The 72,089-nt window shown below is 37.0% G+C and overlaps 2 protein-coding genes and 16 non-coding genes across 18 annotated transcripts; 1 reads left to right on the top strand and 17 right to left on the bottom strand.

Moving 5' to 3' along the window:
- Positions 1–21,444: 21,444 nt before the first annotated feature.
- On the bottom strand, positions 21,445–22,263 carry LOC109185247 (uncharacterized mitochondrial protein AtMg00810-like). Its single transcript, XM_019335229.1, has one exon. It carries the CDS (start codon positions 22,261–22,263, stop codon positions 21,445–21,447), a length of 819 nt encoding a protein of 272 aa, XP_019190774.1.
- A 5,456-nt stretch (positions 22,264–27,719) lies between these two features.
- LOC109185246 lies at positions 27,720–31,748 on the top strand. Its single transcript, XM_019335228.1, has one exon. The coding sequence runs from the start codon at positions 27,720–27,722 to the stop codon at positions 31,746–31,748; it is 4,029 nt and encodes a 1,342-aa protein (XP_019190773.1).
- A 2,031-nt stretch (positions 31,749–33,779) lies between these two features.
- TRNAT-AGU lies at positions 33,780–33,852 on the bottom strand. The gene has a single exon. It is a non-coding gene; the product is annotated as a tRNA-Thr (tRNA).
- A 1,929-nt stretch (positions 33,853–35,781) lies between these two features.
- TRNAA-AGC lies at positions 35,782–35,854 on the bottom strand. The gene has a single exon. It is a non-coding gene; the product is annotated as a tRNA-Ala (tRNA).
- Positions 35,855–36,163: 309 nt separating this feature from the next.
- Positions 36,164–36,236, bottom strand: TRNAA-CGC. The gene has a single exon. It is a non-coding gene; the product is annotated as a tRNA-Ala (tRNA).
- Positions 36,237–37,924: 1,688 nt separating this feature from the next.
- On the bottom strand, positions 37,925–37,997 carry TRNAA-AGC. Its single transcript has one exon. It is a non-coding gene; the product is annotated as a tRNA-Ala (tRNA).
- A 309-nt stretch (positions 37,998–38,306) lies between these two features.
- TRNAA-CGC lies at positions 38,307–38,379 on the bottom strand. The gene has a single exon. It is a non-coding gene; the product is annotated as a tRNA-Ala (tRNA).
- A 1,688-nt stretch (positions 38,380–40,067) lies between these two features.
- On the bottom strand, positions 40,068–40,140 carry TRNAA-AGC. Its single transcript has one exon. It is a non-coding gene; the product is annotated as a tRNA-Ala (tRNA).
- A 2,439-nt stretch (positions 40,141–42,579) lies between these two features.
- TRNAA-CGC lies at positions 42,580–42,652 on the bottom strand. The gene has a single exon. It is a non-coding gene; the product is annotated as a tRNA-Ala (tRNA).
- A 6,342-nt stretch (positions 42,653–48,994) lies between these two features.
- Positions 48,995–49,067, bottom strand: TRNAA-AGC. The gene has a single exon. It is a non-coding gene; the product is annotated as a tRNA-Ala (tRNA).
- A 2,125-nt stretch (positions 49,068–51,192) lies between these two features.
- On the bottom strand, positions 51,193–51,265 carry TRNAA-UGC. The gene has a single exon. It is a non-coding gene; the product is annotated as a tRNA-Ala (tRNA).
- A 7,967-nt stretch (positions 51,266–59,232) lies between these two features.
- On the bottom strand, positions 59,233–59,305 carry TRNAA-UGC. Its single transcript has one exon. It is a non-coding gene; the product is annotated as a tRNA-Ala (tRNA).
- A 1,152-nt stretch (positions 59,306–60,457) lies between these two features.
- TRNAA-UGC lies at positions 60,458–60,530 on the bottom strand. The gene has a single exon. It is a non-coding gene; the product is annotated as a tRNA-Ala (tRNA).
- A 1,075-nt stretch (positions 60,531–61,605) lies between these two features.
- Positions 61,606–61,678, bottom strand: TRNAA-UGC. Its single transcript has one exon. It is a non-coding gene; the product is annotated as a tRNA-Ala (tRNA).
- A 1,151-nt stretch (positions 61,679–62,829) lies between these two features.
- TRNAA-UGC lies at positions 62,830–62,902 on the bottom strand. Its single transcript has one exon. It is a non-coding gene; the product is annotated as a tRNA-Ala (tRNA).
- Positions 62,903–63,998: 1,096 nt separating this feature from the next.
- On the bottom strand, positions 63,999–64,071 carry TRNAA-UGC. Its single transcript has one exon. It is a non-coding gene; the product is annotated as a tRNA-Ala (tRNA).
- A 1,151-nt stretch (positions 64,072–65,222) lies between these two features.
- On the bottom strand, positions 65,223–65,295 carry TRNAA-UGC. The gene has a single exon. It is a non-coding gene; the product is annotated as a tRNA-Ala (tRNA).
- Positions 65,296–67,787: 2,492 nt separating this feature from the next.
- Positions 67,788–67,860, bottom strand: TRNAA-UGC. Its single transcript has one exon. It is a non-coding gene; the product is annotated as a tRNA-Ala (tRNA).
- Between the last annotated feature and the right edge of the window lie 4,229 nt (positions 67,861–72,089).

Below are 72,089 nucleotides of genomic sequence, written 5' to 3'. Positions count from 1 at the left end.
GGGCTGTTTAGATTAGATGGCAAAGCTTGTTGTTAATCTTGGGTTTGGCTAGAGTTCAAATCCCCCTTATAAGTCTAATTTGTTTTAATTAGTACTTGTGTTAATAGTTGAGATCCGGTTTAATTCTCAGGTTCCCGTCTGGCTTATGAGTTGAGCCTAGCCTATGATGGCGTTGTGTTTGGTTGGATAAGCGATTGACGTAACCCATGCTCTACAAAACCTATTTTGCTTACCTATATGTGATTTCTTGGATTCTACTTGTGTTTTGCTATGAAATGTGAGGGTTTATGCATTTGTCTTGTGATATTGCATATCTAGAGCTTGTGTTTAGGGTTCCTTTGTGCCATTGCTTGGCATTTTCCATGGTTCAAGTCATTTTGTTGTATTGGGTGAGATTTGGCATGTTTTGGACTTGAATTTGTGTTTGGAGAAGAAAATCCCCGAAAGGATTTGTTGTGGAACAGGAATGTTCTCGCCGGCGGAACGGCGGGCGGGGCACCACCCGCCGGCCTACCCGCGGGTAGAACGCCCTGTGGGAATGTGTTCTCGCGGGCGGAACCACAGGTGGGGCACTACCTGTGGGTCCACCCGCGGGTACATGGTGGAGTTTGTTCGGGATTTGTTCCCCGTGATCCGTTTGACTCGGTATTTGATCTTTTGACTTCCCGTTGTTCTTTTGTGGAACTATTTGAGTGTCTTCTTGATGTTTCGTATGTCTAGAACTATATGGTAGGTATCCATGTAGGACTTTGGTGTCTTGAATCGTGCTAAGTGTTCAACATTGTGTTTCGTTGGACCAAGAGGTATCTTGAAGGGGCTGTCTAGCTTAGATGGCAAACCTTGTTGTTAATCTTGGGTTAGGCTAGAGTTCAAATCCCCCTTATAAGTCTAATTTGTTTTAACTAGTACTTGTGTTAATAGTTGAGATCCGATTTAATTCTCAGGTTCCCGTTTGGCTTATGAGTTGAGCCTAGCCTATGATGGCATTGTTTTTGGTTGGATAAGCGATTGACGTAACCCATGCTCTACAAAACCTATTTTGCTTACCTATATGTGATTTCTTGGATTCTACTTGTGTTTTGCTATGAAATGTGAGGGTTTATGCACTTGTCTTGTGATATTGCATATCTAGAGCTTGTGTTTAGGGTTCCTTTGTGCCATTGCTTGGCATTTTCCATGGTTCAAGTCATTTTGTTGTATTGGGTGAGATTTGGCATGTTTTGGACTTTAATTTGTGTTTGGAGAAGAAAATCCCCGAAAGGATTTGTTGTGGAACAGGAATGTTCTCGCCGGCGGAACGGCGGGCGGGGCACCACCCGCCGGCCTACCCGCCGGTACAACGCCCTGTGGGAATGTGTTCCCATTGGCGGAACCACAGGTGGGGCACTACCCGTGGGTCCACCCGCGGGTACATGGTGGAGTTTGTTCGGGATTTGTTCCCCGTGTTCCGTTTGACTCGGTATTTGATCTTTTGACTTCCCGTTGTTCTTTTGTGGAACTATTTGAGTGTCTTCTTGATGTTTCGTATGTCTAGAACTATATGGTAGGTATCCATGTAGGACTTTGTTGTCTTGAATCGTGCTAAGTGTTCAACATTGTGTTTCGTTGGACCAAGAGGTGTTTTGAAGGGGCTGTTTAGCTTAGATGGCAAAGCTTGTTGTTAATCTTGGGTTAGGCTAGAGTTCAAATCCCCAGACTTATAAGTCTAATTTGTTTTAATTAGTACTTGTGTTAATAGTTGAGATCCGATTTAATTCTCAGGTTCCCGTCTGGCTTATGAGTTGAGCCTAGCCTATGATGGCGTTGTTTTTGGTTGGATAAGAGATTGACGTAACCCATGCTCTACAAAACCTATTTTGCTTACCTATATGTGATTTCTTGGATTCTACTTGTGTTTTGCTATGAAATGTGAGGGTTTATGCATTTGTCTTTTGATATTGCATATCTAGAGCTTGTGTTTAGGGTTCCTTTGTGCCATTGCTTGGCATTTTCCATGGTTCAAGTCATTTTGTTGTATTGGGTTAGATTTGGCATGTTTTGGACTTGAATTTGTGTTTGGAGAAGAAAATCCCCGAAAGGATTTGTTGTGGAACTGGAATGTTCTCGCCCCGCCCGCCGGCCTACCCGCGGGTACAACGCCCTGTGGGAATGTGTTCCCGCGGGCGGAACCACAGGTGGGGCACTACCCGTGGGTCCACCCGCGGGTACATGGTGGAGTTTGTTCGGGATTTGTTCCCCGTGATCCGTTTGACTCGGTTTTTGATCTTTTGACTTCCCGTTGTTCTTTTGTAGAACTATTTGAGTGTCTTCTTGATGTTTCGTATGTCTAGAACTATATGGTAGGTATCCATGTAGGACTTTGGTGTCTTGAATCGTGCTAAGTGTTCAACATTGTGTTTCGTTGGACCAAGAGGTGTCTTGTGTGTTCCTCGGAACTATCTTCAGTTTCCCCGTTGATAAGCATGCTAGTTTGTTGTCTAAATGCTAGCATGTGTGTTGTTTGTACTTTCCGTTTGGTTGATGATAACTTGTGTTATTCATCGTTGATGTTGTTGGGCTGTGACCCGTTCCTTAATTGAGTATGTTTCGTACCTTCGTTGTGATCTGTTGTTTGACTCTTGTTGAGTTGTGGTGCGTGTGTGGCTTTACCTGGATTGCACGATTAGTGGTATGGGACGCTAGTCACCAAGGTATTGCAGCGGTCCTCGTGGTGTCCGTGACGTGATTATGGAGTTGTGGCCTTTGTGTAAGGTTCACGTTTTTGGGGGATAACATGTGTTATCCGGGCATGTGTTGCCGTGAATTGGTGGTCTCGTTGGTGGTCGTTGGTGGGGAACGACGGTCCCGGGGGAATAAGGTTGGACTTGGCTGTACAAGGGTCCTGGAGGTAATGGTTGGAATGAAGATACAAGGTTAGGGGTAGCCATAAGGTTGGAACAGGGCATAAGGAAGGCAAATCAACTCGTGATGGGTGATTTTGCGAGGGCTTGTAAAGCCGGTGTTGTGTGTTCTTCTCTCGTGACGTGTGTAGTCACGGAGGCATGTGTTGCTTTGGCATGTGTTGCCATCGGTCTTGTCTTTATCCTTTGCGTTGTGGTTAACCTTTGTGGTTTGGGATGTGTTCCCGTGTTATCCTTGTGAGTGATGAGTCTTGTGTTGATTGTTGATCTTGGCTTTTGACTTATATACTTATGTATTCCGTTTCGAAAATGGCTTTACAACTTATATCTATCTATGTATGATATTTCACATGTATTGGTGGGTTACCAGCATTATTCGCTGACCGGGCGTCGTCTCATTTTTATCTTTGTGTTCTTACAGGTGATGTCTAGATGAGCGCGATGTCTAGTGGCCGGTAGCTTAGTACCTTTATCCTTGTTTTGTGGCATGTGCGCCAATGTAGTTTTAGACTGATTTCTTTGGGATAGATGTATACACATTGCAGATTTGACCGCCGTAGCGTTTAACGTGGTTGGTAGACGTGGCATAACACCCCGTTTGGATTCCTTTTATCTAGTTATCGTTTTACCTTCCGCTGTGCTAGTGTGTTGTTCTATGATCTGCATGTGTTAAGGTTTTTTATAGCACGTGTTTTCGGGGCTGTTACATTATCGATACCCGTACCTCTCGCATGCGAAGCAAGCGCTCTACCATATGAGCTACATCCCCATAATTAATAATGTTTTTTTTTTAAATATCTCTAATCTAGAAAGCAAAAAGCATTTGAAAATTAAAATATTGTACAATTTGATTAAACACTCGACATTTTTGAAACAAATTTGCACTAGTGTAAAGCTTGCAAATAATATAAACAATTGGAAATGCATGGATGTCCCCGTAACTCTCACATTTATAATTCACGAATTTATACATCGTTATTTGAGATGTTTTTGTAACAAATTTGCACTCATGTTAAAGCTTCGAAATTTGAGATGTTTTTGTAACAAATTTGCACTCATGTTAAAGCCTTCAAATTACATAGGCAACATTGGATATTTGGCAATTGGAGATGCGAGGTATCAATCCCTGTACCTCTCACATGCTAAGCGAGCGCTCTACCATCTGAGCTACATCCCCATAATCAAAATTGCTTCATTAAATATCTATAATTTAGAAAAGAATAAGTATTTAAAAATAAGAGTATTATACGATTGATTCGAAACTCAACTTTGAAAATTAAAATAGTATAGGATTTTATAAAGAACTTGACATTTTCATCTCAAATTTGAAGGGTGTAATGTTTGCAGACTAAATAGGAATTGGAGATGCGAGGTATCGATCCCCGTACCTCTTGTATGCAAAGCGAGTGCTCTACCATATGAGCTACATCCCCATAATGAAAAAGGGTTTTTTAAATATCCCTAATCTATAAAGCAAAAAGCATTTCAAAATTTAAAAAATTATACAATTTGATTATACACTCGGCATTTTTGAAACAAATTTGCACTAGTGTAAAACTTGCGAATAACATAGACTATTGGAAATGCAAGGAAGTCCCCGTAATTCTCACATGCTAAGCGAGCGCTCTACCATCTGAGCTACATCACCATAATGGTAAATACTTTATTAAGTATCTATAGTATTTATCATTTATCATTCAAGAATTTCACACTCAACATTTTCAAACCGTGTATAAATCTTGCAGGTTACATTGAATTTGATTCAACGGTCAACATGTTAGGAATATATTGTAATAGATTTTGATATGCCAAATTGTATTTTAGAATCCCCAATTTTATTTGTTAAGTCTAGGCGTGTCATAGACCATGAAAGGAAAATTAACAATTATGAAGAAAGGGAAAAATACGAAGAAGAAGATGTATGCATATGATATGTATAAGCCCACACGCCCAACTCAAAGAAGAAGTCATACTGATGAATCTCATAAGAAGAAACGAGAAGCAAACCAAAATTCATGAAGTTATCTTGAAGATCAAGAATCTATGGAAAGAAAGAAGTACATCAAGAGGAATGCTGTAATGACTAATAATTTATACAGCCGAGATGGATGAAAGTTTGATGTATAAACCACAAGGTCTCAAGTTTAAAACTCACTCCCTACAATTTTATAAAGAAACCTTAAATCAGTTCCAAGAGATGAAGTAGGAGCTGAGGTTTGAAAAGAGGTTTTGAAATATTTGAAACTAAGAAGGAGATGAAAAGAGGTTTCGAAACTAAGAAGGATATGCAGTAGTAGGAGCTGAGGTTTGAAAAGAGGATCACTTGAGGAGATGAAGTAGTAGGAGCTGAGGTTTGAAAAGAGGTTTTGAAGTAATTCGAAACTAAGAAAGAGATGAAGTATAATTTGAAACTAAGAAGAAGATGAAGTAGGAGCTGAGGTTTCAAAAGAGGTTTCGAAATCAATTCAAGTGAAGTTGGAGTAAATCAATTAAATAATAGAACTTGGAGACAAGGTAAGAGCAGCGCTTGGAGCTGAGGTTTCAAAAGAGGTTTCGAGACTAAGTTGGAGCAGAGGTTTCAAAGGCAGTTTCAAAATAGTTTTCAAAAGAGGTTTCGAGACTAAGTTGGAGCAGAGGTTTCAAAGGCAGTTTCGAAATCAATTAAATAATAGAGATTGGAGATGAAGTTAGAGATCAATTAAATTATAGAGATTGGAGATGAAGTTAGAGATGCGGTTTGCAAGTCAAAGTCTTCATAAGTCAAGTCAATATGAAGTATGAGATGAAGTTAGAGATGCAGTATGAGATGAAGTTAGAGATGCAGTTTACAAGTCAAAGTCATGCAGTATGAGATGAAGTTAGAGATGCAGTTTAAGCGGTTTGCAAGTCAAAGTCTTCATAAGTCAAGTCAATATGAAGTATGAGATGAAGTAGAGATGCAGTTTAAGCGGTTTGCAAGTCAAAGTCTTCATAAGTCAAGTCAATATGAAGTATGAGATGAAGTTAGAGATGCAGTATGAGATGAAGTTAGAGATGCAGTTTACAAGTCAAAGTCATGCAGTATGAGATGAAGTTAGAGATGCAGTTTAAGTCTTCATATGTCAAGTCAATATGAAGTATGAGATGAAGTTAGAGATGCAGTTTACAAGTCAAAGTCATGCAGTATGAGATGAAGTTAGAGATGCAGTTTACAAGTCAAAGTCAAAGAGATGAAGTTAGAGATGAAGTCTCATCAAGCTATATATAGTAAGAGCTGAAGTTGGAGATGAAGTTCCAAAGCTATATATAGTAAGAGCTGAAGTTGGAGATGAAGTTTCAATCAAGGGAGAGCTGAAGTTGGAGATGAAGTTCCAAAGCTATATATAGTAAGAGCTGAAGTTGGAGATGAAGTTTCAATCAAGGATTGAATTCACACCATCAGTATGAGACCCAGATCAAGAGATCTCATTGGCCGAAACACTTCAAGAGATCTCATTGGCCGAAACACTTCATCAGTAGCCATACAGAGAGAATAAAATACACAGAAGATAAAAGTCCCAGAATGCGCATGATCTACATCAGAATTATTTTAAAGCCCTTCACTTGAAGATAAGATCTGCATCAGAAATATTTTAAGTCTCTTCACATGGACCACATACTATGCAACGGCCAAAATATCAGAGATATCATTTTTAATATGATCTTCTGAGAAAGCTACAGATTCTCTGCAAAAGGCTACAAGAATTCAAATCTGAGATTTGGAATTCAAATTTGAGATCTACAATTCAAATTTGAGATTGTCTTTTTCCAACAGACAACTTCTCAAGACCAGCTATAAAAGGATGAAGAATGAAGCAGATCAACAACACTTTCCACAAAACTTCCAACGAACCAAAAACGTGAGATCATACGAATCCAATCTGCTTGAAAAAGCTTACAAGTGAGAATATATTCAAGTGAGAAAAGCACTTAGAGAGCTCAAAAAAAAAAATATTCAAGAGTTTTTAATTCTTCATCATTGAGAGACTTGCAGCATATTGAAGATCCATTCAAGAAGTCTCAAAGTTGGAAAGTCAGTGAAACTTGTTTTTCTACAAACAAGTGAATCAACAGTGTTGGAGAACACTGGACGTGGTTAGTGCGGGCTTTGTGATCAAAGCACTAGATCACGGGATACGTCGAAGACGGGGGGAAAGTAGCACGGAGTTGTGAAATCCTAGATTGTCACACGGAGCTGTGAGATCCGAAACAGCAGTGTCGGAGGCACTGGGCGTGATTGGTGTGGGCTTGGTGATCAAAGCACCAGATCACGGGATACGTCGACCGGATCGTGGAAGACGGGGGGAAAGTAGCACGGAGCTGTGAAATCCTGGAAAGTAGCACGGAGCTGTGAAATCCGAAGCAGCAGTGTTGGAGGCACTGGGCGTGATTAGTGTGGGCTTAGTGATCAAAGCACTAGATCACGGGAATTCATTGTATCTAGAAACCAAGAAGTGGTGGATATAGTGAATTGCTCTTGGACGATAAGAGCAAGTGGAGTAGGAGGATTACATCACCTCCGAACCACTATAAATTGCCTTGTGTCATTTACTGCTTATCACGTTGATATACTTGACACAATCACACAACTCGTATTTATTTATTTCGCTGCGTACAAGACTCTAACAATCTAGTTAAGAGTCTTGATCTCTCTGTTACCTTAGCAATTGTTGCATTTGCGAAAAAGTTTAAAAGTCTATTCACCCCCCCCCCCCCCCTAGACTTTTACCACACCCCCTTTGGGACCAACAATTGGTATCAGAGCAGGTTGTCTATTTGGGTCAATTTGTTTCAAAGCAAGTTGCCTATTTGGGTCAACCTTGTTTCTGACTGCTAGACAGATCCATTTTACCAGTGTGTGATTGGATTGTATTATTCTTTTCCCACGTGAAAATGAATAAAGATTTCACACAGAATTTATTATTCTCACTTGATAAATTTGATGATTGGAAAGTTCGTATGCAGGTTCATTTATCGGCCTTACACGATGAAATGTGGGAAGTCATTTCTAATTGACCGTTAGAAATATTGAAAGTCAACACGGCATTTCTTCTATCATCCGATGCTCAACAATATGTACCAAAGACGATAGAAAAAGAAATAATCTTGACAACACTGCCAAAGATATTCTATTCAAAACTGTTGATGATACAATATTCCCAAAAATTCGAAAATGCACAACCGCGAAAGAAATTTGGGATACTCTCATCAAGATCGGTGAAGGCGATAAACAAGAAAAAGACAACAAGCTCACGATAGCCATGAAGAAGTTCGAAGATTTCAAAATGCTATCAAGTGAAAGCATTGTTGATATGGAAGCAAGAATAATTAAAATTCTTGGAGAGATTAATGATCTTGGCAAAGAGATTAGCCAAAAAGAAATTAATCTCAAGATTCTACGAGGCTTACCATCCGCATGGGACATGAAGGTTACAGCTATGCGAGATCACCGAGATCTAAGAATGTTGTCAACCGACAAATTGTTTAGTGATCTTAAAGCATATGAGTTCGAAATGAAGGAAAAAATGACGAAGATTATGAAGTTCGAAATCCAGCTCTAATGGCCGAACAACCGTCAACCTCCAGGTCAGTAGATAATATTGATTTTATGACTGATGAACAGTTTGCCCTTTTTGTTAAAAAATTCAAGAAGTTCATGCGAAAAGGAGACAACAAATATTCATCACGAAGAAATCAAAATTTCTCTCGTGGAAATCAAAATGCCGCATGGAAACCAAATGAAGAAAAAGTTGATGAAATGAACGATCTATGCTACAACTGCCGCAAACCCGGACATTTTAAAATAAATTGTTTGCATCCGATCGTTAGCAAATATCAAGGAAAAAACGTTGAATCTACACCAAATAAATTCGATAACAAAGATCGAAGATTCAAACGTGACAAAAGAAAGGCGCTAGTTAGCAATGGGCCAAATGAAGATGATGATTCGGATGAATCATCAAGCAATGAAAGCTCAAGCTCGGATAATGATACGGCGCTAGTATGCAAATCAAATGAGTTGAGTACAAGTGAAGATTGTCTAATGGCACTTGGAGAAGAGGAAGAAGAGGTAACATCTAATTCTTTTACTTCAGTTAGTACTTCCTTTTCTCGTGAATCTATTGGCAATCTAATGCGAGATTGGCAAGAGATCTTGGCCACTCATTCTCAACTCAAGGAGCGCAATAATATTCTAGTTCTTGAAAAAGAAGAGATGAATAAAAAATTGCAAGATGCTTTACTTGAAGTGAGTAACTTGAAGAGTAAAAATATTTGCCTTCAAGAAGAGTGTAAAGCTAGAGAGGTTAGAGAACATAATCTAAGAGCTACTATTGCTACGTTTACTAATTCGTCCAAAATAATGGATAAAATGGTAAACATGCAAAAGCCATCAGGAGATAAGACCGGACTTGGTTATGACTCCACATGTTCTCAAACCCCTCCAAAACTGACTAATCTTACTGCTACTTTAAATAATAAAGTGCAAGTGGTAAAATTTGTGAAAAGTTAGGATAGCACAATGAAACGAGGACGTGGCTATCAATCAAATGCAAAAATGAATATTGCTAGGCCGAACCACGTTAATTACATGGCTAAGCATTCAAAATTCGTTAAGAACAAAAGATATGCCAATGAGTTAAGTGCAATGAAATTTCATAGAAAAGAGGGAAGTTTTTCTAGAAATAGAGTTGGGAGATTTTATCCCACCCAAAAGGATTGGTTGTATGATAGATTTAATGCTTTTTATAGACCAAAACAACAATCTTCTTCCCAGGTGTCAAAATATAAAAATGATTTTTCAAAACCGGGCACCAAAAATATTTTCTAGAGTCAATTATGATTATCAAGTCTCAAATGGTTACAAACCACCTTATCTTAATTCAATAAGATCTAAGTGGGTTTGGCTACCAAAATTCACTAACAACAAAGGACCCAAACAAGAATGGGTACCTAAAAATAATTAATCTTTTTTGTGGGATGTTTGGTACATCGATAGTGGCTGCTCCCGCCACATGACGAGAAATAAATCATATCTAGTGAATTTGAAGAAAATCGACGGACCAAAAGTGATTTTTGGAGGAAATCAAAATTATGGAATTACCAAAGGAGTTGGTACGATTGAAAGAAATGGAATAAAAATTGAAGATGTATCGTACGTGGAAGGATTGAAGTTCAACTTGCTGAGTACTAGTCAATTTTGTGATAAAGGCTATCTTGTGGAATTTTCCAAAGATAAGTGCCTAATAAAAAATGAGACAACAAAGGAAGTAGTACTCACTGGAGCATGGAAGAAAAATATGTACGTTGTTGATTGGAGCACTAGCAAAGAGTCTGTATGCTTAATGGCCAGAAATTCGAATGAAGCAAATTGGGAATGGCATAGGAAGCTCAACCATCTAAACTTCAAGACAATCAATCAACTTACAAAGAAAAATCTTGTTGAAGGTTTACCAAATATTGTCTTCAAGAAGGACCAAGTGTGCGACGCATGCCAACGTGGAAAACAAATTAAATCGTCGTTCAAATCAAAGACGCAAGAGTCAACGTCGAGAGAGCTAAGCTTACTACACATGGACTTGTTTGGACTGGTCGATCCAATAAGTGTAAGTGGTAAGAAATATACTCTTGTTGTTGTAGATGATTTTTCCAGGTACACTTGGACCGTGTTCATCAAGAAGAAGAGTGAAGTTGAGCAAGTTCTGCCAAAGCTATTGAAGCAACTACAAAATGAGAAGGATATGAAAATATCAAAAATCCGAACCGATCGTGGAACCGAGTTCGTGAATAGCATGACTCAATCATTTTGCGATGTACAAGGAATCTCTCATCAATTATCTGCCGCAAGAACACCGCAACAAAATGGCGTAGCCGAAAGAAGAAACCGGACACTCAAAGAAGCAGCACGAGTGATGATCAGTGCATCCGGTCTCCCGAAAAGATATTGGGCGGAAGCTATCAACACTGCTTGCTACACACAAAATAGAAGCATAATTCACAAGCAGTACAAGAAGACGCCTTATGAATTATACAAAGGGAGAAAACCAAATATTAATTATTTTCATATTTTTGGATGCAAATGCTTTATTCATATTAATGATAAATTGCATCTAAAAGCTTTCGATGAGCGTGCAGATGAAGGAATTTTTCTAGGATATTCGACTACCAGCAAAGCATTCAGAATATTAAACAAAAGAACAATGGTGGTTGAAGAGTCCATACACATGGTGTTTGATGAAAAATCACACGTCAAAAATGATGCACTGGACGTAGATGACATGCAAAATGGTAACAGGTGTCAAATTGATTTTGGTGATACTAATGATACGTGTGAAGATAGTATTTTGCAGGGTTTAGATGAGCTGGAAACCAATTCTCTAGAAAATCCCATCTCTCATCCAGAAAGTGCATGTGGCACAATTAATTATAATATTAATAGAGATGAGGTTGGAGATCCAATTGGAGATCCAATTAGAGATGAGGTTGGAGATCCAGTTGGAGAACCAATTAGAGATGAGGTTGAAGGTCAAGTTGGAGATCAAGGAATTAATGCTGAAATTCGAACCAACACCTCCAATTCTCAACCAGCGAACCCATCCAGTATCATGCACCCATTTGAACCAGATTTGAGATGGCTTAAAAATCACCCTCCAGATTTAGTCATTGGAAATGTACGCGATGGCGTGAAGACAAGATCCTTAACCATGGAAGCATTGTTCACATGCTATTTATCTCAAATCGAACCAAAAGAAGTGGACGAAGCTCTAAATGATCCAAGTTGGATTGACGCCATGCAAGAGGAGCTTGATCAATTCAAAAGGAATGACGTTTGAGAACTTGTTCCAAGACCATATGATCATAATGTTGTAGGAACAAAATGGGTCTTCCGGAACAAAGCAAACGAAGACAGCATAATTGTTAGGAATAAAGCAAGGCTCGTTGCAAAGGGATATTCGCAAGAAGAAGGAATAGATTTTGATGAAACCTTTGCACCCATAGCAAGACTTGAAGCAATAAGAATTTTCCTAGCTTATGCCGCACACAAGGACTTCACCGTCTACCAAATGGACGTCAAGAGCGCATTCTTGAACGGATTACTTGATGAAGAAGTTTATGTCGAACAACCCCCAGGTTTTGAGGTAAAAGGCGAAGGTGACAAAGTCTATAAACTTAAAAAGGCATTTTATGGGTTAAAACAAGCACCGAGAGCTTGGTATGATACCTTGTCAATGTTCTTGATAAGCTATGGATTTACCAAAGGCCAAGTTGACAAAACTCTCTTTAGAATTCAAGATGGTGAACATATTTTATTAGTGCAAATATATGTTGATGATATTATATTTGGAAGCACTAACAATTCTTTGTGTGAGAAGTTTTCAAAGCTTAGGCAGAAAAGATTTGAAATGAGCATGATGGGTGAACTTATTAATTACTTCTTGGGCTTACAAGTTAAACAAATGAAAGAAGGAATTTTCATCAATCAAGCCAAGTACACCCGCGACTTGATCAAGAAGTTTGGCCTTGATGGGAAATCATCGATCAAAATTCCTATGAGTACATCATTGAGGCTAGACAAGGACGAAGATGGAAAAGAGGTTGATCAAACGAAATATAGAGGAATGATTGGTTCACTACTATACATCACTGCAAGCCGGCCAGACATATCTTATGCTGTGGGAGTGTGTGCGAGATTCCAAGCAAATCCAAAAGAAAGCCACCTCACCGCAACAAAGAAGATCATAAGATATTTTTTGGTCCCGATAGGGTGGTGAAAGTCTAGAGGGGGGGGGGGGGGTGAATAGACTTTCAAGCTTTTTCAAAATAAATAACTCTTTGGTAACTTCAACTCTAAGTAACAAGTAAATAGAGTAAGTTTAAACTGCACAGCGGAATAATAGTATGTAAAGAGTTATGCCCAATCGATAATTTAAATGCGCATGTAAGATGGGTAGAGATGATATGTAAAGTGATAGAGATATCTTGAATATATATAAAGGAGATGGTGCACTCAATATATAATAATAATATTCAAGATTGTAAATAAATATCATGTCACGTCGATCGTGTAACGAACGTTACATGCAACACGTCAAACTTGCTTAGAATCTGAAAAGTTTGAGTCACATGCATACGTGAAAACACACTAAACCCGGATGATTAAGATTAACTGTGAATAGTAAACGGGTTAGTTGGATAAGATAGATAAATAAAGCAAACTATGTAAGTGCGGTATGTAAATGAGAGAGGCAATTTATAGTGGTTCGGAAGTGGCGTAATCTTCCTAGTCCACTTTACTCCATTCACTTCTAGGAGTAATTCACTATTTTCCACACACAGTTACAATAGTGAATAAGCGCTACACAAGCACTTCTTCCGGATGTCTTGCACACAGCTACACCCAACTCCGAGTGTCTCGCACACAGCTACACTCAACTCCGAGTATGCTATACTCAACGCCAACTAAGTGTCTTGCACACAGCTACACTTAGCAACTACGAGTGTTTTGCACACAGCTGCACTCACTAGAGTATTTTGCACACAGATATACTCTTTCTACAATTACAAATATAAAGGTAATTGTATCTCTCTCCACCAACTAGTTTTGAGACTATTCAGACTAAGTCTTTAAGAATATTTGAGCACTTGCACTTTTTGAATTTTGCACTTTGTTTATCCGTGTGTATTGCACCTCTGCCTCTTCTCTGTTGTCTTCAAGTCTACATGACTTTTTATAGGCAATCAAATATATCCGTTGGAGTGGGATAATTTGATATTTGAAATTTGAATCTTCATAGCCTGATATTGTTGACAATAGTAGATCTTCAATTTTGATTTGATTGTCAACTTGCCTGACAAAATAATATTTTATCTCAACTTGATTTTCAAGTTGTTTCTTAAAAATATTATTTTTATTGTCAGTTTGAATATCCAACGAATCTTTGAAATAAATTCATCTGATAGAATTTATTTCTAGGATAAGTTTTTATATTCATGTCTTCATAAATATTTTTCCGTTCTGATCAAATATCTTCTGGCCATTTTGGACTCTTGTGGCATGTGGGTTGATCCAAAATAAATTCCTTCGAATTTATTCATTTTCTGAACATCTTACTTCTTTGCCACATTGTGCTCCTTTGACTTGACTTGTTTGACTTGAACATTGTGCTCTTTCTGATTTGGTCACATTCTGCTCCTTTGAACACATCGTGCTTGTTCACATTGTGCTCTTTTACAACATTGTGCTTGTCCGCATCGTGCTCCTTTAGGAACATTGTGCTTGTCCGAAAACTTGACTTCTAAAAATTAAATCCTTAGGGGGAATCAATCTCGGGTGTGATCGTTTTGAGTAAAGACTTCTACCATTTCACCGTTATGCTCATCCAGTTATTTTTTGCAACGTCATTCCTTTATGCTTCTTTCTCAGATGAATACTCGTAGGACCAAAATTAATTTTGTTCTTCCTATGGTAGATTCCTTTTGACTCGATATTCTGATTTATGATGCTTGTACTAAAAGACCTAAAAACCAAGGGGATCTAAAGTACATTTGGCTCATCAAAACTTACAAAAATATTTCTATCAATATTTAAAAGGAACGATCAACGTAGGATTATGGTATCCTAAAGGTACAGATTTTACTCTAACGGGTTTTTCAGATGCGGATTTTGCAGGTTGTAAAATAGACAGAAAAAGCACTTCCGGGACATGCCAGTTCTTGGGGGGGAAGTCTTGTTTCTTGGTTTAGTAAAAAGCAAAATTCCATAGCAACTAGTACTGCCGAGGCCGAATACGTTGCTGCAGGGAGTTGTGCTCAAATATTGTGGATGAAGCAACAATTGAAAGATTACGGAGTAAATTGTTATGACGTTAGTATTTATTGTGATAATACTAGTGCAATCGCGATCACTCACAATCGAGTGCTTCACTCAAGAACCGAACACATCGACATTCGACATCATTTCATAAGGGATCATGTTTAAAAGAAAGATCTAAAAATCGAGTATATCCCTACGGAGAACCAAGTTCCAGACATTCTCACAAAGCCTTTATGCGAAACGAGATATGCTACATTAAGGCATGAATTGGGAATGATCGAATTGAGCTAAGTATCACTGGACTTAATTTCCTTATCTTTATTGATACATGTGCTCAATTTAATTTATTCAGTATTGTCTGTTCATGCTTTTTTTTTTTGAAAATTACGTGAATAATTTTGCAATATATGTTATCTATGTGGTTATATATTTGCATGTGATGTTTTACGTGTGTATATGTGCCATGCAAAATTGTTTGATAAATATGCAATTTTCAGAATTTTTGAGGTTAATCGCATGTTAGTTTTATTTGTTACTTGAATTTGCAAGTAAATCTTTCGTACATGTGTATTAATCTTCATGAATGATTTATTTACATGCCTGTTTGCTCTTAAGTTGTTTTTAAATTATTAGTGGCATGATAAATATTTGTTACGTGAATTGCATGTGCTATATGTGTTTAATTATTGTTTGTATTGATTTGAAAATTGCCATACGAAAAAACTTTTCAAAATTGGTATCAAGTTATTTTTGGTATCTAAATTTTTTTTTTGGGAAGAAGTTACAAATTTAATTATTTACCAAAATTTGTGTGGTTTATATATGTATTACCGTGTGTGCATATATATATATATATATATATATATATATATATATATATATATATATATATATATATATATATGTGTGTGTGTGTGTGTGTGTGTGTGTGTGTGTGTGTGTGTGTGTGTGTGTGTGTTTGTTTCCTAATTGATTTTTGGTAACTGAATCCCAAAAGACATTTAATGCCACCAAAGTGTTTAAATATTTTATTTTATCATGTGGTTGTTATTTTATTTAAAGAAAATTCAATTTCTGAAAGATTGAGATATTTTATATGATGTTATTTATTTTGTGAGAGAACTAATCTGTTATTCGAGAATCATCCTCCTAGATCGTCTCTCCAACCTAATCTCCTCTCAAATCCTAAACCTCCTCTCCTACTCAATCTCCACCTTATGTGTCCTTTCGAGAATCAATTACGTGCTTAAAAGATTTCTAAGAAACTGTGAGCATTAAATGCTGCTGTCTAATAATGATTGCATTCTCTCTCTCCTGACTCACCCTAACCAAAAAGACACATCTATCCTTAAAGAGTCACCTTTGTAACCCTTACACAAAAGGACTTAATTGCCTATACCCTCTTTCTCTCTTGTCTAACCGAGAAAAACCCTCTAAAACCCCCTCTCATACAAAACTCTTCATCTTCTCTACCAAAAGAAAATCTCAGATCACTCAGAAAGCCTAAATCTCTCTCCCAACCGGCTCAATCACTGTCCAAATCGATCACAATGGCGCGAATAGAACAATCCAAAAATTTGACCGTGCTTGTGAAACAACTCACAGTAGGAATGGTTCTCAACGAAGAATATTTCATGAATGGAGCTCAAGACAAAGTTCTAGCAGCGAAGATCATCCAAGCATTGAAGAACTGTGGACTTTATGATTTTCTCACCTACAAGTATTCTGGAGCATTTGAAGAAGATGTGGTAGAATTCTACCTACATGCAAACGTGAAGAATGGCCAAATTCTATGTACTGTTGGCGGAACACAAGTTGAAATTTCAGAAGAAGACATCAGAAGCTGTTTCAACTTTTCAAATTCTCAAATCCTTGTGGATACTCATCATTATGATCTTCAAAATTTCTGGGATGAAATCCAAGGTCCAAAAGCACCAGAAATACCAGATTTATGCGATGAGAAAAATCTCTTGAAGCCTGAATATGAGATGCCGTTGGACGTAATTTACAAAGCCCTGGACAATAAATTGGGAACTTTGAACAAATTCTCTGCTCCATATATTTGCTTGATGAACGGAATCATGAGTGGAATCAAGTTCAATTGGGCGAACTACATTTTCACCAAAATTATAGGCTTTATCCTTGCCGCAAAGCCAGTTGGAAGTCCACTCATAGGAGATCAATTTCTTCAAGGTGTTGGCTATGGACTTGTCATTGGAGAAATCTTGAGGAAGAAGAGAATACCTTTGAGAAAACACAAAAGTGTTGGAATCTATAGGTATTTGTTCTGGAAGTTTTCACCAGACTATGGGAAGAAAAGTCAGAAGAGAAAGGCATCCAAAGGAGGAACCCCTGCAAGCACAAAAACACCTCAATCAAAAGGATCTCAAATCAGAAGCAACAGGGTCGCATCAACTGCAAGCAATTTTATGGGGTCCAGTAATCCAACCATCAGAGATCAAGAAGCCACGAGCACAGACATGGCAGTTATACCGTTCCAAGGAGTGATTGAGAACGAAGCTCAAAATATGTGCCATCTGGGATTGCCAACTGAACCCATTGATGACACAACATGGATGGAACTAGCAGGAGTTGAAGTGCGAGTTTCTAATGAGTTGCAAAGAAGAATTTCAAGTCAATCAATAGGAGAAGCAAGTGCCGGACCGGTAGTGTTCAACACTATCCAAGATGATCCAAATTTGATGAACGAGAAGTACAGAGTCCAAGAATGGATAAATTGGAGAACTGAAAAATATCATTCATTCATCCAAAAGACTACTTCAGAATTGATAGGAAGTGAAGAATTTACCTTGGAGTGGTGCGGAACAGATTCTATACTTCAGGCACTCAAAATGAACATCAATCAAGTTTACAGATCAAAACTTGAAGAGAAAACTGCAAGAGGCAAAGTTGTTGCAGCTGTGGCTGAAGAAAACACAACTCAAATCTCACCAGCTCAATTGGAAAAGATTAATGAAGCTCAGCTACAGATTGCACTGCAAAGATCTATTGTGGACACTCATCACAATCCAGGTGAACCTTCTCTTAATATTGCTGATAATCTTCTTGATGCATTAAGAGAAAGGAATGAAGAAGATATTATATCTGTGTGTGCACCCGTGTTAAATATTGCTGATGGTGACCAAACTACTGCTGTGATTGGTGATTTAAATTTGGTCAATGTTTCTGTCACTGAAGCCGAAAGACAGACAAATAATGACCAAATTTTGAGTAATGTTGGTGGTCTACAAACCGAATTGAATGACTCTACCAGAGATGATGTTGACGTGGTTAGAGAAGAAATAAGAGAAGATGTTGGAGATGAGATTAGAGAAGAGATTGGAGAACCAGTAAGAGAAGAAGTTCTAAATGAGAATAGACAATTAATTGGGCCGGGGGGGGGGGGGGACAATTAATTGAAGTGGCAATACAAAATGTCTCTGTCAAAGCTACTACAAACTTCCAATCCCCACTAGAAGACAGACCATTGTCTGAGCAGCCTATTCTCTCAAATCCAAGTTTCTCTCAAGATATTGACAATTATCAAGGAGAAGAGGAAGTCAATACAGAAGGAGAAAATCTTGAAAAAGGAGCCAGTTGTCAATAAAATACCACCATGGCCGAATCATCTGAAGGAAGAAGCTTACAACTTGTGAAAACTCCAGTTCTAGCAGATTCAAGAAGGAAGTTTCTCAGATCCTTGCATAATCTAAACTGGACAACACACCACCGGCCTGAAGAAGATGAAGATGATATTCTGACAACTTTGTTTGCCAAAGTATCCGAATCTGGAGATACAATCTGCCACAAGATCGGAACTATTTTGAAGGATCAAGGACATATGGCGATGCAAGAATTTGACAACGCAAGGTCAAATTTCACGCAGATCTTTGAAAAGCATATATCTTTGGAGTCCAAGATCGACAGAACAGAAAGTCGTTTGAAGGCTGACATCACTGCCAGTTTGATTGAAGTGATCAAAAATTTAAAGAAAGAGAAGGAGGAAGCCGAAAAGATCAATTATGAACGCCATATAAGGCAACTGAAGGCCATACAAGATCAAGAACAAAGAATAAATCAACTTGAAATTGAGCTTGCAGAATACTTCTGACGTAGCCAGTGAAGGAATCAAGATTGTGAAAGCCAACCAAGACCGAGATACCCGAGCTCTTAATTTCCTTGCTGATAAAGCCAAAAGGGGGGAAGAATATCTCAGTCATATGGCGGCTCAACAACAAGAATATTTTTTTGGGCAACCACAAGCTACACCACCAAGTGGCCGAGGCCGAGGCCGTGGACGCCAAACATCTCCAAGTGGTTTGGGTTTTGCTCAATTTTCTAACTATGGTTTAGGTGCAGGTTCATCTAAAGGAAAAGCTGATGATTGGTTCAATTGTTCCAAAACCGATATACCATCTATCGTATGGACCAAAGAAAACGCACCTGCCATGATCAAGAAGCAATCCCCAGCTGAAGTAGCTCACTGGGTGAATGAAAAGAATAAGGAAGAACAGCAAAAGAGAAAGAAGATGGATATGTGGTTTGATTTGCAAAAACTCACTAGAACCACAGGAAATTCTCTTGGCTATGGTAGAAGCTTCAATGAGTGCATTGAATGGATCGAAGCTGGAGTTCTACCGGGAACAACTCTGAAAGAAGCATATGAAAATTACCTTTCCAGAAAAGTCAACAGAGAATTCTTCTGTGAGCTTATCAAGAATGATGTGTACAAGATGAGGGAACACATCAAAGATGTCCTGAAAAACGGAAGAAGTGATAAGAGGCAAAAGAGGTAATCTGATCCTATGATTTTCGAAACTTTTTTGTTTTGTAAAACTACTGTTTCGAAATTATCAAGTATTTTCCCTTATTATGATCGTACAAGTTATGTTAATTTCCTAAAGTGGTCTATATTTGTTTTTGATATCTTAAATTGTAATTAGTATGTGAATTAAAAGACAAGCATGTAAAACGCATAACAAAAGAGAAAAATGACTAGAATTAAAAATGCAATATGCGTATTAGGAACTTGTCTAAAATTAATTCACGAGTCAATTTATTTTCCTAGAACATATTAAATAGGAGCTGAGGTTGTGAACTTGGAGTAGAGGTTTCGAAATCAATTAAATAATAGAACTTGGAGACAAGGTAAGAGCAGCAACCGCTATTAGAGATGAAGTCTCAATTAAATAATAGAATTTGGAGTCAAGGTAAGAGTAGCGGTTGGAGCTAAGCTATTGGGGATGAAGTCTCAATTAAATAATAGAACTTGGACACAAGGTAAGAGCAGCGGTTGGAGCTGAGGTTTGAAAAGAGGTTAAAAGCTATTGGAGATGAAGTCTCATCAAGCTATATATAGTAAGAGCTGAAGTTAGAGATGAAGATGAAGTCTCATCAAGCTATATATAGTAAGGGCTGAAGTTGAAGATGAAGTTCCAAAGCTACATATAGTAAGAGCTGAAGTTGGAGATGAAGTTTCAATCAAGGAAGTGCTAAAGTTGGAGATGAAGTTCCAAAGCTATATATAGTAAGAGCTGAAGTTGGAGATGAAGTTCCAAAGCTATATATAGTAAGAGCTGAAGTTGGAGATGAAGTTTCAATCAAGGATTGAATTCTCACTATCAATATGAGACCCATTGGAGATGAAGTTCCAAAGCTATATATAGTAAGAGCTGAAGTTGGAGATGAAGTTTCAATCAAGGATTGAATTCTCACTATCAATATGAGACCCAGATCAAGAGATCTCATTGGCCGAAACACTTCAAGAGATCTCATTGGCCGAAACACTTCATCAGTAGCCATACAGAGAGAATAAAATACACAGAAGATAAAAGTCCCAGAAGGCGCATGATCTACATCAGAATTATTTTAAAGCCCTTTACGTGAAGATAAGATCTGCGTCAGAAATATTTTAAGTCTCTTCACATGGACCACATACTATGCAACGGCCAAAATATCAGAGATATCATTTTTAATATGATCTTCTGAGAAAGCTACAGATTCTCTGCAAAAGGCTACAAGAATTCAAATATGAGATTTGGAATTCAAATTTGAGATCTATAATTCAAATTTGAGATTGTCTTTTTCCAACGGACAACTTCTCAAGACCAGCTATAAAAGGATGAAGAATGAAGCAGATCAACAGCACTTTCCACAAAACTTCCAACGAACCAAAAACGTGAGATCATACGATTAGAGAATTCACCTCAATTCAATTGTAACAAGAAGATAGGATTACAGAGTATACCGTAGAACTAAACTCTAACTAATCCTAACTAATAGAAAAGTTAAGTCAAACAATCTACCACCACTAACCTATGACTATATATTATAAAATAATAATTACAAAATACTAGTCATACTAACACACCCCCTCAAGCACAAGGTTGTAGAGAGACAACATTGTGCTTGTCCCGTAAAGCCGCGAACCTTGGCGCTGGAAGAGGTTTGGTGAAGATATCTGCTAACTGATTCGTAGTAGACACGTAATTGACGACGAAGTCTCCTGAGGCAACCTTGTCCCGAATAAAATGATAGTTGATTTCCACATGTTTAGTGCGTGCATGGAAAACCGGATTAGCACAAAGATAAGTAGCTCCAAGGTTGTCGCACCATAGCGTCGAAGGCTATCCGAAGTGCATCTCGAGTTCCCATAAAAGTGGCACAACCCAAGTGACCTCTGCAGAGACATCCGCTAGAGCTTTGTACTCGGCCTCAGTGGACAACAGTGCGCTGCTTCTTGGACAGCCAAGAAATGAGATTGGTCCCTAGATAAACCGCAAAACCACTGGTGCTCTTTCTATCTACTGGACAGCCAGCCCAGTCCGAGTCAGAAAAGGCATGAATACTGGTCGAGGAAGATGGTGCGAGACGCAGGCCGAAGTCGAGAGTCCCCTTGATGTAACACAGGACCCGTTTCACAAGAGCCCAATGATCAACCGTCAGTGAATGCATTAACTGACATAGCCGATTGACTGCATACGCCAAGTCGGGCCTAGTGATAGTCAAGTACTGTAGCGCTCCAACAATACGACGATACTGCATCGGGTTCTCAAATAGTCCCTCAGACGGTGTTACTAATTTAGTGACAGCAGCCGGTGTAATGAGAGGTTTGCAATCGGACATCCCTGATCGTCCTAGGAGATCTGTCATATAACGATGTTGAGATAGAATAAACCCGTCACCTGACACAATCGTCTCAATACCCAAGAAGAATCCAGGAGACCCTAGATCCCTAATCTTAAACGTAGTGGAAAGACGTTGGAGAAGCGTAGTCACTAGTTTAGCATCATTACCCATCATTATTATGTCGTTGACGTAGACCAATAAAAACACACGTGAGTCACCAGCAGCATAATAAAACAAGGAGACGTCGGTTTTAGATGACTTAAAACCTGTAGACAAGAGAAAATCATGAAGACGCTTGAACCAAGCCCGTGGTGCCTGTTTCAAGCCATAAATAGATCGTTGAAGATGACACACATGCACAGGTGTTGTAGGGTCCTCGTACCCCGGTGGTTGCTTCATGTACATGGTTTCGGCCAAATGCCCATTTAGGAAGGCATTGTGCACATCTAGCTGCCGTAGAGTCTACCTGTTGGAAACAGCTAGAGAAAAAAGCATCTGTACTGTGGTCGGCTTGACCACTGGACTAAATGTGTCAAAGAAATCTTCTCCTGCGACCTGGTTGAACCCTTTCGCCACTAGTCAAGCTTTAACCGCTTAACAGAACCATCAGCAGTGCGTTTTGTGCGAAATACCCACTTGCACCCAATGATGTTCATGTGCGGCTCAGGTGGAACTAGTCGCCAGGTGTTGTTATGAAGTAAGGCATTGAACTCCTGGTCCATAGCCTCGCACCAATGTGCGTGGCCCACAGCTTGTGAATAGCACGTGGGGTCCGCAACTGCGGTTAAAGCCTGGAATGGCTCATCCGTACCCCTCGTCATGTGCCGAAGTCGCATTACATGATCACGACTTTGGGGCTGAGCACGTCGTTTCCGTGTTCTTACCAGAGCAGTATGTGTTATAGCCAACCGTGGTGATTCACGGGCTAATGGTATCGGCTCAGGACCGGAAGGGGCCGGTGTCTCAACCGGGACCGGTGCAGGTGTTGGATCCGGGCCCTGTGAGATAATCGGTGCCGATGCCCAGGGTAAAGCCAGTGTGGAAGGCACTTGTGCTGAATAATCTGTGACAAAGGGAAAAATAGATTCGTCAAAGCGGACATGAGTACAGATGTAAGTCTTTCCGCTAGTTAGATTAGTGCACCTATATCCCCTAAAGGACGGTGGGTAACCTAAGAAGACACACGGGGTGGAGCGATACTCAATCTTGTGCCGATTATATGGCCTTAGATATGGGTAACACCGACACCCGAAGACACGAAGAAAGGTGTATGGGGGTGATGTATGATATAGACGGGTATATGGATTTTCAAAATTAATGGCTGATGAAGGTAAATAATTGATTAAGGTGTTTGCTGTTTCAAAAGCATAATCCCAATATTGGTGGGGTACTTTTCCTTCGGCGAGTAGAGTTAAGCCTGTTTCGACAATATGTCTATTGCGGCGTTCTACTCGGTCGTTTTGTTCATGTGTATATGCGCAGGATTGTCGGTGATTTATCCCTACTGATTGGAATATTGTGTGTAGTTTGCGGTACTCACCCCCTAAGTCAGATTTAATTGATTTGATAGAGCGCGAGAACTGTCGCTCTACCAAGACACGAAACGACTCAAACACTTTATATATGTCTGATTTTACCCGTAATGGATAAAACCAGCAGAATCTGGAGTAATCATCTACAAAAAGACAAAAATAGCGAAAACCACTAATAGACAATACAGGGGAAGGCCCCCAAATATCGGTAAAGATTAAATCTAATACATTTTCAGTGGAATTGGGCACGCTATCTAATTTGAATCTAGACGACTTTCCAAGGTGGCACGAAGTACACGACTCGACTGATGCAGCTTTATTAAGCGTGACGGGGCACTTTTGTAGGATTTTATTTAGAACTTGCTTGTGCAGGTGCCCTAGCCGGTGATGCCAAGTGGTGGGAGTGGCCCGGGAACTGACGAACGCAAAATTTTTTCTTGACACCGGGAGTTTGTACAACCCGCCTGAAGTTGGCCCTTTAAGAAGGATTGTTTTGGTTGTGGAGTCCTTCACAATAAAGCAATTAGCATGAAATTAAAAAAAAAACGTTATTGTCAACTGCAAATTTATTGACAGAAAGCAACGGAACAGAAAGACTTGGGACATGCAGAATATCATTCAAACACAAAGACTTAGACAAAGATGGGATAGTTGCACAACCAATTCGTGAAATAGACAAACCTGCCCCATTACCCACTCTGAGAACGTCTGATCCGCCATACTCGTCTGATTGGCTTAGCATACTCGCGTCCGGAGTTGCATGCACGGTAGCCCCGGTGTCCGGGCACCACCCATCACCCGGAACAGTCGACGGAGAAGCCGGAGGGTCGCCCGACATTGCAACATGCGCTTGAGGCTGCGGCGGTTGCGTTGTATACCTTTTATAACAGTAAATCACCTAATGTCCGTGGGAACGGCAGATTTGGCACCTCGGCGCCCCGCGACCACCACGGCCTCCCCGGTGTTGGCCACCACGGCCTGGGCGGCCACCCCGTTGCTGCTGCGAGAACTGCTGCTGCCTGCCACCACCTTGCGAGCCTCGGCCAGTTCCGGCGTACATGGCAGTATGGGAAATGCCGGCATCGAGTGACGGATAATCGTCAACGAGAATAAACTCGTGAGCCTGTAAGAAATCAGAGAGATGCGTCAGTGTTACCGCCACCCCAGTCGCCGTTAAGGATGTCGCCAGTGCCTTCAGCTCCGGTCGCAAGCCCCTAATAACATACAAATTCTGCTCCATCAACGTGAGCGGTCGACCGACCTGAATAAGAGCTTCAACTAGGACGCCAGCTCGCCTGAGGTAATCAGCGGTTGTGGCATTGCCTTGACGCAACATCTGAAACTGGCTCAACAATGTGAGACAGCGTGCCTGACTACAGGATCCGAGCGCGCCGGTGATGGAGGTCCATATGGCAGCCGACGTATCCCGTCCTAGCGCAAGATGAAGCACCTCATCGGCCATGGACAAGACCAGAAGAGACAAAATGGTCTGATCCTGCTTGACTTAGGCGTGGTACGCCGGATTGGCGACCGCTACTGCAGCGGTCGAGGTGGTTGCCGAGTCGCCGGTTGACGAAGTGCCGAGAACGGTGGCCGGGGGGCACGGATAACTCCCGTCCACGAACCCCAGGAGATCCTGGCCGCGGAGGAAAAAGAGGAGCTGCATCCTCCAGAAGAGATAGTTTTTGAGGGTTAGCTTCATCGTGATATAGTGATGCGCACCGGACAGAGAATTTTCGACGGCCGGCGATGAATTTCCGGCGGCAGAGGCAGTGCGTTCCGAGGATGTCGACATCGACAGTGTTGTCGCCGACGAAAGAGGGTGAGAGGGGGAGAATTTTGTGGTGGAGGTTGGAGAGGATTGGATAACCTGTGTCTGATACCAGATTAGAGAATTCACCTCAATTCAATTGTAACAAGAAGATAGGATTACAAAGTATATCGTAGAACTAAACTCTAACTAATCCTAACTAATAGAAAAGCTAAGTCAAACAATCTACCACCACTAACCTATGACTATATATTATAAAATAATAATTACAAAATACTAGTCATACTAACACATACGAATCCAATCTGCTTGAAAAAGCTTACAAGTGAGAATATATTCAAGTGAGAAAAACACTCAGAGAGCTCAAAGAGAAAATATTCAAGAGTGTTTAATTCTTCATCATTGAGAGACTTGCTGCATATTGAAGATCCATTCAAGAAGTCTCAAAGTTGGAAAGTCAGTGAAACTTGTTTTTCTACAAACAAGTGAATCAACAGTGTTGGAGAACACTGGACGTGATTAGTGCGGGCTTTGTGATCAAAGCACTAGATCACGGGATACGTCGAAGATGGGGGGAAAGTAGCATGGAGTTGTGAAATCCTGGATTGTTACACAGAGCTGTGAGATCCGAAACAGCAGTGTCGGAGGCACTGGGCGTGATTGGTGTGGGCTTGGTGATCAAAGCACCAGTTCACGGGATAGGTCGACCGGATCGTGGAAGACGGGGGGAAAGTAACACGGAGCTGTGAAATCCTAGAAAGTAGCACGGAGCTGTGAAATCCAAAGCAGCAGTGTTGGAGGCACTGGGCGTGATTAGTGTGGGCTTAGTGATCAAAGCACTAGATCACGGAAATTCATTGTATCTAGGAACCAAGAAGTGGTGGATATAGTGAATTACTCTTGGACGATAAGAGCAAGTGGAGTAGGAGGATTACATCACCTCCGAACCACTATAAATTGCCTTTTGTCATTTACTGCTTTATTTACTTACTTCTTATCACGTTGATATACTTGACACAATCACACAACTCGTATTTACCATAGATATGAAATCAACTCTCAGTATACCGAAGAGAAGTGGCCTCTCTCTGAGTTTCCCTTAGAGAGTTTTCTCCCTAGTTTTCTAGGGTCAACTACCCCATTATGGCTGATTATTTCCCAATATGGCGTTCTTTCCTCTCCCACGATGTCTATTCCCACGTCCTGCTCTACATGTTATTTACATATGCGATCGCACCAGTCTTCGATCGCATCATTCCATCGCTTTGCATCATATTGTTTTTTCATATTATTCACGGTCATCTCTCCGATCGATTCACACTCACGGTGATCTACGATCTTCTTTACGATCGTTTTGCGATCTACGCAGTTTACAATCTGTTCTACGATCGGCCTGCGCAAGGTGCCGTCCCTGATCAACGCCGGTTACGATCTGTTCGCGATCGTGTTACGCAAGGTACGGGCTACGATCGAGTTGCTGTACCCGATTCGGCCAGCCATACTGTTATTGTTTGAAACTCCAGAAATTTCCGTTTCTCATCCGATCACCTTGCCTGTCAACCGGTTGATCTACTTTGGCCCACCATGGACACTCAAGAGATTGTGGAGGCTTGTGCGATAATGAAGCTGTCGGAGGAGGAAGCAGGCGGGTTGGAGGCTCCTGAAGGAGAGCATGCAACCCCGGAGATTTACCACCATGAGATGGTGGGGCGGTTCTTGACTGATCGGCCGATCAAGCATGAACACATGCAGCAGGTCTTGGCTTCGGTCTGGAGGCCAGTCATGGGCATGCGCATTCTCCCGATCGAGGAGAATCTATTTCTGTTCCAGTTTCCGCACCTGAAGGATATGCATCGCATCTCTGACGATGGTCCCTAGACTTTCGAGAACCATACTCTGGTTTTCGACAAGGTACCGATCGGAATGAATCCATCGGATGTCAACCTTGGCTTTGTGGATTTATGGGTTCAGGTACACGATTTGCCTTCAGTGTTTGCCTCTACAGATTTTATATCCCGCATCGGTAACTACATTGGCTCCTTCAAAGCGGCTGATCCTTACAACTTTGGGAGTAATTGGCGTAGCTTTTTCCGAATTCGGGTTCAGATTGACGTTCTGCAACCTCTGAAACGCAGAATGCGTCTAATCCACAAGGATGGATCGGTGCACTGGGTAAACTTCAAATATGAACGCCTTGGCACATTTTGCTTCTGTTGCGGGGTCTTGGGGCATGCCGAAAAGTACTGCAAAAATGCCTATGATGAGGGGCTGGAACCGGATGCTTATCCCTATGGAGCATGGATGCGAGTCGGAGCTCGACGCCAGGTGCGGCCAATCGGTGCGAAGTGGTTACTGCAAGATCTCCCGAATATGCCGCCGGCGCCAACCCAGCCTTCGAGCTCGGTTATTCAGGAAGTGGCGACGATGGAAGCTGCGAGTGGCTTGCACGGTGATCTGAAGCGACGAAGGGAGGGTAACGAGGAAGGGGATGTAGTCATGATCGATCACTCAAAAAACTCGAGTCCGGCAGGTCTAGCAGTCTAGGCTCGCCCCACGCAATGAGCATCTTGAGCTGGAACTGCCGGGGGTTGGGGGGCGACCGGACAGTTCAGGAATTGCTGGGTCTCGTATCCAGCCAGCAACCCAGCTTCGTTTTCCTTATGGAAACGAAAGCTATGAAGACACATGTGGAACGAATAAAACTACGCATGGGATTTGAAGGCCTGCTATGCGTGGAACGAAATGGCATGGGAGGTGGTTTAGCTCTGTTTTGGAGGGATGCGGCTATGGCCACATTACTCTCTTATTCTGCAAATCACATCGATGTAAGTATTTCTTTACCGGAGACTCCAGAATGGCGCCTAACTTGTTTCTACGGGGAATCGGACCAAAATAGACGACAAGAATCTTGGGACCTCCTTCGCGAGCTCAGAGATCGATCAATTCTGCCATGGGTCACCATAGGAGACTTTAACGATATCACATGCCAGTCAGAGAAACGGGGGCCTCATTCTCAACCCACGAATCTCATTGAGGGTTTTAATGATGCGTTTATGGATTGTCAGTTATTTGATTTGGGCATGGAGGGAAGTCGGTTCACTTGGGAAAAAGGGCGCGGTACAGATGCATGGGTCGAAGAACGCCTCGACAGAGCAATGGCTACTCACGAATGGATCGACATTTATGATTCGGCTATTGTTCGCAACTTACTCACAATGGAATCTGATCACAACGCCATCCTTCTTGATGTGGAATCAAGAACCTTCCGTCGAGCGAAGAAACGGTTTAGATTTGAATCTGCTTGGTTACAAGATGAGGGTTGTCACAAGGCAGTGGATCAAGTATGGCGATCAACGTTGGGAATGGATTTTCAAGAGCGGATCACGGAGTGTGGTCGTTATCTGGGCAAATGGGGGGATGATTATTTTCGGCGCAATGGTAAACAAATCAAATTCCTTAGGAGCAGATTGGAAAAATTGAGAGACTCGCGGCAACAACAGGACGTGGCAGATTATATTGAAGCTGAGGGGACACTACAGGGGTTGCTACGACAAGAAGAAGTCTACTGGAAGCAACGGGCAAAACAACTTTGGCTCAAGCACGGAGACCTTAATACGAAATATTTCCACAAATCGGCCTCAGCCAGACATCGCAGGAATCATTTGCACCGCATTAAGAACCCTGAGGGTCAGTGGCTTGATGGCACGAACTTAAATGGTGAAGTGATGCGTTATTATTCAGACATTTTTCAGTCTACAGGCATCAATGCTGACATTTTTAACCACGTCCCGAGTCGAGTCTCACCTGAGATGAACGCTACACTAGCGCTGCCCTTTACCATCATGGAAATTAAAGAAGCTTTGTTTTCAATGACACCGGAAAAGGCGCCGGGTCCAGACGGTATGGCACCCGCTTTCTATCAGCATTTCTGGCCTATTTTGGGTCATGATTTGTTTATTTTTATCACTCACTGTTTGTTGGATCGAACACTACCACCGGGTCTGAATGACTCGATCATTGTCCTTATCCCAAAGAAAAAGTGCCCCGAGAAAGTCTCTGATCTTCGTCCAATCGCCCTTTGCAATGTAGTGTACAAGGTTCTTGCCAAAGCTTTAGCAAATCGTATGAAAAGCTTACTTCACAGCGTGGTGTCGGAGTCGCAAAGTGCTTTTGTCCCCGACCGTCTACTGACTGATAATATTATTGTTGCCGGGGAGGTGGGTCACTATCTGAAGAGGAAGACCAGTGGGGCTATGGGTTGGACCGCGTTGAAACTCGATATGGCCAAGGCCTACGATCGAATGGAATGGGGATTCCTGGAAGGTATGCTCACGGCATTGGGTTTTGACAGAAATTGGACTCACCTACTCATGATGGGAGTCAAATTAGTGGTCTATAATATCCAGGTAAATGGCGAGATTGTGGGTACTATTTCCCCGACACGTGGCATTCGGCAGGGAGATCCCATATCTCCATATCTGTTCATCCTTTGTGCTGAGGGACTGTCTATGTTGTTGCAACAGGATGAGAGGCAAGGTGACATTCATGGTATTCGTATTGCTCAGGGAGCGCCGGCGGTGACACATTTGTTCTTCGCCGACGATAGTCTTCTATTCTTTAGGGCCACGAGTACGGAAGCTCAGACAATCAGGAACTGCCTCGACACCTACAGTGCTGCATCATGCCAGGTAATCAATTATGAAAAATCAAGTATTATTTTCAGCGTCAATACCACTCCGGAAGCCCGTTCTAGTGTGACGGAGTTTGTGGCAGTTCGAGAATGCAATGATTTGGGGCGTTACCTAGGTCTACCTTCGATCTTGGGTCGTAACAAGTCGGCTACTTTCTGCTATATTGAACAGAGAATTCGGGAGCGGATTGGAGGTTGGCAACAAAGGTTGCTGTCACGGGCAGGCAAAGAAGTTCTATTGAAGAGCATTGCCCAAGCCTTACCCATATTCACAATGTCGGTGTTCTACTTACCGCAACGGCTTTGTGATACTTTGGAACGCTTATTCAACCGCTTCTGGTGGGGTGGTGGAGGCGGGTCGACCAGTAGGGGTATCCACTGGCTTAGCTGGCCCCGACTTTGCTTACCGAAGGCCAAGGGCGGCCTTGGATTCAAACGACTACACGAGTTCAATATTTCTCTGCTTGCAAAGCAGGGGTGGCGCCTATTGATCTATCCGAACTCGCTTGTAAGTCGTCTCTTACGTGCAAAATACTATCCCAATGATTCCTTTTTGAACGCTCAAATGGGCCACAACCCGAGTTACCTGTGGAGGAGTATAATGGCGGGCCAAGATTTGCTCAAACAGGGTGCCGCAAGACGCATTGGCAATGGTGAGGGATCGAAGATTTGGGAATGGCCGTGGCTTGCCGATACGGTACAACCCCGTCTGACTACGCCATGCATCGATTATTTGAGGGATGCGCCAGTCGCAAGTCTGCTTACGCCTCAAGGCACATGGGACGTAGGTTTTCTACATGATCTCTTTAGTCCGGAAGATGTGCCTCGGATTCTAGCCACTCCTCTATCTCCCACGCTACCGGATTCTTGGCGGTGGCTTGGTGACACGAGGGGCACGTACACAGCCCGACACGGCTACAAATTGTTGACGGATAGCGATACATTAGATGGCTGGAACGACAGGTTCACGGCGTGGGACCGGCTGTGGAAGCTACCCGTTCCTCCGAAAGTGAATAACCTTCTATGGCGTTGCATTAGGGGCATCGTTGCAGTAAAGGAAGTCCTAAAGCAACGACATGTGCGGGTTGGCGGGGGGTGTGCGCACTGCGGGTACCAGGTGGAAACGGCGGAGCATGTGTTTTGCGAATGCATGGTAGCGACGCGTCTCTGGGAGAACGTTAATGTTCTACGGGGCGGCTCTATTTTGGAGTTCTTGGACGTACTCATTAAGAGCGCACCAACACATCAGATCATTCGCGCAGCAGCCATTTTCTGGGTTCTGTGGAAGGCTAGGAATGATAAAATCTGGCGAGACACTTCTATTTCATCCGAGTCATTACTAATCCAGGTACACTCTCTACAGGCTCTTTGGTCCTCTATCATGCGAACACCTGGGGAGGCATCATCTTCTACAGCATCTAGCGCTATCTGGACTCCACCGCCAGCTAATTGGTTGAAATGTAATGTGGATGCAGCTCTCTTCGCTACTGGGGCAGGCTTTGGAGCCGTGGTTAGTAATCAGGATGGTAACTTCATGGCGGCCAAAGGTGGCAGGCTTGGAAGTATTCAAGATCCGTTACTAGCTAAGGCCTCGGCGATTGCACAAGCGCTGGATTGGTTACGAAGTATAGGTCTTAATAATATCATTTTAGAGACCGATTGTTTATTGTTTATTTCAGCTTTTAATTCTGGTCATTCTGATTTTTCGTATGTTGGGTCAATTGTAAAGCAATGTTTTCAAATTGCTAATGACATTGGGACCGTTCAGGTTCGCCATGTCAAGAGGTCAACGAATCATGTAGCTCACGTTCTTGCGCGGGCGACAGATTCTTCGTCTGTCCTAGGGTCGTGGTTGGTTAACCCGCCTTCGTGTATTGCCGCTCTTCTGAGCTATTAATGAATTGTTTTCTTTGGTTTAAAAAAAAAAAAAAAAAACACAACTCGTATTTATTTATTCCGCTGCGTACAAGACTCTAACAATCTAGTTAAGAGTTTTGATCTCTCTGTTGCCTAAGCAATTGTTGCATTCGCGAAAAAGTTTAAAAGTCTATTCACCCCCCCCCCCCCCCCCTCTACACTTTTACCACACCCCCTTTGGGACCAACAATTGGTATCAGAGCAGGTTGTCTATTTGGGTCAATTTGTTTCAAAGCAAGTTGCCTATTTGGGTCAACCTTGTTTCTGACTGTTAGACAGATCCATTTTACCAGTGTGTGATTGGATTGTATTATTCTTTTCCCATTTGAAAATGAATAAAGATTTGGCATAGAATTTATTATTCTCACTTGATAAATTTGATGATTGGAAAGTTCGTATGCAGGCTCATATATCGGCCTTACACGATGAAATGTGGGAAGTCATTTCTAATGGACCGATAGAAATATTGAAAGTCAACACGGCATTTCTTCTATCATCCGATGCTCAACAATATGTACCAAAGCCGAAACCGGAATGGTCATCAGACGATAGAGAAAGAAATAATCATGACAACACTGCCAAAGATATTCTATTCAAAACCGTTGATGATACAATATTCCCAAAAATTCGAAAATGCACAACCGCGAAAGAAATTTGGGATACTCTCATCAAGATCGGTGAAGGCGATAAACAAGAAAAAGAAAAAAAGCTCACGATAGCCATGAAGAAGTACGAAGATTTCAAAATGCTATCAAGTGAAAGCATTGTTGATATGGAAGCAAGAATGATTAAAATTCTTGGAGAGATTAATGATCTTGACAAAGAGATTAGCCAAAAAGAAATTAATCTCAAGATTCTACGAGCCTAACCATCCGACATTCCGTAACAAATTTGCAACGTACATAGGAGTTGGAGATGCGGGTTATCGATACCTGTACCTCTCGCATGCGAAGCGAGCGCTCTACCATATGAGCAAAAAAGATTTGAAAATTAAAATATTATACAATTTGATTAAACACTCGACATTTTTTAAACAAATTTCGCACTAGTGTAAAGCTTGCAAATAATATAAACAATTGGAAATGCATGGAAGTCCCCGTAACTCTCACATGCTAAGCGAGAGCTCTACCATCTGAGCTATATGCCCGTAGTGGTAAATACATTATTAAATGTCTATAGTTTAGAAAACAAAAAGCATTTATAATGTTTTTTTGCACTCTACTCATGTTAAAGCTTTCAAATTACATAGGCAAAACTACATATTTTTTAAACAAATTTGCACTCATGTAAATCTTTCAACTTATATAGGCAATTGGAGATGCGAGGTATTGATCCCCATACCTCTCGCATGCTAAGCGAGCGCTCTACCATTTAAGCTACATCCCCATAATGCAAATTGCTTCATTAAATATCTATAATTTAGAAAAGAATAAGTATTTAAAAATAAGAGTATGATACGATTGATTCGACACTCAACTTTGAAAATTAAAATAGTATAGGATTTTATTAAGAACTTGACATTTTCATCTCAAATTTGAAGGGTGTAATGTTTGCAGACTAAATAAGAATTAGAGATGCAGGGTATTGATCCCCGTACCTCTCGCATGCAAAGCGAGCGCTCTATCATATGAGCTACATCGTCATAATGATAAATGGTTTTTTAAATATCCCTAATCTATAAAGCAAAAAGCATTTCAAAATTTAAAAAATTATTCATTTTGATTATACACTCGGCGTTTTCGTAATTCTCACACGCTAAGCGAGCGCTCTACCATTTGAGCTACATCCCCATAATGGTAATACTTTATTAAATATATATAGTTTAGAAAACAATACTTTATTAAATATATATAGTTTAGAAAACAAAAAGCATTTATCCTTAAAAATATCACACTCAACATTTTCAAACCGTGTATAAATCTTGCAGGTTACATTGAATTCGATTCAACGCTCAACATTACTGTAACAAATTTGCACTCATGTTAAGCTTTGAAAATATATTTTAGACAATTGGAGATGCGAGGTATCGATCCCCGTACCTCTCGCATACTAAGCGAGCACTCTACCATCTAAGCTACATCCCCATAATTAAAATTGTATCATTAAATATCTATAATTCAGAAAACTAAAAGCATTTAAAAATTATAATATTTTACGATTCAATTGGGCACTCAACTTTGAAAATTAATATAGTATAGGATTTTATTCAGAACTCGACATTCCGTAACAAATTTGCAACGTACATAGGAGTTGGAGATGCGGGGTATCGATACCCATACCTCTCGCATGCGAAGCGAGCGCTCTACCATATGAGCTACATCCCCATAATTAATAATTTTTTTTTAAATATCTCTAATCTTGAAAGCAAAAAGCATTTGAAAATTAAAATATTATACAATTTGATTAAACACTCGACATTTTTGAAACAAATTTGCACTAGTTTAAAGCTTGCAAATAATATAAACAATTGGAAAGGCATGGAAGTCCCCGTAACTCTCACATGCTAAGCGAGAGCTCTACCATCTGAGCTACATGCCCGTAGCGGTAAATACATTATTAAATGTCTATAGTTTAGAAAACAAAAAGCATTTATAATTCACGAAATTATACGATTTGATTTCACACTCGACATTTTTGAACCGTGTATAAAGCTTGCAGGTCACATCGGTATTTGAGATGTTTTTGTAACAAATTTGCACTTTCAAATTACATAGGCAACACAGGATATTTTTGAATCAAATTTTCACTAAAGTAAAGCTTTCAAATTATATAGGCAATTGGAAATGCGGGGTATCGATCCCCATACCTCTCACATGCAAAGCGAGCGCTCTACCATATGAGCTACATCCCCATAATAAAAAATGGTTTTTTAAATATCCCTAATCTATATAGCAAAAAGCATTTCAAAATTTAAAAAATTATACAATTTGATATTACACTCGGCATTTTTGAAACAAATTTGCACTAGTGTAAAACTTGCAAATAACATAGACAATTGGAAATGCAAGGAAGTCCCCGTAATTCTCACATGCTAAGCGAGCGCTCTACCATCTGAGCTACATCCCCATAATGGTAAATACTTTATTAAATATATATTGTCTAGAAAACAAAAAGCATTTATCATTCAAGAATTAATCTTGCAGTTTACATTGAATTCGATTCAATGCTCAACATTTTTGTAACAAATTTGCACTCATGTTAAAGCTTTGAAATTACATTTTAGACAATTGGAGATGCAGGGTATCGATACCCGTACCTCTTGCATGCTAAGCGAGCGCTCTACCATCTCAGCTACATCCCCATAATTTAAATTGTTTCATTAAATATCTATAATTCATAAAACTAAAAGCATTTAAAAACAACAATATTTTACGATTTGATTCAACACTCAACTTCGAAAATTAAAATAGTATAGGATTTTATTCAGAACTCGACATTCCGTAACAAATTTGCAACGTACATAGGAGTTGGAGATGCGGGTTATCGATACCCGTACCACTCGCTTGCGAAACGAGCGCTCTACCATATGAGCTACATCCCCATAATTAATAATGTTTTTTTTCAAATATCTCTAATCTAGAAATCTAAAAGCATTTGAAAATTAAAATACTATACCATTTGATTAAACACTCGACATTTTTGAAACAAATTTGCACTAGTGTAAAGCTTGCAAATTATATAAACAATTGGAAATGCATGGAAGTCCCCGTAACTCTCACATGCTAAGCGAGAGCTCTACCATCTGAGCTATATGCCCGTAGTGGTAAATGCATTATTAAATGTCTATAGTTTAGAAAACAAAAAGCATTTATAATTCACGAAATTATACGATTTGATTTCACACTCGATATTTTTGAACCGTGTATAAAGCTTGCAGGTCACATCGGAATTTGAGATGTTTTTGTAACAAATTTGCACTCATGTTAAAGCTATCAAATTACATAGGCAACCCTACCATATTTTTGAAACAAATTTGCACTGATGTAAAGCTTTGAAAATACATTTTAGACAATTGGAGATGCAAGGTATCGATCCCCGTACCTCTCGCATGCTAAGCGAGCGCTCTACCATCTGAGCTACATCCCCATAATTTAAATTATATCATTAAATATCTATAATTCAGATAAGTAAATGCATTTAAAAATAATAATATATTATGATTTGATTCGGCACTCAACTTTGAAAATTAAAATAGTATAGAATTTTATTGGTGTTGGAGATGCGGGTTATCGATACCCGTACCTCTCGGAATAAAGCTTGCAGGTCATATCGGAATTTGAGATGTTTTTGTAACAAATTTGCACTCATGTTAAAGCTTTCAAATTACATAGTCAACACTGGATATTTTTGAAACAAATTTGCACTCATGTAAAGCTTTCAAATTAAATAGGCAATTGGAGATGCAGGGTATCGATCCCCGTACCTCTCGCATGCGAAGCGAGCGCTCTACCATGTGAGCTACATCCCCATAATTAATATTGTTTTTTTTTTTTTTTTAATATCTCTAATCTTAAAAGCAAAAAGCACTTGAAAATTAAAATATTATACTATTTGAAACAAATTTGCACTAGTTTAAAGCTTGCAAATAATATAAATAATTGGAAATGCATGGAAGTCCCCGTAACTCTCACATGCTAAGCGAGAGCTCTACCATCTGAGCTACATGCCCGTAGTGGTAAATACATTATTAAATGTCTATATTTTAGAAAACGAAAAGCATTTATAATTCACGAAATTATACGATTTGATTTCACACTTGACATTTTTGAACCGTGTATAAAGCATGCAGGTCACATCGGTATTTGAGATGTTTTTGTAACAAATTTGCACTCATGTTAAAGCTTTCAAATTTCATAGGCAACACAGGATGTTTTTGAATCAAATTTGCACTCATGTAAAGCTTTCAAATTATATAGGCAATTGGAGATGCAGGGTATCGATTCCCGTACCTCTCACATGCAAAGCGAGCGCTCTACCATATGAGCTACATCCCCATAATGAAAAATGGTTTTTTAAATATCCCTAATCTATAAAGCAAAAAACATTTCAAAATTTGAAAAATTATACAATTTGATATTACACTCTGCATTTTTGAAACAAATTTGCACTAGTGTAAAACTTGCAAATAACATAGACAATTGGAAATACAAGGAAGTCCCCGTAATTCTCACATGCTAAGCGAGCGCTCTACCATCTGAGCTACATCCCCGTAATCGTAAATACTTTATTAAATATCTATAGTTTAGAAAACAAAAAGCATTTATCATTCAAGAATTAATCTTGCAGTTTACATTGAATTCGATTCAATGCTCAACATTTTTGTAACAAATTTGCACTCATGTTAAAGCTTTGAAATTACATTTTAGACAATTGGAGATGCGGGGTATCGATACACGTACCTCTCGCATGCTAAGCGAGCGCTCTACCATCTGAGCTACATCCCCGTAATTAAAATTGTATCATTAAATATCTATAATTCAGAAAACTAAAAGCATTTAAAAATTATAATATTTTACGATTTAATTGGGCACTCAACTTTGAAAATTAATATAGTATAGGATTTTATTCAGAACTCAACATTCCGTAACAAATTTGCAACGTACATAGGAGTTGGAGATGCGGGGTATCAATACCCATACCTCTCGCATGCGAAGCGAGCGCTCTACCATATGAGCTACATCCCGATAATTAATAATGTTTTTTTTGAAATATCTCTAATCTAGAAAGCTAAAAGCATTTGAAAATTAAAATACTATACCATTTGATTAAACACTCGACATTTTTGAAACAAATTTGCACTAGTGTAAAGCTTGCAAATTATATAAACAATTGGAAATGCATGGAAGTCCCCGTAACTCTCACATGCTAAGCGAGAGCTCTACCATCTGAGCTATATGCCCGTAGTGGTAAATGCATTATTAAATGTCTATAGTTTAGAAAACAAAAAGCATTTATAATTCACGAAATTATACGATTTGATTTCACACTCGATATTTTTGAACCGTGTATAAAGCTTGCAGGTCACATCGGAATTTGAGATGTTTTTGTAACAAATTTGCACTCATGTTAAAGCTATCAAATTACATAGGCAACCCTACCATATTTTTGAAACAAATTTGCACTGATGTAAAGCTTTGAAAATACATTTTAGACAATTGGAGATGCGAGGTATCGATCCCCGTACCTCTCGCATGCTAAGCGAGCGCTCTACCGTCTGAGCTACATCCCCATAATTTAAATTATATCATTAAATATCTATAATTCAGATAAGTAAATGCATTTAAAAATAATAATATATTATGATTTGATTCGGCACTCAACTTTGAAAATTAAAATTGTATAGAATTTTATTGGTGTTGGAGATGCGGGTTATCGATACCCGTACCTCTCGGAATAAAGCTTGCAGGTCATATCGGAATTTGAGATGTTTTTGTAACAAATTTGCACTCATGTTAAAGCTTTCAAATTACATAGGCAACACTGGATATTTTTGAAACAAATTTGCACTCATGTAAAGCTTTCAAATTAAATAGGCAATTGGAGATGCAGGGTATCGATCCCCGTACCTCTCGCATGCGAAGCGAGCGCTCTACCATGTGAGCTACATCCCCATAATTAATATTGTTTTTTTTTTTTTTTTAATATCTCTAATCTTAAAAGCAAAAAGCACTTGAAAATTAAAATATTATACTATTTGAAACAAATTTGCACTAGTTTAAAGCTTGCAAATAATATAAATAATTGGAAATGCATGGAAGTCCCCGTAACTCTCACATGCTAAGCGAGAGCTCTACCATCTGAGCTACATGCCCGTAGTGGTAAATACATTATTAAATGTCTATATTTTAGAAAACGAAAAGCATTTATAATTCACGAAATTATACGATTTGATTTCACACTTGACATTTTTGAACCGTGTATAAAGCATGCAGGTCACATCGGTATTTGAGATGTTTTTGTAACAAATTTGCACTCATGTTAAAGCTTTCAAATTTCATAGGCAACACAGGATGTTTTTGAATCAAATTTGCACTCATGTAAAGCTTTCAAATTATATAGGCAATTGGAGATGCAGGGTATCGATTCCCGTACCTCTCACATGCAAAGCGAGCGCTCTACCATATGAGCTACATCCCCATAATGAAAAATGGTTTTTTAAATATCCCTAATCTATAAAGCAAAAAACATTTCAAAATTTGAAAAATTATACAATTTGATATTACACTCTGCATTTTTGAAACAAATTTGCACTAGTGTAAAACTTGCAAATAACATAGACAATTGGAAATACAAGGAAGTCCCCGTAATTCTCACATGCTAAGCGAGCGCTCTACCATCTGAGCTACATCCCCGTAATCGTAAATACTTTATTAAATATCTATAGTTTAGAAAACAAAAAGCATTTATCATTCAAGAATTAATCTTGCAGTTTACATTGAATTCGATTCAATGCTCAACATTTTTGTAACAAATTTGCACTCATGTTAAAGCTTTGAAATTACATTTTAGACAATTGGAGATGCGGGGTATCGATACACGTACCTCTCGCATGCTAAGCGAGCGCTCTACCATCTGAGCTACATCCCCGTAATTAAAATTGTATCATTAAATATCTATAATTCAGAAAACTAAAAGCATTTAAAAATTATAATATTTTACGATTTAATTGGGCACTCAACTTTGAAAATTAATATAGTATAGGATTTTATTCAGAACTCAACATTCCGTAACAAATTTGCAACGTACATAGGAGTTGGAGATGCGGGGTATCAATACCCATACCTCTCGCATGCGAAGCGAGCGCTCTACCATATGAGCTACATCCCGATAATTAATAATGTTTTTTTTGAAATATCTCTAATCTAGAAAGCTAAAAGCATTTGAAAATTAAAATACTATACCATTTGATTAAACACTCGACATTTTTGAAACAAATTTGCACTAGTGTAAAGCTTGCAAATTATATAAACAATTGGAAATGCATGGAAGTCCCCGTAACTCTCACATGCTAAGCGAGAGCTCTACCATCTGAGCTATATGCCCGTAGTGGTAAATGCATTATTAAATGTCTATAGTTTAGAAAACAAAAAGCATTTATAATTCACGAAATTATACGATTTGATTTCACACTCGATATTTTTGAACCGTGTATAAAGCTTGCAGGTCACATCGGAATTTGAGATGTTTTTGTAACAAATTTGCACTCATGTTAAAGCTATCAAATTACATAGGCAACCCTACCATATTTTTGAAACAAATTTGCACTGATGTAAAGCTTTGAAAATACATTTTAGACAATTGGAGATGCGAGGTATCGATCCCCGTACCTCTCGCATGCTAAGCGAGCGCTCTACCGTCTGAGCTACATCCCCATAATTTAAATTATATCATTAAATATCTATAATTCAGATAAGTAAAAGCATTTAAAAATAATAATATTTTATGATTTGATTCGGCACTCAACTTTGAAAATTAAAATAGTATAGAATTTTATTGGTGTTGGAGATGCGGGTTATCGATACCCGTACCTCTCGGAATAAAGCTTGCAGGTCATATCGAAATTTGAGATGTTTTTGTAACAAATTTGCACTCATGTTAAAGCTTTCAAATTACATAGGCAACACTGGATATTTTTGAAACAAATTTGCACTCATGTAAAGCTTTCAAATTAAATAGGCAATTGGAGATGCAGGGTAACGATCCCCATACCTCTCGCATGCGAAGCGAGCGCTCTACCATGTGAGCTACATCCCCATGATTAATAATGTTTTTTTTTTAAAATATCTCTAATCTTGAAAGCAAAAAGCACTTGAAAATTAAAATATTATACAATTTGATTCAACACTCGACATTTTTGAAACAAATTTGCACTAGTTTAAAGCTTGCAAATAATATAAACAATTGGAAATGCATGGAAGTCCCCGTAACTCTCACATGCTAAGCGAGAGCTCTACCATCTGAGCTACATGCCCGTAGTGGTAAATACATTATTAAATGTCTATATTTTAGAAAACGAAAAGCATTTATAATTCACGAAATTATACGATTTGATTTCACACTCGACATTTTTGATCCGAGTATAAAGCTTGCAGGTCACATCGGTATTTGAGATGTTTTTGTAACAAATTTTCACCCATGTTAAAGCTTTCAAATTTCATAGGCAACACAGGATGTTTTTGAATCAAATTTGCACTCATGTAAAGCTTTCAAATTATATAGGCAATTGGAGATGCAGGGTATCGATTCCCGTACCTCTCACATGCAAAGCGAGCGCTCTACCATATGAACTACATCCCCAAAATGAAAAATGGTTTTTTAAATATCCCTAATCTATAAAGCAAAAAGCATTTCAAAATTTAAAAAATGATACAATTTGATACTACACTCGGCATTTTTTAAACAAATTTGCACTAGTGTAAAACTTGCAAATAACATAGACAATTGGAAATGCAAGGAAGTCCCCGTAATTCTCACAGGCTAAGCGAGCGCTCTACCATCTGAGCTACATCCCCGTAATCGTAAATACTTTATTAAATATCTATAGTTTAGAAAACAAAAAGCATTTATCATTCAAGAATTAATCTTGCAGTTTACATTGAATTCGATTCAATGCTCAACATTTTTGTAACAAATTTGCACTCATGTTAAAGCTTTGAAATTACATTTTAGACAATTGGAGATGCGGGGTATCGATACCCGTACCTCTCGCATGCTAAGCGAGCGCTCTACCATCTGAGGTACATCCCCATAATTTAAATTGTTTCATTAAATATCTATAATTCATAAAACTAAAAGCATTTAAATACAATAATATTTTACGATTTGATTCAACACTCAACTTTGAAAATTAAAATAGTATAGGATTTTATTCAGAACTCGACATTCCGTAACAAATTTGCAACGTCCATAGGAGTTGGAGATGCGGGTTATCGATGCCCGTACCACTCGCATGCGAAGCGAGCGCTCTACCATATGAGCTACATCCCCATAATTAATAATGTTTTTTTTTTAAATATCTCTAATCTAGAAAGCTAAAAGCATTTGAAAATTAAAATATTATACAATTTGATTAAACACTCGACATTTTTGAAACAAATTTGCACTAGTGTAAAGCTTGCAAATTATATAAACAATTGGAAATGCATGGAAGTCCCCGTAACTCTCACATGCTAAGCGAGAGCTCTACCATCTAAGCTATATGCCCGTAGTGGTAAATACATTATTAAATGTCTATAGTTTAGAAAACAAAAAGCATTTATAATTCAAGAAATTATACGATTTGATTTCACACTCGACATTTTTGAACCGTGTAAATTACATAGGCAACCCTACCATATTTTTGAAACAAATTTGCACTCATGTAAAGCTTTGAAAATACATTTTAGACAATTGGAGATGCGTGGTATCGATCCCCGTAACTCTCGCATGCTAAGCGAGAGTTCTACCATCTGAGCTACATCCCCATAATTTAAATTATATCATTAAATATCTATAATTCAGATAAGTAAAAGCATTTAAAAATAATAATATTTTATGATTTGATTCGGCACTCAACTTTGAAAATTAAAGTAGTATAGAATTTTATTCAGAATTCGACATTCCGTAACAAATTTGCAACGTACATAGATGTTGGAGATGCGGGTTATCGATACCCGTACCTCTCGGAATAAAGCTTGCAGGTCATATAGGAATTTGAGATGTTTTTGTAACAAATTTGCACTCATGTTAAAGCTTTCAAATTACATAGGCAACACTGGATATTTTTGAAACAAATTTGCACTCATGTAAAGGTTTCAAATTAAATAAGCAATTGGAGATGCAGGGTATTGATCCCCGTACCTCTCGCATGCGAAGCGAGCGCTCTACCATATGAGCTACATCCCCATTATTAATAATGTTTTTTTTTTAAATATCTCTAATCTTGAAAGCAAAAAGCATTTGAAAATTAAAATATTATACAATTTGATTAAACACTCGACATTTTTGAAACAAATTTGCACTAGTTTAAAGCTTGCAAATAATATAAACAATTGGAAAGGCATGGAAGTCCCCGTAACTCTCACATGCTAAGCAAGAGCTCTACCATCTGAGCTACATGCCTGTAGTGGTAAATACATTATTAAATGTCTATAGTTTAGAAAACGAAAAGCATTTATAATTCACGAAATTATACGATTTGATTTCACACTCGACATTTTTGAACCGTGTATAAAGCTTGCAGGTCACATCGGTATATGAGATGTTTTTGTAACAAATTTGCACTCATGTAAAGCTTTCAAATTATATAGGCAATTGGAGATGCAGGGTATCGATTCCCGTACCTCTCACATGCAAAGCGACCGCTCTACCATATGAGCTACATCCCCATAATGAAAAATGGTTTTTTAAATATCCCTAATCTATAAAGCAAAAAGCATTTCAAAATTTAAAAAATTATACAATTTGATACTACACTCGGCATTTTTGAAACAAATTTGCACTAATGTAAAACTTGCAAATAACATAGACAATTGGAAATGCAAGGAAGTCCCCGTAATTCTCACAGGCTAAGCGAGCGCTCTACCATCTGAACTACATCCCCGTAATGGTAAATACTTTATTAAATATATATAGTTTAGAAAACAAAAAGCATTTATCATTCAAGAATTAATCTTGCAGTTTACATTGAATTTGATTCAATGCTCAACATTTTTGTAACAAATTTGCACTCATGTTAAAGCTTTGAAATTACATTTTAGACAATTGGAGATGCGGGATATCGATACCCGTATCTCTCGCTTGCTAAGCGAGCGCTCTACCATCTGAGCTACATCCCCATAATTTAAATTCTTTCATTAAATATCTATAATTCATAAAACTAAAAGCATTTAAAAACAATAATATTTTACGATTTGATTCAACACTCAACTTTGAAAATTAAAATAGTATAGGATTTTATTCAGAACTCGACATTCCGTAACAAATTTGCAACGTCCATAGGAGTTGGAGATGCGGGTTATCGATGCCCGTACCACTCGCATGCGAAGCGAGCGCTCTACCATATGAGCTACATCCCCATAATTAATAATGTTTTTTTTGAAATATCTCTAATCTAGAAAGCTAAAAGCATTTGAAAATTAAAATACTATACGATTTGATTAAACACTCGACATTTTTGAAACAAATTTGCACTATTGAAAAGCTTGCAAATTATATAAACAATTGGAAATGCGTGGAAGTCCCCGTAACTCTCACATGCTAAGCGAGAGCTCTACCATCTGAGCTATATGCCCGTAGTGGTAAATGCATTATTAAATGTCTATAGTTTAGAAAACAAAAAGCATTTATAATTCACGAAACTATACGATTTGATTTCACACTCGATATTTTTGAACCGTGTATAAAGCTTGCAGGTCACATCGGAATTTGAGATGTTTTTGTAACAAATTTGCACTCATGTTAAAGCTATCAAATTACATAGGCAACCCTACCATATTTTTGAAACAAATTTTCACCCCCGTACCTCTCGCATGCTAAGCGAGCGCTCTACCATCTGAGCTACATCCCCAGAATTTAAATTATATCATTAAATATCTATAATTCAGATAAGTAAAAGCATTTAAAAATAAAAATATTTTATGATTTGATTCGGCACTCAACTTTGAAAATTAAAATTGTATAGAATTTTATTGGTGTTGGAGATGCGGGTTATCGATACCCGTACCTCTCGGAATAAAGCTTGCAGGTCATATCGGAATTTGAGATGTTTTTGTAACAAATTTGCACTCATGTTAAAGCTTTCAAATTACATAGGCAACACTGGATATTTTTGAAACAAATTTGCACTCATGTAAAGCTTTCAAATTAAATAGGCAATTGGAGATGCAGGGTAACGATCCCCGTACCTCTCGCATGCGAAGCGAGCGCTCTACCATGTGAGCTACATCCCCATGATTAATAATGTTTTTTTTTTAAATATCTCTAATCTTGAAAGCAAAAAGCACTTGAAAATTAAAATATTATACAATTTGATTAAACACTCGACATTTTTGAAACAAATTTGCACTAGTTTAAAGCTTGCAAATAATATAAACAATTGGAAATGCATGGAAGTCCCCGTAACTCTCACATGCTAAGCGAGAGCTCTACCATCTGAGCTACATGCCCGTAGTGGTAAATACATTATTAAATGTCTATATTTTAGAAAACGAAAAGCATTTATAATTCACGAAATTATACGATTTGATTTCACACTCGACATTTTTGAACCGTGTATAAAGCTTGCAGGTCACATCGGTATTTGAGATGTTTTTGTAACAAATTTGCACTCATGTTAAAGCTTTCAAATTTCATAGGCAACACAGGATGTTTTTGAATCAAATTTGCACTCATGTAAAGCTTTCAAATTATATAGGCAATTGGAGATGCAGGGCATCGATTCCCGTACCTCTCACATGCAAAGCGAGCGCTCTACCATATGAGCTACATCCCCATAATGAAAAATGGTTTTTTAAATATCCCTAATCTATAAAGCAAAAAGCATTTCAACATTTAAAAAATTATACAATTTGATACTACACTCGGCATTTTTGAAACAAATTTGCACTAGTGTAAAACTTGCAAATAACATAGACAATTGGAAATGCAAGGAAGTCCCCGTAATTCTCACAGGCTAAGCGAGCGCTCTACCATCTGAGCTACATCCCCGTAATGGTAAATACTTTATTAAATATATATAGTTTAGAAAACAAAAAGCATTTATCATTCAAGAATTAATCTTGCAGTTTACATTGAATTTGATTCAATGCTCAACATTTTTGTAACAAATTTGCACTCATGTTAAAGCTTTGAAATTACATTTTAGACAATTGGAGATGCGGGGTATGGATACCCGTACCTCTCGCTTGCTAAGCGAGCGCTCTACCATCTGAGCTACATCCCCATAATGTAAATTCTTTCATTAAATATCTATAATTCAGAAAACTAAAAGCATTTAAAAACAATAATATTTTACGATTTGATTCAACACTCAACTTTGAAAATTAAAATAGTATAGGATTTTATTCAGAACTCGACATTCCGTAACAAATTTGCAACGTACATAGGAGTTGGAGATGCGGGTTATCGATACCCGTACCACTCGCATGCGAAGCGAGCGCTCTACCATATGAGCTACATCCCCATATTTAATAATGTTTTTTTTTTAAATATCTCTAATCTAGAAAGCTAAAAGCAATTGAAAATTAAAATATTATACAATTTGATTAAACACTCGACATTTTTGAAACAAATTTGCACTAGTGTAAAGCTTGCAAATTATATAAACAATTGGAAATGCATGGAAGTCCCCGTAACTCTCACATGTTAAGCGAGAGCACTACCATCTGAGCTATATGCCCGTAGTGGTAAATACATTATTAAATGTCTATAGTTTAGAAAACAAAAAGCATTTATAATTCACGAAATTATACGATTTGATTTCACACTCGACATTTTTGAACCGTGTAAATTACATAGGCAACCCTACCATATTTTTGAAACAAATTTGCACTCATGTAAAGCTTTGAAAATACATTTTAGACAATTGGAGATGCGAGGTATCGATCCTCGTAACTTTCGCATGCTAAGCGAGCGCTCTACCATCTGAGCTACATCCCCATAATTTAAATTATATCATTAAATATCTATAATTCAGATAAGTAAAAGCATTTAAAAATAATAATATTTTATGATTTGATTCGGCACTCAACTTTGAAAATTAAAGAAGTATAGAATTTTATTCAGAATTCGACATTCCGTAACAAATTTGCAACGTAACTAGATGTTGGAGATGCGGGTTATCGATACCCGTACCTCTCGGAATAAAGCTTGCAGGTCATATAGGAATTTGAGATGTTTTTGTAACAAATTTGCACTCATGTTAAAGCTTTCAAATTACATAGGCAACACTGGATATTTTTGAAACAAATTTGCACTCATGTAAAGGTTTCAAATTAAATAAGCAATTGGAGATGCAGGGTATCGATCCCCGTACCTCTCCCATGCGAAGCGAGCGCTCTACCATATGAGCTAAATCCCCATTATTAATAATGTTTTTTTTAAATATCTCTAATCTTGAAAGCAAAAAGCATTTGAAAATTAAAATATTATACAATTTGATTAAACACTCGACATTTTTGAAACAAATTTGCACTAGTTTAAAGCTTGCAAATAATATAAACAATTGGAAATGCATGGAAGTCCCCGTAACTCTCACATGCTAAGCAAGAGCTCTACCATCTGAGCTACATGCCCGTAGTGGTAAATACATTATTAAATGTCTATAGTTTAGAAAACGAAAAGCATTTATAATTCACGAAATTATACGATTTCATTTCACACTCGACATTTTTGAACCTTGTATAAAGCTTGCAGGTCACATCAGTATATGAGATGTTTTTGTAACAAATTTGCACTCATGTAAAGCTTTCAAATTATATAGGCAATTGGAGATGCAGGGTATCGATTCCCGTTCCTCTCACATGCAAAGCGAGCGCTCTACCATATGAGCTACATCCCCATAATGAAAAATGGTTTTTTAAATATCCCTAATCTATAAAGCAAAAAGCATTTCAAAATTTAAAAAATTATACAATTTGATATTACACTCGGCATTTTTGAAACAAATTTGCACTAGTGTAAAACTTGCAAATAACATAGACAATTGGAAATGCAAGGAAGTCCCCGTAATTCTCACATGCTAAGCGAGCGCTCTAACATCTGAGCTACATCCCCGTAATCGTAAATACTTTATTAAATATCTATAGTTTAGAAAACAAAAAGCATTTGTCATTCAAGAATTAATCTTGCAGTTTACATTGAATTCGATTCAATGCTCAACATTTTTGTAACAAATTTGCACTCATGTTAAAGCTTTGAAATTACATTTTAGACAATTGGAGATGCGGGGTATCAATACCTGTACCTCTCGCATGCTAAGCGACCGCTCTACCATCTGAGCTACATCCCCATAATTTAAATTGTTTCATTAAATATCTATAATTCAGAAAACTATATATTTTACTATTTGATTCAACACTCAAGTTTGAAAATTAAAATAGTATAGGATTTTATTCAGAACTCGACATTCCGTAACAAATTTGCAACGTACATAGGAGTTGGAGATGCGGGTTATCGATACCCGTACCACTCGCAAACGAAGCGAGCGCTCTACCATATGAGCTACATCCCCATAATTAATAATGTTTTTTTTTAAAATATCTCTTATCTTGAAAGCAAAAAGCATTTGAAAATTAAAATATTATACAATTTGATTAAACACTCGACATTATTGAAACAAATTTGCACTAGTTTAAAGCTTGCAAATAATATAAACAATTGGAAATGCATGGATGTCCCCGTAACTCTCACATGCTAAGCGAGAGCTCTACCATCTGAGCTACATGCCCGTAGTGGTAAATACATTATTAAATGTCTATAGTTTATAAAACAAAGAGCATTTATAATTCACGAAATTATACGATTTGATTTCACACTCGACATTTTTGAACCGTGTATAAAGCTTGCAGGTCACATCGGAATTTGAGATGTTTTTGTAACAAATTTGCACTCATGTAAAAGCTTTCAAATTACATAGGCAACACTCCGTATTTTTGAAACAAATTTGTACTCATGTAAATCTTTCTAATTAAATAGGCAATTGGAGATGCAGGGTATCGATCGCCGTACCTCTCGCATGCGAAGCGAGCGCTCTACCATATGAGCTACATCCCCATAATTAATAATGATTTCTTTTTTGAATATCTCTAATCTAGAAAGCAAAAAGCATTTGAAAATTAAAATATTATACAATTTGATTAAACACTCGACATTTTTGAAACAAATTTGCACTAGTTTAAAGCTTGCAAATAATATAAACAATTAGAAATGCATGGAAGTCCCCGTAACTCTCACATGCAAAGCGAGAGCTCTACCATCTGAGCTACATGCCCGTAGTGGTAAATACATTATTAAATGTCTATAGTTTAGAAAACAAAACGCATTTATAATTCACGAAATTATACGATTTGATTTCACACTCGACATTTTTGAACCGTGTATAAAGCTTGCAGGTCACATCGGAATTTGAGATGTTTTTGTAACAAATTTGCACTCATGTTAAAGCTTTCAAATTACATAGGCAACCCTACCATATTTTTGAAACAAATTTGCACTCATGTAAAGCTTTGAAAATACATTTTAGACAATTGGAGATGCGAGGTATCGATCCCCGTACCTCTTGCATGCTAAGCGAGCGCTCTACCATCTGAGCTACATCCCCATAATTTAAACTATATCATTAAATATCTATAATTCAGAAAAGTAAAAGCATTTAAAAATAATAATATTTTATGATTTGTTTCGGCACTCAACTTTGAAAATTAAAGTAGTATACGATTTTATTCAGAATTCGACATTCCGTAACAAATTTGCAACGTACATAAGTGTTGGAGATGCGGGTTATCGATACCCGTACCTCTCGGAATAAAGCTTGCAAGGTCACATCAGAATTTGAGATGTTTTTGTAACAAATTTGCACTCATGTTAAAGCTTTCAAATTACATAGGCAACACCCGATATTTTTGAAACAAATTTGCACTCATGTAAAGCTTTCAAATTATATAGGCAATTGGAGATGCAGGGTATCGATCCCCGTACCTCTCGCATGCGAAGCGAGCGCTCTATCATATGAGCTACATCCCCATAATTAATAATGTTTTTTTTTTAAATATCTCAAATCTTGAAAGCAAAAAGCATTTGAAAATTAAAATATTATCAATTTGATTAAACACTCGACATTTTTGAAACAAATTTTCACTAGTTTAAAGCTTGCAAATAATATAAACAATTGGAAATGCATGGAAGTCCCCGTAACTCTCAAATGCTAAGCGAGAGCTCTACCATCTGAGCTACATGCCCGTAGTGATAAATACATTATTAAATGTCTATAGTTTAGAAAACAAAAAGCATTTATAATTCACGAAATTATACGATTTGATTTCACACTCGGCATTTTTGAACCGTGTATAAAGCTTGCAAGTCACATCGGAATTTGAGATGTTTTTGTAACAAATTTGCACTCATGTTAAAGCTTTCAAATTACATAGGCATCCCTACCATATTTTTGAAACAAATTTGCACTCATGTAAAGCTTTCAAATTATATAGGGAATTGGAGATGCGGGGTATCAATCCCCATACCTCTCACATGCAAAGCGAGCGCTCTACCATATGAGCTACATCCCCATAACAAAAAATGGTTTTTTAAATATCCCTAATCTATAAAGAGAAAAGCATTTCAAAATTTAAAAAATTATACAATTTGATACTACACTCGGCATTTTTGAAACAAATTTGCACTAGTGTAAAACTTGCAAATAACATAGACAATTGGAAATGCAAGGAAGTCCCCGTAATTCTCACAGGCTAAGCGAGCGCTCTACCATCTGAGCTACATCCCCGTAATGGTAAATACTTTATTAAATATCTATAGTTTAGAAAACAAAAAGCATTTATCATTCCAGAATTAATCTTGCAGTTTACATTGAATTTGATTCAATGCTCAACATTTTTGTAACAAATTTGCACTCATGTTAAAGCTTTGAGAAATTACATTTTAGACAATTGGAGATGCGGGGTATCAATACCCGTACCTCTCGCTTGCTAAGCGAGCGCTCTACCATCTGAGCTACATCCCTGTAATTTTAATTGTTTCATTAAATATCTGTAATTCAGAAAACTAAAAGCATTTAAAAACAATAATATTTTACGATTTGATTCAACACTCAACTTTGAAAATTAAAATAGTATAGGATTTTATTCAGAACTCGACATTCCGTAACAAATTTGCAATGTAAATAGGAGTTGGAGATGCGGGTTATCGATACCCGTACCACTCGCATGCGAAGCGAGCGCTCTACCATATGAGCTACATCCCCATATTTAATAATGTTTTTTTTTAAATATCTCTAATCTAGAATGCTAAAAGCATTTGAAAATTCAAATATTATACAATTTGATTAAACACTCGACATTTTTGAAACAAATTTGCACTAGTGTAAAGCTTGCAAATTATATATACAATTGGAAATGCATGGAAGTCCCCGTAACTCTCACATGCTAAGCGAGAGCTCTACCATCTGAGCTATATGCCCGTAGTGGTAAATACATTATTAAATGTCTATAGTTTAGAAAACAAAAAGCATTTATAATTCACGAAATTATACGATTTGATTTCACACTCGGCATTTTTGAACCGTGTATAAAGCTCGCAAGTCACATCGGAATTTGAGATGTTTTTGTAACAAATTTGCACTCATGTTAAAGCTTTCAAATTACATAGGCATCCCTACCATATTTTTGAAACAAATTTGCACTCATGTAAAGCTTTCAAATTATATAGGGAATTGGAGATGCGGGGTATCGATCCCCGTACCTCTCACATGCAAAGCGAGCGCTCTACCATATGAGCTACATCCCCATAACAAAAAATGGTTTTTTAAATATCCCTAATCTTTAAAGAGAAAAGCATTTCAAAATTTAAAAAATTATACAATTTGATACTACACTCGGCATTTTTGAAACAAATTTGCACTAGTGTAAAACTTTCAAATAACATAGACAATTGGAAATGCAAGGAAGTCCCCGTAATTCTCACAGGCTAAGCGAGCGCTCTACCATCTGAGCTACATCCCCGTAATGGTAAATACTTTATTAAATATCTATAGTTTAGAAAACAAAAAGCATTTGTCATTCAAGAATTAATCTTGCAGTTTACATTGAATTTGATTCAATGCTCAACATTTTTGTAACAAATTTGCACTCATGTTAAAGCTTTGAAATTACATTTTAGACAATTGGAGATGCGGGGTATCGATACCCGTACCTCTCGCTTGCTAAGCGAGCGCTCTACCATCTGAGCTACATCCCTATAATTTAAATTGTTTCATTAAATATCTATAATTCAGAAAACTAAAAGCATTTAAAAACAATAATATTTTACGATTTGATTCAACACTCAACTTTGAAAATTAAAATAGTATAGGATTTTATTCAGAACTCGACATTCCGTAACAAATTTGCAGTGTACATAGGAGTTGGATATGCGGGTTATCGATACCCGTACCACTCGCATGCGAAGCGAGCGCTCTACCATATGAGCTACATCCCCATATTTAATAATGTTTTTTTTTTTTAATATCTCTAATCTAGAAAGCTAAAAGCATTTGAAAATTCAAATATTATACAATTTGATTAAACACTCGACATTTTTGAAACAAATTTGCACTAGTGTAAAGCTTGCAAATTATATAAACAATTGGAAATGCATGGAAGTCCCCGTAACTCTCACATGCTAAGCGAGAGCTCTACCATCTGAGCTATATGCCCGTAGTGGTAAATACATTATTAAATGTCTATAGTTTAGAAAACAAAAAGCATTTATAATTCACGAAATTATACGATTTGATTTCACACTCGGCATTTTTGAACCGTGTATAAAGCTCGCAAGTCACATCGGAATTTGAGATGTTTTTGTAACAAATTTGCGCTCATGTTAAAGCTTTCAAATTACATAAGCAACCCTACCATATTTTTGAAACAAATTTGCACTCATGTAAAACTTTCAAATTATATAGGCAATTGGAGATGCGGGGTATCAATCCCCGTACCTCTCACATGCAAAGCGAGCGCTCTACCATATGAGCTACATCCCCATAATGAAAAATGGTTTTTAAAATATCCCTAATCTATGAAGCAAAAAGCATTTCAAAATTTAAAAAATGTTATAATAATATTATTATTATAATTATTAAACCAAGCAAGTAATTAATAATTAGTTAATTTGTTGGAAATAATGAAAGTAATGGGTGTGGGTCATGCATTGTATGTGAAGAGTGGCCTAAATTATAGCATTAGTACATGGAGCATTAGCTTCCTGATTAGTAGCTTTCATTTAGTATAAATATGTGGTTTGTATTCATTTGTTAATCATCCCTTCAAATAACATTATTCATTCCTCTCTCTTCTCTCTCAATATATAAATATAATATATTGATATATTATATTTAATATATATTATAGATATATTATATTATATTTAATATACATTATATTAAATATATTATATTTAATATATCTAACATTTGGTATCAAAGCCAGTCAACCTTTCAACCCCGAGGTATTTTTCAAGGTGAATTATGGCCACAAATTTCAATATTGTATGGTCGGGTCCCAAATTGGACGGGAAACTCGATTACAATTATTGGCAAATTATGATGTCCACACATTTGCAAGCTCAAAATCTTTGGAGCTTTGTTGATCCCGGTCTACCCGAAGGAGCTGATGCAGGCGCTATACGGCGAGATAAATTGGCCTTGGGTCAGATTCACCAAGGTGTTCATTATTCCATTTTTGGGCAATTAGCTCGTGCTCAAACAGCAAAACAAGCTTGGGACATCTTAAAGGTGTCACACAAAGGAGTCGATCGGGCGCAGAAGTCTAAGTTGCAGTCGTTGAGAAGGTTGTACGATAATTGTGAGATGACCTCTACAGAAACAGTAGATGCGTATTTCACTCGTCTTATTGATATGGTGAATAAGATGAGGCTATATGGAGATACGATTGAAGATGGTGCAGTGGTTGAAAAAGTTCTTCGAACTATGCCGATGAAGTATGACCATGTGGTGGCTTCAATAACAGAGTCACACAAAACTGAGCTCTTAACAATTGCAGAGCTGAAAGGTATGGTAGAAAGTCATGTTGACAGGATTGCGTCAAAATCGGAACCACTAGCAGAAGAAGCTTTGAAGAGTCAAGTCACCCTTAATGTAACTGGCACTAATCAAAGAGGTGGAGGATCTGGTAGAGGTCGTGGAAGAGGAAGAGGAGGTTCTAGTGGAAGAGGTCGTGGTAACTTCAACCAAGGAGGAGGACGTGGTAACTCCAACCAAGGAAGAGGTGGAGGTAATACCAAACAAGGTAAATTTCCATTTCATTGCTACAATTGTGGCAAGTATGGGCACAAGATTGCAGATTGTTGGTATAATGAGGACAACAATCGTGGAAATCAAGCAAACATTGCTGAAAAGTCTGGTGAGAGTTCTGAAACTTTACTTTTGGCCAGCGATAGTTTTTCTGCAGATAAGAACATATGGTTCTTGGATACTGGGTGTAGTAACCATATGTGTGGGAAGAAAGAATTGTTTTCTGAACTGGATGAATCAGTCCGGTCTGAAGTGACATTTGGCAACAAGTCAAAAGTGCCAATTTTGGGAAAAGGTAAAATCTCTATTCAGTTGAAGGATGGTACTCACAATTTTATATCCGATGTGTTCTATGTTCCTGAACTACACCAAAATTTGTTGAGTATGGGTCAGTTGTCAGAAAAAGGATATAAGATACATATTGCTCAGGGGTGTTGTACCATTGCAGATGCTAAGGGAGTCTTGATTGCAAAGGTAAATATGTCCCAGAATCGACTATTTCCTTTGAAAATTAAGCATACTCTCCTTGCTTGCTTTAATTCTGAAGTTTGTGATGATAATTGGTTATGGCATATGCGGTTTGGGCATTTCCATTTCTCTGGGTTAAACTATCTTGCGAGAAAGGAACTTGTTTCTGATTTACCTGTTGTGAATGTCCCTGATCGTATATGTGAGATTTGTGTGATTGGGAAGAAGCATAGAGATCCCTTTCCCGTGGGCAAGTCAAGGAGAGCCACAAAACAGTTGGAGATTGTTCACTCAGACCTGTGTTCGTTGGAGGTTCCCTCATATGGAAGTTGTAAGTACTTTATTACTTTCATTGATGATTTCAGTAGGAAAACATGGGTTTACTTTCTGAAGCAAAAGTCTGAAGCATGTGATGTTTTCAAACAATTTAAGGCTTTTGTTGAAAAGCAGAGTGATTATGAAATTAAAATCTTGAGAACTGATAGAGGTACAGAATATATTGCCTGTGATGATTTTCTGAAGAAGAAGGGTATTCAACATCAGATGACAGCTAGATACACTCCACAACAAAATGGAGTGGCTGAGAGGAAAAACAGGTCAATCATGGATATGGTGAGGTGCATGTTGAAATCTAAGGATCTGCCTAAGCCTTTTTGGGCAGAAGCTGTTGCTTGTGCTGTCTATGTGTTGAATAGGTGTCCAACTAAGAGTGTCCGTGATAAGACGCCCGAAGAAGCTTGGAGTGGGAGAAAACCCTCTATCAAATATCTCAAGGTTTTTGGATGTTTGGCATATGCCCACGTGCCGAATCCATTGAGAAAGAAGTTGGATGATAAAGGTGAGAAGTGCATATTCATTGGTTATAGTGACGCTTCAAAGGCTTATAAACTATACAATCCTGAAACTAAAAAGGTTGTTATAAGTCGTGATGTCACTTTTGATGAATATGGTGCCTGGGATTGGTTAGCAAAAGATGAAAGTTCAGTTGTTATTCCTGCTGTTGAAAATATTGTTGAAGAGCAACCGATTCCAGATAATGTCCAGTCTCCTTCACAGCCAGAGTCGTCAGTTCGACGATCTCAGCGCGAGCGCCACTTACCAGCTCGCTTGCAAGATTATGTTTTGGGTCATGATAATGACCTGTCTGATGAAGAAATTGTTCAATTTGCTCTCTTTGCAGATTGTGATCCTTTAACTTTTGAGGAGGCTGCTACAGAAACTCATTGGCTTAAGACGATGGATGAGGAGATCCGTGCCATTGAAAAGAATGGTACCTGGGAGTTAACAGATTTACCTCCTGGAAAGAAGCCAATTGGAGTGAAGTGGGTTTACAGAACGAAGTACAAGTCAAATGGAGAAATTGACCATTTTAAAGCACGGTTAGTAGCAAAGGGTTACAAGCAGAAACCAGGTATTGATTATTTTGAGGTTTTTGCTCCTGTAAGTAGACTTGATACAGTTCGAATGGTTATTTCTCTTGCTGCTCAAAATGATTGGAAATTGCATCAAATGGATGTCAAGTCTGCTTTTTTGAATGGTTTTCTTGAAGAAGAAATATATGTTGAGAAACCTGTAGGATTTCTGAAGAAAGGGGAGGAAAATAAAGTGTACAGGTTGAGAAAAGCCTTGTATGGCTTAAAGCAAGCGCCTAGGGCGTGGTATGGTTGCATTGACTCATATTTTGTTGAAAGTGGTTTTGTGAGATGTCCTCATGAACACACTTTGTATGTCAAATGCACGGATTCTGGTGATATTGTTTTAATCTGTCTGTATGTTGATGATCTGGTTTTTACTGGAAACAACTTGAAGCTAATCTCAGAATTCAGGGAGGCACTCATTAAGAGGTTTGAAATGACCGATATGGGCCTTATGTCTTACTTTCTTGGCCTTGAGGTTATTCAGATGGATGGTGGAATCTTTATTTCACAGAAGAAGTATGCTGCTGATATTTTGAAAAAGTTCAAAATGGAAAACTCCAAACCAGTTTCGACTCCGTTAGCTGAAAAGTTAAAGGTGTCCAAAGATGAGTGTGGTAAGAATGTGAACGTTACATCTTATAAAAGCTTAATTGGGAGTTTGAGGTATCTGGTGGCAACAAGGCCAGATATTTCTTTTGGAGTTGGAATTCTTAGCAGATTCATGGAGGAACCAAAAGAATCACATTGGGCTGCAGCAAAGCGAATTCTGAGATATGTCAAAGGTACAAGTAATAATGGAATTTTTTACTCTACTAATGAAACTGTGGAACTTGTTGGGTACACAGACAGTGATTGGGCTGGAGATGTTGAGACTAGAAGAAGCACGTCAGGGTATGCCTTCTATCTTGGTTCGGCCATATTTTCTTGGTCTTCAAAGAAGCAACAGATTGTAGCACTTTCAACCGCAGAAGCAGAATATATTGCAGCAGCAAACTGTGCTACTCAAGCAGTTTGGCTGAGGAGAACTTTGGAATTTCTACAACACAACCAAGAAGCACCTACAACTATTTTTTGTGACAACAAATCAGCAATATCGTTGTCCAAAAATCCAGTCTTTCATGGTCGCAGCAAACACATTGATATCAAGTATCACAAAATCAGAGAGTTGGTTGCTGAAAAGCAAATCAACATTGAGTATTGTTCAAGAGAATGTCAAGTTGCAGATATCTTTACGAAGCCGCTGAAGACAGAGACATTTCTCAAATTGAAGAAGGAAATTGGAATGACCAATATATCCAACTTGGTTTAAAGGAGGCAATGTTATAATAATATTATTATTATAATTATTAAACCAAGCAAGTAATTAATAATTAGTTAATTTGTTGGAAATAATGAAAGTAATGGGTGTGGGTCATGCATTGTATGTGAAGAGTGGCCTAAATTATAGCATTAGTACATGGAGCATTAGCTTCCTGATTAGTAGCTTTCATTTAGTATAAATATGTGGTTTGTATTCATTTGTTAATCATCCCTTCAAATAACATTATTCATTCCTCTCTCTTCTCTCTCAATATATAAATATAATATATTGATATATTATATTTAATATATATTATAGATATATTATATTATATTTAATATACATTATATTAAATATATTATATTTAATATATCTAACAAAAAATTATACAATTTGATACTACACTCGGCATTTTTGAAACAAATTTGCACTAGTGTAAAACTTGCAAATAACATAGACAATTGGAAATGCAAGGAAGTCCCCGTAATTCTCACAGGCTAAGCGAGCGCTCTACCATCTGAGCTACATCCCCGTAATGGTAAATACTTTATTAAATATCTATAGTTTAGAAAACAAAAAGCATTTATCATTCAAGAATTAATCTTGCAGTTTACATTGAATTTGATTCAATGCTCAACATTTTTGTAACAAATTTGCACTCATGTTAATGCTTTGAAATTACATTTTAGACAATTGGAGATGCGGGGTATCGATACCCGTACCTGTCGCTTGCTAAGCGAGCGCTCTACCATCTGAGCTACATCCCTATAATTTAAATTGTTTCATTAAATATCTATAATTCAGAAAACTAAAAGCATTTAAAAACAATAATATTTTACGATTTGATTCAACACTCAACTTTGAAAATTAAAGTAGTATAGAATTTTATTCAGAATTCAACATTCCGTAACAAATTTGCAACGTACATAGGAGATGCGGGTTATCGATACCCGTACCTCTCGGAATAAAGCTTGCAGGTCACATCGGAATTTGAGATGTTTTTGTAACAAATTTGCACTCATGTTAAAGCTTTCAAATTACATAGGCAACACTGGATATTTTTGAAACAAATTTGCACTAATGTAAAGCTTTCAAATTAAATAGGCAATTGGAGATGCAGGGTATCGATCGCCGTACCTCTCGCATGCGAAGCGAGCGCTCTACCATATGAGCTACATCCCCATAATGAAAAATGGTTTTTTAAATATCACTAATCTATAAACCAAAAAGCATTTCAAAATTTAAAAAATAATACAATTTGATTATACACTCGGCATTTTTGAAACAAATTTGCACTAGTGTAAAACTTGCAAATAACATAGACAATTGGAAATGCAAGGAAGTCCCCGTAATTCTCACATGCTAAGCGAGCGCTCTACCATCTGAGCTACATCCCCGTAATGGTAAATACTTTATTAAATATCTATAGTTTAGAAAACAAAAAGCATTTATCATTCAAGAATTTCACACTCAACATTTTCAAACCGTGTATAAATCTTGCAGGTTACATTGAATTTGATTCAACGCTCAACAGTTTAGTAACAAATTTGCACTCATGTTAAGCTTTCAAATTACATTTTCAACTTTGAAAATTAAATTAGTATAGGATTTTATTAAGAACTCGACATTCCGCAAATTTGCAACGTACATAGGAGTTGGAGATGCGGGTTATCGATACCCGTACCTCTCTCATGCGAAGCGAGCGCTCTACAATATGAGCTACATCCGCATAATTAATAATGTTTTTTTTTTTAAATATCTCTAATCTAGAAAGCAAAAAACATTTGAAAATTAAAATATTATACAATTTGATTAAACACTCGACATTTTTGAAACAAATTTGCACTAGTTTAAAGCTTGCAAATAATATAAACAATTGGAAATGCATGGAAGTCCCCGTAACACTCACATGCTAAGCGAGAGCTACATGCCCGTAGTGGTAAATACATTATTAAATGTCTATAGTTTAGAAAACATCGGAATTTGAGATGTCTTTGTAACAAATTTGCACTCAGGCAATTTTGGAGATGGAAGGTATCGATCTCTATACCTCTCGCATGCTAAGCAAGCGCTCTACCATTTGAGCTACATCCCCATAATGCAAATTGCATCATTAAATATCAATAATATAGAAAAGAATAAGTATTTAAAAATAAGAGTATGATACGATTGATTCGACACTCAACTTTGAAGATTAAAATAGTATAGGATTTTATTAAGAACTTGACATTTTCATCTCAAATTTGAAGGGTGTAATGTTTACAGACTAAATAGGAATTGGAAATGCGGGGTATCGATCCCTGTACCTCTCGCATGCAAAGCGAGCGCTCTACCATATGAGCTACATCCCCATAATGAAAAATGGTTTTTTAAATATCCCTAATCTATAAAGCAAAAAGCATTTCAAAATTTAAAAAATTATACAATTTGATTATACACTCGGCATTTTCGAAACAAATTTGCACTAGTGTAAAACTTGCAAATAACATAGACAATTGGAAATGCAAGGAAGTCCCCGTAATTCTCACATGCTAAGCGAGCGCTCTACCATCTGAGCTACATCCCCGTAATGGTAAATACTTTATTAAATATCTATAGTTTAGAAAACAAAAAGCATTTATCATTCAAGAATTTCACACTCAACATTTTCAAACCGTGTATAAATCTTGCAGGTTACATTGAATTTGATTCAACGCTCAACAGTTTAGTAACAAATTTGCACTCATGTTAAGCTTTCAAATTACATTCTCAACTTTGAAAATTAAATTAGTATAGGATTTTATTCAGAACTCGACATTCCGCAAATTTGCAACGTACATAGGAGTTGGAGATGCGGGTTATCGATACCCGTACCTCTCTCATGCGAAGCGAGCGCTATACAATATGAGCTACATCCGCATAATTAATAATGTTTTTTTTTTTAAATATCTCTAATCTAGAAAGCAAAAAACATTTGAAAATTAAAATATTATACAATTTGATTAAACACTCGACATTTTTGAAACAAATTTGCACTAGTTTAAAGCTTGCAAATAATATAAACAATTGGAAATGCATGGAAGTCCCCGTAACATTCTCACATGCTAAGCGAGAGCTACATGCCAGTAGTGGTAAATACATTATTAAATTCTCACATGCTAAGCGAGAGCTACATGCCAGTAGTGGTAAATACATTATTAAATGTCTATACTTTAGAAAACATCGGAATTTGAGATGTTTTTGTAACAAATTTGCACTCAGGCAATTTTGGAGATGGAAGGTATCGATCTCTATACCTCTCGCATGCTAAGCAAGCGCTCTACCATTTGAGCTACATCCCCATAATGCAAATTGCATCATTAAATATCAATAATATAGAAAAGAATAAGTATTTAAAAATAAGAGTATGATACGATTGATTCGACACTCAACTTTGAAGATTAAAATAGTATAGGATTTTATTAAGAACTTGACATTTTCATCTCAAATTTGAAGGGTGTAATGTTTACAGACTAAATAGGAATTGGAAATGCGGGGTATCGATCCCTGTACCTCTCGCATGCAAAGCGAGCGCTCTACCATATGAGCTACATCCCCATAATGAAAAATGGTTTTTTAAATATCCCTAATCTATAAAGCAAAAAGCATTTCAAAATTTAAAAAATTATACAATTTGATTATACACTCGGCATTTTCGAAACAAATTTGCACTAGTGTAAAACTTGCAAATAACATAGACAATTGGAAATGCAAGGAAGTCCCCGTAATTCTCACATGCTAAGCGAGCGCTCTACCATCTGAGCTACATCCCCGTAATGGTAAATACTTTATTAAATATCTATAGTTTAGAAAACAAAAAGCATTTATCATTCAAGAATTTCACACTCAACATTTTCAAACCGTGTATAAATCTTGCAGGTTACATTGAATTTGATTCAACGCTCAACAGTTTAGTAACAAATTTGCACTCATGTTAAGCTTTCAAATTACATTTTCAACTTTGAAAATTAAATTAGTATAGGATTTTATTAAGAACTCGACATTCCGCAAATTTGCAACGTACATAGGAGTTGGAGATGCGGGTTATCGATACCCGTACCTCTCTCATGCGAAGCGAGCGCTCTACAATATGAGCTACATCCGCATAATTAATAATGTTTTTTTTTTTAAATATCTCTAATCTAGAAAGCAAAAAACATTTGAAAATTAAAATATTATACAATTTGATTAAACACTCGACATTTTTGAAACAAATTTGCACTAGTTTAAAGCTTGCAAATAATATAAACAATTGGAAATGCATGGAAGTCCCCGTAACACTCACATGCTAAGCGAGAGCTACATGCCCGTAGTGGTAAATACATTATTATTAAATGTCTATAGTTTATATAAAACAAATTTGCACTCAGGCAATTTTGGAGATGGAAGGTATCGATCTCTATACCTCTCGCATGCTAAGCAAGCGCTCTACCATTTGAGCTACATCCCCATAATGCAAATTGCATCATTAAATATCAATAATATAGAAAAGAATAAGTATTTAAAAATAAGAGTATGATACGATTGATTCGACACTCAACTTTGAAGATTAAAATAGTATAGGATTTTATTAAGAACTTGACATTTTCATCTCAAATTTGAAGGGTGTAATGTTTACAGACTAAATAGGAATTGGAAATGCGGGGTATCGATCCCTGTACCTCTCGCATGCAAAGCGAGCGCTCTACCATATGAGCTACATCCCCATAATGAAAAATGGTTTTTTAAATATCCCTAATCTATAAAGCAAAAAGCATTTCAAAATTTAAAAAATTATACAATTTGATTATACACTCGGCATTTTCGAAACAAATTTGCACTAGTGTAAAACTTGCAAATAACATAGACAATTGGAAATGCAAGGAAGTCCCCGTAATTCTCACATGCTAAGCGAGCGCTCTACCATCTGAGCTACATCCCCGTAATGGTAAATACTTTATTAAATATCTATAGTTTAGAAAACAAAAAGCATTTATCATTCAAGAATTTCACACTCAACATTTTCAAACCGTGTATAAATCTTGCAGGTTACATTGAATTTGATTCAACGCTCAACAGTTTAGTAACAAATTTGCACTCATGTTAAGCTTTCAAATTACATTCTCAACTTTGAAAATTAAATTAGTATAGGATTTTATTCAGAACTCGACATTCCGCAAATTTGCAACGTACATAGGAGTTGGAGATGCGGGTTATCGATACCCGTACCTCTCTCATGCGAAGCGAGCGCTATACAATATGAGCTACATCCGCATAATTAATAATGTTTTTTTTTTAAATATCTCTAATCTAGAAAGCAAAAAACATTTGAAAATTAAAATATTATACAATTTGATTAAACACTCGACATTTTTGAAACAAATTTGCACTAGTTTAAAGCTTGCAAATAATATAAACAATTGGAAATGCATGGAAGTCCCCGTAACATTCTCACATGCTAAGCGAGAGCTACATGCCAGTAGTGGTAAATACATTATTAAATTCTCACATGCTAAGCGAGAGCTACATGCCAGTAGTGGTAAATACATTATTAAATGTCTATACTTTAGAAAACATCGGAATTTGAGATGTTTTTGTAACAAATTTGCACTCAGGCAATTTTGGAGATGGAAGGTATCGATCTCTATACCTCTCGCATGCTAAGCAAGCGCTCTACCATTTGAGCTACATCCCCATAATGCAAATTGCATCATTAAATATCAATAATATAGAAAAGAATAAGTATTTAAAAATAAGAGTATGATACGATTGATTCGACACTCAACTTTGAAGATTAAAATAGTATAGGATTTTATTAAGAACTTGACATTTTCATCTCAAATTTGAAGGGTGTAATGTTTACAGACTAAATAGGAATTGGAAATGCGGGGTATCGATCCCTGTACCTCTCGCATGCAAAGCGAGCGCTCTACCATATGAGCTACATCCCCATAATGAAAAATGGTTTTTTAAATATCCCTAATCTATAAAGCAAAAAGCATTTCAAAATTTAAAAAATTATACAATTTGATTATACACTCGGCATTTTCGAAACAAATTTGCACTAGTGTAAAACTTGCAAATAACATAGACAATTGGAAATGCAAGGAAGTCCCCGTAATTCTCACATGCTAAGCGAGCGCTCTACCATCTGAGCTACATCCCCGTAATGGTAAATACTTTATTAAATATCTATAGTTTAGAAAACAAAAAGCATTTATCATTCAAGAATTTCACACTCAACATTTTCAAACCGTGTATAAATCTTGCAGGTTACATTGAATTTGATTCAACGCTCAACAGTTTAGTAACAAATTTGCACTCATGTTAAGCTTTCAAATTACATTTTCAACTTTGAAAATTAAATTAGTATAGGATTTTATTAAGAACTCGACATTCCGCAAATTTGCAACGTACATAGGAGTTGGAGATGCGGGTTATCGATACCCGTACCTCTCTCATGCGAAGCGAGCGCTCTACAATATGAGCTACATCCGCATAATTAATAATGTTTTTTTTTTTAAATATCTCTAATCTAGAAAGCAAAAAACATTTGAAAATTAAAATATTATACAATTTGATTAAACACTCGACATTTTTGAAACAAATTTGCACTAGTTTAAAGCTTGCAAATAATATAAACAATTGGAAATGCATGGAAGTCCCCGTAACACTCACATGCTAAGCGAGAGCTACATGCCCGTAGTGGTAAATACATTATTAAATGTCTATAGTTTAGAAAACATCGGAATTTGAGATGTCTTTGTAACAAATTTGCACTCAGGCAATTTTGGAGATGGAAGGTATCGATCTCTATACCTCTCGCATGCTAAGCAAGCGCTCTACCATTTGAGCTACATCCCCATAATGCAAATTGCATCATTAAATATCAATAATATAGAAAAGAATAAGTATTTAAAAATAAGAGTATGATACGATTGATTCGACACTCAACTTTGAAGATTAAAATAGTATAGGATTTTATTAAGAACTTGACATTTTCATCTCAAATTTGAAGGGTGTAATGTTTACAGACTAAATAGGAATTGGAAATGCGGGGTATCGATCCCTGTACCTCTCGCATGCAAAGCGAGCGCTCTACCATATGAGCTACATCCCCATAATGAAAAATGGTTTTTTAAATATCCCTAATCTATAAAGCAAAAAGCATTTCAAAATTTAAAAAATTATACAATTTGATTATACACTCGGCATTTTCGAAACAAATTTGCACTAGTGTAAAACTTGCAAATAACATAGACAATTGGAAATGCAAGGAAGTCCCCGTAATTCTCACATGCTAAGCGAGCGCTCTACCATCTGAGCTACATCCCCGTAATGGTAAATACTTTATTAAATATCTATAGTTTAGAAAACAAAAAGCATTTATCATTCAAGAATTTCACACTCAACATTTTCAAACCGTGTATAAATCTTGCAGGTTACATTGAATTTGATTCAACGCTCAACAGTTTAGTAACAAATTTGCACTCATGTTAAGCTTTCAAATTACATTCTCAACTTTGAAAATTAAATTAGTATAGGATTTTATTCAGAACTCGACATTCCGCAAATTTGCAACGTACATAGGAGTTGGAGATGCGGGTTATCGATACCCGTACCTCTCTCATGCGAAGCGAGCGCTATACAATATGAGCTACATCCGCATAATTAATAATGTTTTTTTTTTAAATATCTCTAATCTAGAAAGCAAAAAACATTTGAAAATTAAAATATTATACAATTTGATTAAACACTCGACATTTTTGAAACAAATTTGCACTAGTTTAAAGCTTGCAAATAATATAAACAATTGGAAATGCATGGAAGTCCCCGTAACATTCTCACATGCTAAGCGAGAGCTACATGCCAGTAGTGGTAAATACATTATTAAATTCTCACATGCTAAGCGAGAGCTACATGCCAGTAGTGGTAAATACATTATTAAATGTCTATACTTTAGAAAACATCGGAATTTGAGATGTTTTTGTAACAAATTTGCACTCAGGCAATTTTGGAGATGGAAGGTATCGATCTCTATACCTCTCGCATGCTAAGCAAGCGCTCTACCATTTGAGCTACATCCCCATAATGCAAATTGCATCATTAAATATCAATAATATAGAAAAGAATAAGTATTTAAAAATAAGAGTATGATACGATTGATTCGACACTCAACTTTGAAGATTAAAATAGTATAGGATTTTATTAAGAACTTGACATTTTCATCTCAAATTTGAAGGGTGTAATGTTTACAGACTAAATAGGAATTGGAAATGCGGGGTATCGATCCCTGTACCTCTCGCATGCAAAGCGAGCGCTCTACCATATGAGCTACATCCCCATAATGAAAAATGGTTTTTTAAATATCCCTAATCTATAAAGCAAAAAGCATTTCAAAATTTAAAAAATTATACAATTTGATTATACACTCGGCATTTTCGAAACAAATTTGCACTAGTGTAAAACTTGCAAATAACATAGACAATTGGAAATGCAAGGAAGTCCCCGTAATTCTCACATGCTAAGCGAGCGCTCTACCATCTGAGCTACATCCCCGTAATGGTAAATACTTTATTAAATATCTATAGTTTAGAAAACAAAAAGCATTTATCATTCAAGAATTTCACACTCAACATTTTCAAACCGTGTATAAATCTTGCAGGTTACATTGAATTTGATTCAACGCTCAACAGTTTAGTAACAAATTTGCACTCATGTTAAGCTTTCAAATTACATTCTCAACTTTGAAAATTAAATTAGTATAGGATTTTATTAAGAACTCGACATTCCGCAAATTTGCAACGTACATAGGAGTTGGAGATGCGGGTTATCGATACCCGTACCTCTCTCATGCGAAGCGAGCGCTCTACAATATGAGCTACATCCGCATAATTAATAATGTTTTTTTTTTAAATATCTCTAATCTAGAAAGCAAAAAACATTTGAAAATTAAAATATTATACAATTTGATTAAACACTCGACATTTTTGAAACAAATTTGCACTAGTTTAAAGCTTGCAAATAATATAAACAATTGGAAATGCATGGAAGTTCCAGTAACTCTCACATGCTAAGCGATAACACTACCATCTGAGCTACATGCCCGTAGTGGTAAATACATTATTTTATAGTTTAGAAAACACGATTTGATTTCACACTCGACATTTTTGAACCGTGTATAAAGCTTGCATGTAACATCGGAATTTGAGATGTTTTTGTAACAAATTTGCACTCATGTTAAAGCTTTCAAATTACATACGCAACACTGGATATTTTTGAAACAAATTTGCTCAGGCAATTGGAGATGCGGGGTATCGACCCCCATACCTCTCGCATGCTAAGCGAGCGCTCTACAATTTGAGCTACATCCCCATAATGCAAATTGCATCATTAAATATCTATAATATAGAAAAGAATAAGTATTTAAAAATAAGAGTATGATACGATTGATTCGACACTCAACTTTGAAGATTAAAATAGTATTGGATTTTATTAAGAACTTGACATTTTCATCTCAAATTTGAAGGGTGTAATGTTTACAGACTAAATAGGAATTGGAAATGCGGGGTATCGATCCCTGTACCTCTCGCATGCAAAGCGAGCGCTCTACCATATCAGCTACATCCCCATAATGAAAAATGGTTTTTTAAATATCCCTAATCTATAAAGCAAAAAGCATTTCAAAATTTAAAAAATTATACAATTTGATTATACACTCGGCATTTTCGAAACAAATTTGCACTAGTGTAAAACTTGCAAATAACATAGACAATTGGAAATGCAAGGAAGTCCCCGTAATTCTCACATGCTAAGCGAGCGCTCTACCATCTGAGCTACATCCCCGTAATGGTAAATACTTTATTAAATATCTATAGTTTAGAAAACAAAAAGCATTTATCATTCAAGAATTTCACACTCAACATTTTCAAACCGTGTATAAATCTTGCAGGTTACATTGAATTTGATTCAACGCTCAACAGTTTAGTAACAAATTTGCACTCATGTTAAGCTTTCAAATTACATTCTCAACTTTGAAAATTAAATTAGTATAGGATTTTATTCAGAACTCGACATTCCGCAAATTTGCAACGTACATAGGAGTTGGAGATGCGGGTTATCGATACCCGTACCTCTCTCATGCGAAGCGAGCGCTCTACAATATGAGCTACATCCGCATAATTAATAATGTTTTTTTTTTAAATATCTCTAATCTAGAAAGCAAAAAACATTTGAAAATTAAAATATTATACAATTTGATTAAACACTCGACATTTTTGAAACAAATTTGCACTAGTTTAAAGCTTGCAAATAATATAAACAATTGGAAATGCATGGAAGTCCCCGTAACATTCTCACATGCTAAGCGAGAGCTACATGCCAGTAGTGGTAAATACATTATTAAATTCTCACATGCTAAGCGAGAGCTACATGCCAGTAGTGGTAAATACATTATTAAATTCTCACATGCTAAGCGAGAGCTACATGCCAGTAGTGGTAAATACATTATTAAATGTCTATAGTTTAGAAAACATCGGAATTTGAGATGTTTTTGTAACAAATTTGCACTCAGGCAATTTTGGAGATGGAAGGTATCGATCTCTATACCTCTCGCATGCTAAGCAAGCGCTCTACCATTTGAGCTACATCCCCATAATGCAAATTGCATCATTAAATATCAATAATATAGAAAAGAATAAGTATTTAAAAATAAGAGTATGATACGATTGATTCGACACTCAACTTTGAAGATTAAAATAGTATAGGATTTTATTAAGAACTTGACATTTTCATCTCAAATTTGAAGGGTGTAATGTTTACAGACTAAATAGGAATTGGAAATGCGGGGTATCGATCCCTGTACCTCTCGCATGCAAAGCGAGCGCTCTACCATATGAGCTACATCCCCATAATGAAAAATGGTTTTTTAAATATCCCTAATCTATAAAGCAAAAAGCATTTCAAAATTTAAAAAATTATACAATTTGATTATACACTCGGCATTTTCGAAACAAATTTGCACTAGTGTAAAACTTGCAAATAACATAGACAATTGGAAATGCAAGGAAGTCCCCGTAATTCTCACATGCTAAGCGAGCGCTCTACCATCTGAGCTACATCCCCGTAATGGTAAATACTTTATTAAATATCTAGAGTTTAGAAAACAAAAAGCATTTATCATTCAAGAATTTCACACTCAACATTTTCAAACCGTGTATAAATCTTGCAGGTTACATTGAATTTGATTCAACGCTCAACAGTTTAGTAACAAATTTGCACTCATGTTAAGCTTTCAAATTACATTCTCAACTTTGAAAATTAAATTAGTATAGGATTTTATTCAGAACTCGACATTCCGCAAATTTGCAACGTACATAGGAGATGGAGATGCGGGTTATCGATACCCGTACCTCTCTCATGCGAAGCGAGCGCTCTACAATATGAGCTACGTCCGCATAATTAATAATGTTTTTTTTTTAAATATCTCTAATCTAGAAAGCAAAAAACATTTGAAAATTAAAATATTATACAATTTGATTAAACACTCGACATTTTTGAAACAAATTTGCACTAGTTTAAAGCTTGCAAATAATATAAACAATTGGAAATGCATGGAAGTCCCCGTAACACTCTCACATGCTAAGCGAGAGCTACATGCCAGTAGTGGTAAATACATTATTAAATGTCTATAGTTTAGAAAACATCGGAATTTGAGATGTTTTTGTAACAAATTTGCACTCATGTAAAGCTTTCAAATTATATAAGCAATTTTGGAGATGCAAGGTATCGATCTCCGTACCTCTCGCATGCTAAGCAAGCGCTCTACCATTTGAGCTACATCCCAATAATGCAAATTGCATCATTAAATATCTATAATATAGAAAAGAATAAGTATTTAAAAATAAGAGTATGATACGATTGATTCGACACTCAACTTTGAAAATTAAAATATTATAGGATTTTATTAAGAACTTGACATTTTCATCTCAAATTTGAAGGGTGTAATGTTTACAGACTAAATAGGAATTGGAGATGCGGGGTATCAATCCCTGTACCTCTCGCATGCAAAGCGAGCGCTCTACCATATGAGCTACATCCCCATAATGAAAAATGGTTTTTTAAATATCCCTAATCTATAAAGCTAAAAGCATTTCAAAATTTAAAAAATTATACAATTTGATTATACACTCGGCATTTTCGAAACAAATTCGCACTAGTGTAAAACTTGCAAATAACATAGACAATTGGAAATGCAAGGAAGTCCCCGTAATTCTCACATGCTAAGCGAGCGCTCTACCATCTGAGCTACATCCCCGTAATGGTAAATACTTTATTAAATATCTATAGTTTAGAAAACAAAAAGCATTTATCATTCAAGAATTTCACACTCAACATTTTCAAACCGTGTATAAATCTTGCAGGTTACATTGAATTTGATTCAACGCTCAACAGTTTAGTAACAAATTTGCACTCATGTTAAGCTTTCAAATTACATTCTCAACTTTGAAAATTAAATTAGTATAGGATTTTATTCAGAACTCGACATTCCGCAAATTTGCAACGTACATAGGAGTTGGAGATGCGGGTTATCGATACCCGTACCTCTCTCATGCGAAGCGAGCGCTCTACAATATGAGCTACATCCGCATAATTAATAATGTTTTTTTTAAATATCTCTAATCTAGAAAGCAAAAAACATTTGAAAATTAAAATATTATACAATTTGATTAAACACTCGACATTTTTGAAACAAATTTGCACTAGTTTAAAGCTTGCAAATAATATAAACAATTGGAAATGCATGGAAGTCCCCGTAACACTCTCACATGCCAGTAGTGGTAAATACATTATTAAATGTCTATAGTTTAGAAAACATCGGAATTTGAGATGTTTTTGTAACAAATTTGCACTCATGTAAAGCTTTCAAATTATATAGATAATTTTGGAGATGCAAGGTATCGATCTCCGTACCTCCCGCATGCTAAGCAAGCGCTCTACCATTTGAGCTACATCCCCATAATGCAAATTACATCATTAAATATCTATAATATAGAAAAGAATAAGTATTTAAAAATAAGAGTATGATACGATTGATTCGACACTCAACTTTGAAAATTAAAATAGTATAGGATTTTATTAAGAACTTGACATTTTCATCTCAAATTTGAAGGGTGTGATGTTTACAGACTAAATAGGAATTGGAGATGCGGGGTATCAATCCCTGTACCTCTCGCATGCAAAGTGAGCGCTCTACCATATGAGCTACATCCCCATAATGAAAATTGGTTTTTTAAATATCCCTAATCTATAAAGCAAAAAGCATTTCAAAATTTAAAAAATTATACAATTTGATTATACACTCGGCATTTTTGAAACAAATTTGCACTAGTGTAAAACTTGCAAATAACATAGACAATTGGAAATGCAAGGAAGTCCCCGTAATTCTCACATGCCAAGCGAGCGCTCTACCATTTGAGCTACATCCCCGTAATGGTAAATACTTTATTAAATATCTATAGTTTAGAAAACAAAAAAGCATTTCTCATTCAAGAATTTCACACTCAATGTTTTCAAACCGTGTATAAATATTGCAGGTTATATTGAATTTGATTCAACGCTCAACATTTTAGTAACAAATTTGCACTCATGTTAAGCTTTCAAATTACATTTTAGACAATTGGAAAAGCGGGGTACCTATCCCCGTACCTCTCACATGCTAAGCGAGCGCTCTACCATCTGAGCTACATCCCCATAATTTAAATTGTTTCGTTAAATATCTATAATTCAGAAAACTAAAAGCATTAAAAAATAATAATATTTTACGATTTGATTCGACACTCGACTTTGAAAATTAAAGTAGTATAGGATTTTATTCAGAACTCGACATTCCGTAACAAATTTGCAACGTACATAGGAGTTGGAGATGCGGTTATCGATACCCATACCTCTCGCATGCGAAGCGAGCACTCTACCATATGAGCTACATCCGCATAATTAATAATGTTTTTTTTTAAATATCTCTAATCTAGAAAGAAAAAATATTTGAAAATTATAATATTATACAATTTGATTAAACACTCGACATTTTCGAAACAAATTTGCACTAGTGTAAAGCTTGTAAATAATATAAACAATTGGAAATGCATGGAAGTCCCAGTAACTCTCACATGCTAAGCGAGAGCACTACCATCTGAGCTACATGCCCGTAGTGGTAAATACATTATTAAATGTCAATAGTTTAGAAAACACGATTTAATTTCACACTTGACATTTTTGAACCGTCACATCGGAATTTGAGATGTTTTTGTAACAAATTTGCACTCATGTTAAAGCTTTCAAATTACATAGGCAACACTGGATATTTTTGAAACAAATTTACACTCATGTAAAACATTCAAATTGTATTGGGAATTGGAGATGCAGGGTATCTATCCCCGTACCTCTCGCATGCTAAGCAAGCGCTCTACCATTTGATCTACATCCCCATAATGCAAGTTGCTTCATTAAATATCTATAATTTAGAAAAGAATAAGTATTTAAAAATAAGAGTATGATACGATTGATTCGACACTCAACTTTGAAAATTAAAATAGTATAGGATTTTATTAAGAACTTGACATTTTCATCTCAAATTTGAAGGGTGTAATGTTTGCAGACTAAATAGGAATTGAAGATGCGTGGTATCAATCCCCGTACCTCTCGCATGCAAAGCGAGCTCTCTACCATATGAGCTACATCCCCATAAAGAAAAATGGTTTTTTAAATATCCCTAATCTATAAAGCAAAAAGCATTTAAAAATTTAAAAAATTATACAATTTGATTAAACACTCGACATTTTTGAAACAAATTTGCACTAGTTTAAAGCTTGCAAATAATATAAACAATTGGAAATGCATGGAACTCCCCGTAACTCTCACATGCTAAGCGAGAGCTCTACCATTTGAGCTACATGCCCGTAGTGGTAAATACATTATTAAATGTCTATAGTTTAGAAAACACAATTTGATTTCACACTCGACATTTTTGAACCGTCACATCGGAATTTGAGATGTTTTTGTAACAAATTTGCACTCATGTTAAAGCTTTCAAATTACATAGGCAACACTGGATATTTTTGAAACAAATTTACACAAATT

Source organism: Ipomoea nil, unplaced genomic scaffold, assembly GCF_001879475.1.
Source record: "Ipomoea nil cultivar Tokyo-kokei standard unplaced genomic scaffold, Asagao_1.1 scaffold1317, whole genome shotgun sequence".
Classification (NCBI taxonomy): domain Eukaryota; kingdom Viridiplantae; phylum Streptophyta; class Magnoliopsida; order Solanales; family Convolvulaceae; genus Ipomoea; species Ipomoea nil.
Note: the sequence above shows the minus strand (reverse complement) of the source record. Positions and strands in the feature narration are given on the sequence as shown.

Excerpts from the sequence above, each read along its gene's own strand:
- LOC109185247 (XM_019335229.1), bottom strand. The coding sequence starts at position 22,263 with ATGTACATGAAGCAACCACCGGGGTACGAGGACCCTACAACACCTGTG.
- LOC109185246 (XM_019335228.1), top strand. The coding sequence starts at position 27,720 with ATGAGCATCTTGAGCTGGAACTGCCGGGGGTTGGGGGGCGACCGGACA.